We start from the raw sequence: 72089 nt of genomic DNA on the forward strand, positions 1-72089 counted from the left end.
TTTAAAATGGAACGGGTCACCTTTTCTTTGAAGCTTCAGAAAGACAAGTTTGAGGAAGTATGGAGTAAGTGGATGTCTTATATTTCTTTAAAAAGACCTTCTTTTGTTTAAGGTATTCAAACTTACTTCTAGGTACCAAAGTATTTGTACTTTTTATTTTCTTGTGAAAAAGACACCCCACGTTCTGTCATTGTCCTATTCTTTTATGTTTGTTTGTTTTTGTTTTTGTTCTTATTGAGTTCTGTCTTGTAACATTTTTAAAAAAACAAGGTGGATCACTATAGATGATAAGTAACGAATGTAATTTGTACAATTGTGAACTCGTGATTCAAAATTAAAAAATTAAAAAAAAAAAACATGGTGGAGGGAGCATCACAGTTAAACATGGTGGAGGGAGCATCACAGTTAAACATGGTGGAGGGAGCATCACAGTTAAACATGGTGGAGGAAGCATCACAGTTAAACATGGTGGAGGGAGCATCACTGTTAAACATGGTGGAGGGAGCATCATAGTTAAACATGGTGGAGGGAGCATCACAGTTAAACATGGTGGAGGGAGCATCACAGTTAAACATGGTGGAGGGATCATCCCAGCTAAAAATGGTGGAGGGATCATCACAGTTAAACATGATGGAGGGAGCATCACAGTTAAACATGATGGAGGGATCATCACAGTTAAACATGGTGGAGGGACCATCATAGTTAAACATGATGGAGGGATCATCACAGTTAAACATGGTGGAGGGAGCATCCCAGTTAAGCATGGTGGAGGGAGCATCACAGTCAAACATGGTGGAGGGAGCATCATAGTTAAACATGGTGGAGGGAACATCACTGTTAAACATGGTGGAGGGAGCATCATAGTTAAACATGGTGGAGGGAGCATCACAGTTAAACATGATGGAGGGATCATCACAGTTAAACATGGTGGAGGGACCATCATAGTTAAACATGATGGAGGGATCATCACAGTTAAACATGGTGGAGGGAGCATCCCAGTTAAGCATGGTGGAGGGAGCATCACAGTCAAACATGGTGGAGGGAGCATCACAGTTAAACATGGTGGAGGGAGCATCACAGTTAAACATGGTGGAGGGAGCATCACAGTTAAACATGATGGAGGGAGCATCACAGTTAAACATGATGGAGGGAGCATCAATGTTAATCATGGTGGAGGCAACATCACAGTTAAACATGGTGGAGGGAACATCACAGTTAAACATGGTGGAGGCAACATCACAGTTGAACATGGTGGAGGCAACATCACAGTTAAACATGGTGGAGGGAGCATCAATGTTAATCATGATGGAGGGAGCATCAATGTTAATCATGGTGGAGGCAACATCACAGTTAAACATGGTGGAGGGAACATCACAGTTAAACATGGTGGAGGGAACATCACAGTTAAACATGGTGGGGGGAAGAATCACAGTTAAGCATGGTGGGGGGAGAATCACAGTTAAGCATGGTGGAGGGAGCATCACAGTTAAACATGGTGGAGGGAGCATCATAGTTAAACATGGTGGAGGGAACATCACAGTTAAACATGGTGGAGGGAACATCACAGTTAAACATGGTGGGGGGAAGAATCACAGTTAAGCATGGTGGGGGGAGAATCACAGTTAAGCATGGTGGAGGGAGCATCACAGTTAAACATGGTGGAGGGAGCATCACAGTTAAACATGGTGGAGGGATCATCACAGTTAAACATGGTGGAGGGAGCATCACAGTTAAACATGGTGGAGGGAGCATCATAGTTAAACATGGTGGAGGGAGCATCACAGTTAAACATGGTAGAGGGAACATCACAGTTAAACATGGTAGAGGGAACATCACAGTTAAACATGGTGGAGGGAGCATCACAGTTAAACATGGTGGAGGGAGCATCACAGTTAAACATGGAGGGAGAATCACAGTTAAACATGGTGGAGGGAACATCACAGTTAAACATGGTGGAGGGAGCATCACAGTTAAACATGGTGGAGGGAGCATCACAGTTAAACATGGTGGAGGGAGCATCATAGTTAAACATGGTGGAGGGAGCATCACAGTTAAACATGGTGGAGGGAACATCACAGTTAAACATGGTGGAGGGAACATCACAGTTAAACATGGTGGAGGGAACATCACAGTTAAACATGGCGGAGGGAACATCCCAGTTAAACATGGTGGAGGGAACATCACAGTTAAACATGGTGGAGGGAGCATCACAGTTAAACATGGTGGAGGGAGCATCACAGTTAAACATGGTGGAGGGAGCATCACAGTTAAACATGGTGGAGGGAACATCACAGTTAAACATGGTGGAGGGATCATCATAGTTAAGCATGGTGGAGGGAGCATCACAGTTAAACATGGTGGGGGGAGCATCACAGTTAAACATGGTGGAGGGAACATCACAGTTAAACATGGTGGAGGGAGCATCACAGTTAAACATGGTGGGGGGAGCATCACAGTTAAACATGGTGGAGGGAGCATCACAGTTAAACATGGTGGAGGGATCATCCCAGTTAAACATGGTGGAGGGAACATCACAGTTAAACATGGTGGAGGGAACATCACAGTTAAACATGATGGAGGGAGCATCACAGTTAAACATGGTGGAGGGAGCATCACAGTTAAACATGGTGGAGGGATCATCCCAGTTAAACATGATGGAGGGAACATCCCAGTTAAACATGGTGGAGGGAACATCACAGTTAAACATGGTGGAGGGAACATCACAGTTAAACATGGTGGGGGGAAGAATCACAGTTAAGCATGGTGGGGGGAGAATCACAGTTAAGCATGGTGGAGGGAGCATCACAGTTAAACATGGTGGAGGGAGCATCATAGTTAAACATGGTGGAGGGAACATCACAGTTAAACATGGTGGAGGGAACATCACAGTTAAACATGGTGGGGGGAAGAATCACAGTTAAGCATGGTGGGGGGAGAATCACAGTTAAGCATGGTGGAGGGAGCATCACAGTTAAACATGGTGGAGGGAGCATCACAGTTAAACATGGTGGAGGGATCATCACAGTTAAACATGGTGGAGGGAGCATCACAGTTAAACATGGTGGAGGGAGCATCACAGTTAAACATGGTGGAGGGAGCATCACAGTTAAACATGGTAGAGGGAACATCACAGTTAAACATGGTAGAGGGAACATCACAGTTAAACATGGTGGAGGGAGCATCACAGTTAAACATGGTGGAGGGAGCATCACAGTTAAACATGGAGGGAGAATCACAGTTGAACATGGTGGAGGGAACATCACAGTTAAACATGGTGGAGGGAGCATCACAGTTAAACATGGTGGAGGGAGCATCACAGTTAAACATGGTGGAGGGAGCATCACAGTTAAACATGGTGGAGGGAGCATCACAGTTAAACATGGTGGAGGGAACATCACAGTTAAACATGGTGGAGGGAACATCACAGTTAAACATGGTGGAGGGAACATCACAGTTAAACATGGTGGAGGGAACATCCCAGTTAAACATGGTGGAGGGAACATCACAGTTAAACATGGTGGAGGGAGCATCACAGTTAAACATGGTGGAGGGAGCATCACAGTTAAACATGGTGGAGGGAGCATCACAGTTAAACATGATGGAGGGAACATCACAGTTAAACATGGTGGAGGGAGCATCATAGTTAAGCATGGTGGAGGGAGCATCACAGTTAAACATGGTGGAGGGAGCATCACAGTTAAACATGGTGGAGGGAACATCACAGTTAAACATGGTGGAGGGAGCATCACAGTTAAACATGGTGGGGGGAGCATCACAGTTAAACATGATGGAGGGAGCATCACAGTTAAACATGGTGGAGGGATCATCCCAGTTAAACATGATGGAGGGAACATCCCAGTTAAACATGGTGGAGGGAACATCACAGTTAAACATGATGGAGGGAGCATCACAGTTAAACATGGTGGAGGGAGCATCACAGTTAAACATGGTGGAGGGATCATCCCAGTTAAACATGATGGAGGGAACATCCCAGTTAAACATGGTGGAGGGAACATCACAGTTAAACATGATGGAGGGAGCATCACAGTTAAACATGGTGGAGGGATCATCACAGTTAAAAATGGTGGAGGGATCATCACAGTTAAACATGATGGAGGGAGCATCACAGTTAAACATGGTGGAGGGAGCATCACAGTTAAACATGGTGGAGGGAGCATCACAGTTAAACATGGTGGAGGGAGCATCACTGTTAAACATGATGGAGGGAGCATCAATGTTAATCATGGTGGAGGCAACATCACAGTTAAACATGGTGGAGGGAGCATCACAGTTAAACATGGTGGAGGGAACATCACAGTTAAACATGGTGGAGGGAGCATCACAGTTAATCATGGTGGAGGCAACATCACAGTTAAACATGGTGGAGGGAGCATCACAGTTAAATATGGTGGAGGGAGCATCACAGTTAAACATGGTGGAGGGAGCATCACAGTTAAACATGGTGGAGGGAGAATCACAGTTAAGCATGGTGGAGGGAGCATCACAGTTAAACATGGTGGAGGGATCATCACAGTTAAACATGGTGGAGGGAGCATCACAGTTAATCATGGTGGAGGGAGCATCACAGTTAAGCATGGTGGAGGGAGCATCACAGTTAAACATGATGGAGGGATCATCACAGTTAAACATGGTGGAGGGAGCATCACAATTAAGCATGGTGGAGGGAGCATCAGAGTTAAGCATGGTGGAGGGATCATCACAGTTAAACATGGTAGAGGGAGCATCACAGTTAAACATGGTGGAGGGAGCATCACAGTTAAACATGGTGGAGGGAGCATCAAAGTTAAACATGGTGGAGGGAGCATCACAGTTAAAAATGGTGAAGGGAGCATCACAGTTAAAAATGGTGGAGGGAGCATCACAGTTAAACATGGTGGAGGGATCATCACAGTTAAACATGGTGGAGAGAGCATCACGGTTAAGCATGGTGAAGGGAGCATCACAGTTAAAAATGGTGGAGGGATCATCACAGTTAAACATGATGGAGGGATCATCACAGTTAAACATGGTGGAGGGATCATAACCAGTTAAACATGGTGGAGGGAGTATCACAGTTAAACATGGTGGAGGGAGCATCCCAGTTAAACATGGTGGAGGGAGCATCACAGTTAAACATGGTGGAGGGAGCATCATAGTTAAACACGGTGGAGGGAACATCACAGTTAAACATGGTGGAGGGAGCATCATAGTTAAACACGGTGGAGGGAGCATCACAGTTAAACACGGTGGAGGGAGCATCAAAGTTAAACATGGTGGAGGGAGCATCACAGTTTAACATGGTGGAGGGAACATCACAGTTAAACATGGTGGAGGGAACATCACAGTTAAAAATGGGGGAGGGAGCATCACAGTTAAACATGGTGGAGGGAGCATCACAGTTAAACATGGTGGAGGGAACATCATAGTTAAGCATGGTGGAGGGAGCATCACAGTTAAACATGGTGGAGGGAGCATCACAGTTTAACATGGTGGAGGGAACATCACAGTTAAACATGGTGGAGGGAACATCACAGTTAAACATGGTGGAGGGAGCATCACAGTTAAACATGGTGGAGGGAGCATCACAGTTAAACATGGTGGAGGGATCATCACAGTTAAACATGGTGGAGGGAGCATCCTAGTTAAACATGGAGGAGGGAGCATCACAGTTAAGCATGGTGGAGGGAGCATCACAGTTAAACATGGTGGAGGGAGCATCACAGTTAAACATGGTGGAGGGGTCATCACAGTTAAACATGGTGGAGGGAGCATCACAGTTAAACATGGTGGAGGGAGCATCAAAGTTAAACATGGTGGAGAGAGCATCACAGTTAAACATGGTGGAGGGAACATCACAGTTAAACATGGTGGAGGGAGCATCACAGTTAAACATGATGGAGGGATCATCACAGTTAAACATGGTGGAGGGACCATCATAGTTAAACATGATGGAGGGATCATCACAGTTAAACATGGTGGAGGGAGCATCCCAGTTAAGCATGGTGGAGGGAGCATCACAGTCAAACATGGTGGAGGGAGCATCACAGTTAAACATGGTGGAGGGAGCATCACAGTTAAACATGGTGGAGGGAGCATCACAGTTAAACATGGTGGAGGGAGCATCACAGTTAAACATGATGGAGGGAGCATCAATGTTAATCATGGTGGAGGCAACATCACAGTTAAACATGGTGGAGGGAACATCACAGTTAAACATGGTGGAGGCAACATCACAGTTGAACATGGTGGAGGCAACATCACAGTTAAACATGGTGGAGGGAGCATCAATGTTAATCATGATGGAGGGAGCATCAATGTTAATCATGGTGGAGGCAACATCACAGTTAAACATGGTGGAGGGAACATCACAGTTAAACATGGTGGAGGGAACATCACAGTTAAACATGGTGGGGGGAAGAATCACAGTTAAGCATGGTGGGGGGAGAATCAAAGTTAAGCATGGTGGAGGGAGCATCACAGTTAAACATGGTGGAGGGAGCATCATAGTTAAACATGGTGGAGGGAACATCACAGTTAAACATGGTGGAGGGAACATCACAGTTAAACATGGTGGGGGGAAGAATCACAGTTAAGCATGGTGGGGGGAGAATCACAGTTAAGCATGGTGGAGGGAGCATCACAGTTAAACATGGTGGAGGGAGCATCACAGTTAAACATGGTGGAGGGAGCATCACAGTTAAACATGGTGGAGGGAGCATCACAGTTAAACATGGTGGAGGGAGCATCACTGTTAAACATGGTGGAGGGAGCATCACAGTTAAACATGGTAGAGGGAACATCACAGTTAAACATGGTAGAGGGAACATCACAGTTAAACATGGTGGAGGGAGCATCACAGTTAAACATGGTGGAGGGAGCATCACAGTTAAACATGGAGGGAGAATCACAGTTGAACATGGTGGAGGGAACATCACAGTTAAACATGGTGGAGGGAGCATCACAGTTAAACATGGTGGAGGGAGCATCACAGTTAAACATGGTGGAGGGAGCATCATAGTTAAACATGGTGGAGGGAGCATCACAGTTAAACATGGTGGAGGGAACATCACAGTTAAACATGGTGGAGGGAACATCACAGTTAAACATGGTGGAGGGAACATCACAGTTAAACATGGCGGAGGGAACATCCCAGTTAAACATGGTGGAGGGAACATCACAGTTAAACATGGTGGAGGGAGCATCACAGTTAAACATGGTGGAGGGAGCATCACAGTTAAACATGGTGGAGGGAGCATCACAGTTAAACATGATGGAGGGAACATCACAGTTAAACATGGTGGAGGGATCATCATAGTTAAGCATGGTGGAGGGAGCATCACAGTTAAACATGGTGGGGGGAGCATCACAGTTAAACATGGTGGAGGCAACATCACAGTTGAACATGGTGGAGGCAACATCACAGTTAAACATGGTGGAGGGAGCATCAATGTTAATCATGATGGAGGGAGCATCAATGTTAATCATGGTGGAGGCAACATCACAGTTAAACATGGTGGAGGGAACATCACAGTTAAACATGGTGGAGGGAACATCACAGTTAAACATGGTGGGGGGAAGAATCACAGTTAAGCATGGTGGGGGGAGAATCACAGTTAAGCATGGTGGAGGGAGCATCACAGTTAAACATGGTGGAGGGAGCATCATAGTTAAACATGGTGGAGGGAACATCACAGTTAAACATGGTGGAGGGAACATCACAGTTAAACATGGTGGGGGGAAGAATCACAGTTAAGCATGGTGGGGGGAGAATCACAGTTAAGCATGGTGGAGGGAGCATCACAGTTAAACATGGTGGAGGGAGCATCACAGTTAAACATGGTGGAGGGATCATCACAGTTAAACATGGTGGAGGGAGCATCACAGTTAAACATGGTGGAGGGAGCATCACTGTTAAACATGGTGGAGGGAGCATCACAGTTAAACATGGTAGAGGGAACATCACAGTTAAACATGGTAGAGGGAACATCACAGTTAAACATGGTGGAGGGAGCATCACAGTTAAACATGGTGGAGGGAGCATCACAGTTAAACATGGAGGGAGAATCACAGTTGAACATGGTGGAGGGAACATCACAGTTAAACATGGTGGAGGGAGCATCACAGTTAAACATGGTGGAGGGAGCATCACAGTTAAACATGGTGGAGGGAGCATCATAGTTAAACATGGTGGAGGGAGCATCACAGTTAAACATGGTGGAGGGAACATCACAGTTAAACATGGTGGAGGGAACATCACAGTTAAACATGGTGGAGGGAACATCACAGTTAAACATGGCGGAGGGAACATCCCAGTTAAACATGGTGGAGGGAACATCACAGTTAAACATGGTGGAGGGAGCATCACAGTTAAACATGGTGGAGGGAGCATCACAGTTAAACATGGTGGAGGGAGCATCACAGTTAAACATGATGGAGGGAACATCACAGTTAAACATGGTGGAGGGATCATCATAGTTAAGCATGGTGGAGGGAGCATCACAGTTAAACATGGTGGAGGGAGCATCACAGTTAAACATGGTGGGGGGAGCATCACAGTTAAACATGGTGGAGGGAACATCACAGTTAAACATGGTGGAGGGAGCATCACAGTTAAACATGGTGGGGGGAGCATCACAGTTAAACATGATGGAGGGAGCATCACAGTTAAACATGGTGGAGGGATCATCCCAGTTAAACATGGTGGAGGGAACATCCCAGTTAAACATGGTGGAGGGAACATCACAGTTAAACATGATGGAGGGAGCATCACAGTTAAACATGGTGGAGGGAGCATCACAGTTAAACATGGTGGAGGGATCATCCCAGTTAAACATGATGGAGGGAACATCCCAGTTAAACATGGTGGAGGGAACATCACAGTTAAACATGGTGGAGGGAACATCACAGTTAAACATGGTGGGGGGAAGAATCACAGTTAAGCATGGTGGGGGGAGAATCACAGTTAAGCATGGTGGAGGGAGCATCACAGTTAAACATGGTGGAGGGAGCATCATAGTTAAACATGGTGGAGGGAACATCACAGTTAAACATGGTGGAGGGAACATCACAGTTAAACATGGTGGGGGGAAGAATCACAGTTAAGCATGGTGGGGGGAGAATCACAGTTAAGCATGGTGGAGGGAGCATCACAGTTAAACATGGTGGAGGGAGCATCACAGTTAAACATGGTGGAGGGATCATCACAGTTAAACATGGTGGAGGGAGCATCACAGTTAAACATGGTGGAGGGAGCATCACTGTTAAACATGGTGGAGGGAGCATCACAGTTAAACATGGTAGAGGGAACATCACAGTTAAACATGGTGGAGGGAGCATCACAGTTAAACATGGTGGAGGGAGCATCACAGTTAAACATGGAGGGAGAATCACAGTTGAACATGGTGGAGGGAACATCACAGTTAAACATGGTGGAGGGAGCATCACAGTTAAACATGGTGGAGGGAGCATCACAGTTAAACATGGTGGAGGGAGCATCATAGTTAAACATGGTGGAGGGAGCATCACAGTTAAACATGGTGGAGGGAACATCACAGTTAAACATGGTGGAGGGAACATCACAGTTAAACATGGTGGAGGGAACATCACAGTTAAACATGGCGGAGGGAACATCCCAGTTAAACATGGTGGAGGGAACATCACAGTTAAACATGGTGGAGGGAGCATCACAGTTAAACATGGTGGAGGGAGCATCACAGTTAAACATGGTGGAGGGAGCATCACAGTTAAACATGATGGAGGGAACATCACAGTTAAACATGGTGGAGGGATCATCATAGTTAAGCATGGTGGAGGGAGCATCACAGTTAAACATGGTGGGGGGAGCATCACAGTTAAACATGGTGGAGGGAACATCACAGTTAAACATGGTGGAGGGAGCATCACAGTTAAACATGGTGGGGGGAGCATCACAGTTAAACATGATGGAGGGAGCATCACAGTTAAACATGGTGGAGGGATCATCCCAGTTAAACATGGTGGAGGGAACATCCCAGTTAAACATGGTGGAGGGAACATCACAGTTAAACATGATGGAGGGAGCATCACAGTTAAACATGGTGGAGGGAGCATCACAGTTAAACATGGTGGAGGGATCATCCCAGTTAAACATGATGGAGGGAACATCCCAGTTAAACATGGTGGAGGGAACATCACAGTTAAACATGGTGGAGGGAGCATCACAGTTAAACATGGTGGAGGGATCATCCCAGTTAAAAATGGTGGAGGGATCATCACAGTTAAACATGGTGGAGGGAGCATCACAGTTAAACATGGTGGAGGGAGCATCACAGTTAAACATGGTGGAGGGAGCATCACAGTTAAACATGGCGGAGGGAGCATCACTGTTAAACATGATGGAGGGAGCATCAATGTTAATCATGGTGGAGGCAACATCACAGTTAAACATGGTGGAGGGAGCATCACAGTTAAACATGGTGGAGGGAACATCACAGTTAAACATGGTGGAGGGAGCATCACAGTTAATCATGGTGGAGGCAACATCACAGTTAAACATGGTGGAGGGAGCATCACAGTTAAATATGGTGGAGGGAGCATCACAGTTAAACATGGTGGAGGGAGCATCACAGTTAAACATGGTGGAGGGAGCATCACAGTTAAGCATGGTGGAGGGAGCATCACAGTTAAACATGATGGAGGGATCATCACAGTTAAACATGGTGGAGGGAGCATCACAATTAAGCATGGTGGAGGGAGCATCAGAGTTAAGCATGGTGGAGGGATCATCACAGTTAAACATGGTAGAGGGAGCATCACAGTTAAACATGGTGGAGGGAGCATCACAGTTAAACATGGTGGAGGGAGCATCAAAGTTAAACATGGTGGAGGGAGCATCACAGTTAAAAATGGTGAAGGGAGCATCACAGTTAAAAATGGTGGAGGGAGCATCACAGTTAAACATGGTGGAGGGATCATCACAGTTAAACATGGTGGAGTGAGCATCACGGTTAAGCATGGTGAAGGGAGCATCACAGTTAAAAATGGTGGAGGGATCATCACAGTTAAACATGATGGAGGGATCATCACAGTTAAACATGGTGGAGGGATCATAACCAGTTAAACATGGTGGAGGGAGTATCACAGTTAAACATGGTGGAGGGAGCATCCCAGTTAAACATGGTGGAGGGAGCATCACAGTTAAACATGGTGGAGGGAGCATCATAGTTAAACACGGTGGAGGGAACATCACAGTTAAACATGGTGGAGGGAGCATCATAGTTAAACACGGTGGAGGGAGCATCACAGTTAAACACGGTGGAGGGAGCATCAAAGTTAAACATGGTGGAGGGAGCATCACAGTTTAACATGGTGGAGGGAACATCACAGTTAAACATGGTGGAGGGAACATCACAGTTAAAAATGGGGGAGGGAGCATCACAGTTAAACATGGTGGAGGGAGCATCACAGTTAAACATGGTGGAGGGAACATCATAGTTAAGCATGGTGGAGGGAGCATCACAGTTAAACATGGTGGAGGGAGCATCACAGTTAAACATGGTGGAGGGAACATCACAGTTAAACATGGTGGAGGGAACATCACAGTTAAACATGGTGGAGGGAGCATCACAGTTAAACATGGTGGAGGGAGCATCACAGTTAAACATGGTGGAGGGATCATCACAGTTAAACATGGTGGAGGGAGCATCCTAGTTAAACATGGAGGAGGGAGCATCACAGTTAAGCATGGTGGAGGGAGCATCACAGTTAAACATGGTGGAGGGAGCATCACAGTTAAACATGGTGGAGGGATCATCACAGTTAAACATGGTGGAGGGAGCATCACAGTTAAACATGGTGGAGGGAGCATCAAAGTTAAACATGGTGGAGAGAGCATCACAGTTAAACATGGTGGAGGGAACATCACAGTTAAACATGGTGGAGGGAGCATCACAGTTAAACATGATGGAGGGATCATCACAGTTAAACATGGTGGAGGGACCATCATAGTTAAACATGATGGAGGGATCATCACAGTTAAACATGGTGGAGGGAGCATCCCAGTTAAGCATGGTGGAGGGAGCATCACAGTCAAACATGGTGGAGGGAGCATCACAGTTAAACATGGTGGAGGGAGCATCACAGTTAAACATGGTGGAGGGAGCATCACAGTTAAACATGGTGGAGGGAGCATCACAGTTAAACATGGTGGAGGGAGCATCAATGTTAATCATGGTGGAGGCAACATCACAGTTAAACATGGTGGAGGGAACATCACAGTTAAACATGGTGGAGGCAACATCACAGTTGAACATGGTGGAGGCAACATCACAGTTAAACATGGTGGAGGGAGCATCAATGTTAATCATGATGGAGGGAGCATCAATGTTAATCATGGTGGAGGCAACATCACAGTTAAACATGGTGGAGGGAACATCACAGTTAAACATGGTGGAGGGAACATCACAGTTAAACATGGTGGGGGGAAGAATCACAGTTAAGCATGGTGGGGGGAGAATCAAAGTTAAGCATGGTGGAGGGAGCATCACAGTTAAACATGGTGGAGGGAGCATCATAGTTAAACATGGTGGAGGGAACATCACAGTTAAACATGGTGGAGGGAACATCACAGTTAAACATGGTGGGGGGAAGAATCACAGTTAAGCATGGTGGGGGGAGAATCACAGTTAAGCATGGTGGAGGGAGCATCACAGTTAAACATGGTGGAGGGAGCATCACAGTTAAACATGGTGGAGGGATCATCACAGTTAAACATGGTGGAGGGAGCATCACAGTTAAACATGGTGGAGGGAGCATCACTGTTAAACATGGTGGAGGGAGCATCACAGTTAAACATGGTAGAGGGAACATCACAGTTAAACATGGTAGAGGGAACATCACAGTTAAACATGGTGGAGGGAGCATCACAGTTAAACATGGTGGAGGGAGCATCACAGTTAAACATGGAGGGAGAATCACAGTTGAACATGGTGGAGGGAACATCACAGTTAAACATGGTGGAGGGAGCATCACAGTTAAACATGGTGGAGGGAGCATCACAGTTAAACATGGTGGAGGGAGCATCATAGTTAAACATGGTGGAGGGAGCATCACAGTTAAACATGGTGGAGGGATCATCACAGTTAAACATGGTGGAGGGAGCATCATAGTTAAACATGGTGGAGGGAGCATCATAGTTAAACATGGTGGAGGGAGCATCACAGTTAAACATGGTGGAGGGAGCATCATAGTTAAACATGGTGGAGGGAGCATCACAGTTAAACATGGTGGAGGGAACATCACAGTTAAACATGGCGGAGGGAACATCCCAGTTAAACATGGTGGAGGGAACATCACAGTTAAACATGGTGGAGGGAGCATCACAGTTAAACATGGTGGAGGGAGCATCACAGTTAAACATGGTGGAGGGAGCATCACAGTTAAACATGATGGAGGGAACATCACAGTTAAACATGGTGGAGGGATCATCATAGTTAAGCATGGTGGAGGGAGCATCACAGTTAAACATGGTGGGGGGAGCATCACAGTTAAACATGGTGGAGGGAACATCACAGTTAAACATGGTGGAGGGAGCATCACAGTTAAACATGGTGGGGGGAGCATCACAGTTAAACATGATGGAGGGAGCATCACAGTTAAACATGGTGGAGGGATCATCCCAGTTAAACATGGTGGAGGGAACATCCCAGTTAAACATGGTGGAGGGAACATCACAGTTAAACATGATGGAGGGAGCATCACAGTTAAACATGGTGGAGGGAGCATCACAGTTAAACATGGTGGAGGGATCATCCCAGTTAAACATGATGGAGGGAACATCCCAGTTAAACATGGTGGAGGGAACATCACAGTTAAACATGATGGAGGGAGCATCACAGTTAAACATGGTGGAGGGATCATCCCAGTTAAAAATGGTGGAGGGATCATCACAGTTAAACATGATGGAGGGAGCATCACAGTTAAACATGGTGGAGGGAGCATCACAGTTAAACATGGTGGAGGGAGCATCACAGTTAAACATGGCGGAGGGAGCATCACTGTTAAACATGATGGAGGGAGCATCAATGTTAATCATGGTGGAGGCAACATCACAGTTAAACATGGTGGAGGGAGCATCACAGTTAAACATGGTGGAGGGAACATCACAGTTAAACATGGTGGAGGGAGCATCACAGTTAATCATGGTGGAGGCAACATCACAGTTAAACATGGTGGAGGGAGCATCACAGTTAAACATGGTGGAGGGAGCATCACAGTTAAACATGGTGGAGGGAGCATCACAGTTAAACATGGTGGAGGGAGAATCACAGTTAAGCATGGTGGAGGGAGCATCACAGTTAAACATGGTGGAGGGATCATCACAGTTAAACATGGTGGAGGGAGCATCACAGTTAATCATGGTGGAGGGAGCATCACAGTTAAGCATGGTGGAGGGAGCATCACAGTTAAACATGATGGAGGGATCATCACAGTTAAACATGGTGGAGGGAGCATCACAATTAAGCATGGTGGAGGGAGCATCAGAGTTAAGCATGGTGGAGGGATCATCACAGTTAAACATGGTAGAGGGAGCATCACAGTTAAACATGATGGAGGGATCATCACAGTTAAACATGGTGGAGGGAGCATCACAGTTAAACATGGTGGAGGGAGCATCAAAGTTAAACATGGTGGAGGGAGCATCACAGTTAAAAATGGTGAAGGGAGCATCACAGTTAAAAATGGTGGAGGGAGCATCACAGTTAAACATGGTGGAGGGATCATCACAGTTAAACATGGTGGAGAGAGCATCACGGTTAAGCATGGTGAAGGGAGCATCACAGTTAAAAATGGTGGAGGGATCATCACAGTTAAACATGATGGAGGGATCATCACAGTTAAACATGGTGGAGGGATCATAACCAGTTAAACATGGTGGAGGGAGTATCACAGTTAAACATGGTGGAGGGAGCATCCCAGTGAAACATGGTGGAGGGAGCATCACAGTTAAACATGGTGGAGGGAGCATCATAGTTAAACACGGTGGAGGGAACATCACAGTTAAACATGGTGGAGGGAGCATCACAGTTAAACACGGTGGAGGGAGCATCACAGTTAAACACGGTGGAGGGAGCATCACAGTTAAACACGGTGGAGGGAGCATCAAAGTTAAACATGGTGGAGGGAGCATCACAGTTTAACATGGTGGAGGGAACATCACAGTTAAACATGGTGGAGGGAACATCACAGTTAAAAATGGGGGAGGGAGCATCACAGTTAAACATGGTGGAGGGAACATCATAGTTAAGCATGGTGGAGGGAGCATCACAGTTAAACATGGTGGAGGGAGCATCACAGTTTAACATGGTGGAGGGAACATCACAGTTAAACATGGTGGAGGGAACATCACAGTTAAACATGGTGGAGGGAGCATCACAGTTAAACATGGTGGAGGGAGCATCACAGTTAAACATGGTGGAGGGATCATCACAGTTAAACATGGTGGAGGGAGCATCCTAGTTAAACATGGAGGAGGGAGCATCACAGTTAAGCATGGTGGAGGGAGCATCACAGTTAAACATGATGGAGGGGTCATCACAGTTAAACATGGTGGAGGGAGCATCACAGTTAAACATGGTGGAGGGAGCATCAAAGTTAAACATGGTGGAGAGAGCATCACAGTTAAACATGGTGGAGGGGTCATCACAGTTAAACATGGAGGAGGGAACATCGTACTGTGGGGCTGTTGTGCAGCCTCAGGCACAGGGAGTCTTGTTCGGATGCATGGTATGAAAATAGAAAGTTATGTTGACATTTTGAGGTATAATATTAAGAACTCTGCTCTTAGTCAAGACTTAAGACAACGCTTGGTTTTTTGAAACAATGACTTAAAGCATACGTCAAAGTTGGTCCAACAGCTATTAAAGGACACCTTAACAAAGGTCCTGGAGTGGCCCGTACAGAACCCAGATCTCCGTCCTGTGGAGAATCTATGGCGGGTGCTCAAAGTGATTGTCCATGATCAGAAACCATGTACCTTGAACCAGCTGGAACAATTTGAATTGGAAGTATGGGACAAAATCCCTCAAGAGACATGTGCCAACCTTTTAAGGAACTACTTTACAAGGTTGTTGTCAGGTGTGGCTCAGAAAGGTTGCACGATTGACGACTAATGGCCAGGGGGCTCATTTTTACCTTTTCTTTTTTCAATTCATTGCATCGATAAAATATCCAAATTAAACTTAGTGAACATTTTGACTTAGTTATTTTTGAAACAAAATATATAAGCACTTGTGGTTAATGGTCATTTTCATGGAAAAATCAAGGGTTTTATCTGATTTCTCAAGGGGGCTAATCATTTTGGCCTCAACTGTATACTGAAAGTGGTCTGAGCAGACAGACGAGTGGTAATCACAGGTGTTCTCAGAGCAGAACACAAAGTGTTTATGAAGTATCAGACTGTGAACAGGCTCGATGAAGATGAAGCCTGTGATACACTTCATGACCTCGCTTTAGTTCAGTCCTTACAGTGACTGTAAACCATCCTTTAAAGAAACACACATTATAAACTCAGTGAAGATGAGTAGGGAGAGTCAGTGAGGAAGAGTCTGCTCAGTGTCACAGGAAGTCCAACAGGAGAGACTCTCTCTCTGTGTTTACACTGAGTGTGTGTGTGCTTAAACTGTCACAGCAGGAAGTGCAGATCTATGTAGGTTCAAGTTTAAACAGAGTTCAGCTGTGTCTGCTCTCTGTCCTCTTCATCATCACCATCACAGCCAGGGTCTCAGTGTTTCTGCAGTTTAAGACGGTCTCTCACACACAGGCACACACAAGCACGCACACATACACACGCTCACAAATACACACACGCAAACATACACACACTCACACATACACGCAAACATACAAATACTCACATACAAACACTCACACATACACACACGCAAACATACACACAAAATGTACTGTTTATAAACCATTGTGGCTCCCTCAAGTGGGTCCAGTCCTCAGGTGGGTCAAGTCCACAGCATCACAGATTCTTGGGGCAGCTGTGGCTCAGTGGGTCTTCTATCAATCTGAAGGTTGGTGGTTCAATCCCAGCTCCTGCAGTCACATGCTGAAGTGTCCTTGAGCAAGACCCTGCAACCCAAACTGCTCCCTCTGTTGTTCAGTGATGTGTAAATGTGTGTGAATGAGATTAAAACAGCCTCTACCTGAATGTGGTGTGAATGGGTGAATGTGACAAGGAGTGTAAAGAGATATAGAAGGACAAGTGTGTGGGTTTAAAGCAGACACTCACGTTATGCATTCAATGACTCTTGAGTTAGTGTTTGTTACGTCTCCTCCCACCGTTCCTCCTTTACTCAGCTAATCCGGAGCACACAGCACTGCAGGAGCCTCATTGGTCAACACAGCTGTCAATCATGATGTCACACCCCATCTTTTTATATCATCAATAACTAAATCAAAGTAAACAGAAACATAAATCAGCATGATAACAACTAACTATAATGACAGAAACATGTGTGACAAACATTTATTTGACCTGTGTTTGATTTTACTGTTTGACCCATGTCCCATCTGTTAACATGGAGGAGGCGGGGCTTATGAGCTATACTACAACCAGTCAGCAGTGGGGATGTGTTTGAGGGAGTGTGTATTTAATCCTGATCCAATCAGAGTTCAGAGGTAGAAAAACAGAACAGAATGTTTTTTAGTTTTTTATTCTCAGTTGGTGAAATAATCTGATTCTTTATAAACATATAAACATGATGGATTACATAATCCATCACTTCAGCACACAAACACAGCAGGCTCAGTTTATTCAAACTGAACTTGACATTCACTGTTTTTATGAATCTGTTTCTGATAACCTGAGATCAGATTAAACTCAGTAATCTGCAGACAGAACAGAATACTCAAAGGGTATAATCCTGCTCAGAACACAGATCCATTCAACAGTTTGATGTTCAGACGCCCGAGATCTGAACTTAAACAGATTTATAAAAGGCTTCACACTGAAGGTATGTCTGTTTATTAACAATAATCTGTCAGATTATCATCTGCTCTGTTTAATCACAGTCTGGGTGAGAGAAAATATCTTCTGTTGTAATCCTGAACAGAATAAACCCGAGAAACATGTCAGAGAACTAACTGAATCAAGGAGAAGAAGACAACTCTGAGAATCTCAGGACACACATGAAATGTTGGAACACATCCTGGTGTTCATTCCTGTAATCTGAGCCAGAAACAGAGACGAAGTGAAGACAATAATCTGAGCCAGAAACAGAGACGAAGTGAAGACAATAATCTGAGCCAGAAACAGAGACGAAGTGAAGACAATAATCTGAGCCAGAACAGAGACGAAGTGAAGACAATAATCTGAGCCAGAACAGAGACAAAGTGAAGACAATAATCTGAGCCAGAACAGAGACAAAGTGAAGACAATAATCTGAGCCAGAACAGAGACAAAGTGAAGACAATAATCTGAGCCAGAAACAGAGATAAAGTGAAGACAATAATCTGAGCCAGAACAGAGACAAAGTGAAGACAATAATCTGAGCCAGAACAGAGACAAAGTGAAGACAATAATCTGAGCCAGAAACAGAGACAAAGTGAAGACAATAATCTGAGCCAGAAACAGATAACACAATCATAGACCTCTGGTGTCTTTAAGATTTAACACTCTGAGGAGGAAGACGAAGAGAAGGATGAGGAGGTGGCATGAGGAAAATAAGAAGGAGAGGGAGGAGGTGGACAATCAGGAGGACAGAGAGCTAGTTTTGTAATCTTAGAAAAAATAATGATGTCACAGAGATTAGCTCCTCCCCTTTTTTGTCAGCGTAACATCTGAACATGAAGGACACTTTGAAGGCTTCATCTGGACCAGGACTACATCGGAGACAGGTCTTTATCTGGAGCAGGACTACATCAGAGATGGGTCTTTGTCTGGACAAGGACAAGACCAGAGACAGGTCTAGATCACACCACGTGTCAGTCTGCCTTAAGGTTTTTCAGGTGATTCACATAGAAGACTAACAGTCAGTGTAGGGACTGATCTAAGGTGTAAATGGTACTGTTTGATATATATATAGTGGTACTGTTGGGTGTATAGGTGTATTGGAAGGTGTACTGATTGGTTTATAGGGGTACTGTTGGGTTTACTGCTTATTGTATTGGAGTCTATATGTAGTCATCATCCACGGGTTCTCCAGGTGTGTCACAGTGATGGAGAAAGACTACCACTACCCTCTGAAACACTCCACTCTTGCTCTGCCGGCGCTCTGAGATCTCCTCTCCGATTGTCTCCATACAGATATCAGCAGACAGCTGGCCTTTACGTCGCGGAGCGTAGATGGTGGCTAAGGAGGGACACAAAGAGAAACAAGTCAGGGTCTGACCAATCACACACACACAAAGACACACACACATCAGCGTCTGACCAATCACACACACACAAAGACACACACACATCAGAGTCTGACCAATCACACACATCCTTACAATTTGATCAAATAGATTTTTTAAATATATCAATTAACGAGTTGACGACTGGATGTATTGATGAATGCATTGATGAATGTGGGATGGATGTTCTGATGGATTTACTGATTGATAAAGTGATGAATGTTCTGATGGATAAAGTGATGAATGTATGGATGAATGAATTGGTGTAGAGATCAGTGTTCTGATTTGTTTTCTGAAGGATTTATTGAGGAATGTATTGATTTCTGATTGGTGCATTGATAAACTGATGAGATGTAAACCACACTCACTGCTTTCATCGTCCTCAAAGTCGTAGCGGGCGTAGCTGTTGGGCTCAGCAGCTCTTAGAGTTCTCAGCCAGGGGAAGTCTGTGATCATACTGTAGGGGGCGCCATCCACCACTCCTGAACCACGACATACAGAACACACAGTAAAAACAGACACATGTTAAACACAGACACATGTTACACAGACGCACATTACACACAGACGCACATTACACAGAGACACATGTTACACACAGACACATGTTACACACAGACGCACGTTACACTAAGACACATGTTACACACAAAAACATGTTACACACAGACGCACATTACACAGACACATGTTACACACAGACACATGTTACACACAGACGCACATTCCACAGAGACACATGTTAAACACAGACGCATGTTACACACAGACGCACATTATACAGAGACACATGTTACACACAGACGCACGTTACACTAAGACACATGTTACACACAAAAACATGTTACACACAGACGCACATTACACAGACACATGTTACACACAGACACATGTTACACACAGACACATGTTACACACAGACGCACATTACACAGACACACGTTACACTAAGACACATGTTACACACAAAAACATGTTACACACAGACGCACATTACACAGACACATGTTACACACAGACACATGTTACACACAGACGCACATTACACAGAGACACATGTTACACAGACGCACATTACACACAGACGCACATTACACAGAGACACATGTTACACACAGACACATGTTACACACAGACGCACGTTACACTAAGACACATGTTACACACAAAAACATGTTACACACAGACGCACATTACACAGACACATGTTACACACAGACACATGTTACACACAGACGCACATTCCACAGAGACACATGTTAAACACAGACGCATGTTACACACAGACGCACATTATACAGAGACACATGTTACACACAGACGCACGTTACACTAAGACACATGTTACACACAAAAACATGTTACACACAGACGCACATTACACAGACACATGTTACACACAGACACATGTTACACACAGACACATGTTACACACAGACGCACATTACACAGACACACGTTACACTAAGACACATGTTACACACAAAAACATGTTACACACAGACGCACATTACACAGACACATGTTACACACAGACACATGTTACACACAGACGCACATTACGCAGAGACACATGTTAAACACAGACGCACATTACACACAGACGCACATTACACAGAGACACATGTTAAACACAGACGCATGTTACACACGGACACGTTACACACAGACGCACATTATACAGAGACACATGTTACACACAGACCCATGTTACACACAGACGCATGTTACACACAGACGCACATTACACAGAGACGCACATTACACAGAGACACATGTTAAAAACAGACACAAGTTACACACAGACACGTTACACATAGACACACATTACACAGAGACATGTTTAACATAGACGCACATTACACACAGACACGTTACACACAAACACATGTTACACACAGACACATTACACAGAGACACATGTTACACACAGACACGTTACACATAGACACACATTACACAGAGACACATGTTACACACAGACACGTTACACAGCAGACGCACATTACACAGACACATGTTACACACAGACGCACATTGCACAGACACACATGTTAAACACAGACGCATGTTACACACAGACGCACATTATACAGAGACGCACATTACACAGACATGTTTAACACAGACGCATGTTACACACAGACGCACATTACACACAGACACGTTACACACAAACACATGTTACACAGACACATTACACAGAGACACATGTTACACACAGACACGTTACACATAGACACACATTACACAGACACATGTTACACACAGACACGTTACACACAGACGCACATTATACAGAGACACATGTTAAACACAGACGCATGTTACACACAGACGCATGTTACACACAGACGCACATTACACAGACACATGTTACACACAGACGCACATTACACAGAGACACATGTTAAACACAGACGCATGTTACACTCAGACGCACATTACACAGAGACCCATGTTACACACAGACGCTTGTTACACAGAGACACATGTTACACACAGACGCATGTTACACACAGACACATGTTACACACAGACGCACATTACACAGAGACACATGTTACACACAGACACACGTTACTCATAGACACACATTACACAGAGACACATGTTACACAGAGACACATGTTACACACAGACCCATGTTACACACAGACGCATGTTACACACAGACACATGTTAAAAACAGACACATGTTACACAGACACGTTACACAGAGACACATGTTACACACAGACACATGTTACACACAGACGCACATTACACACAGACGCACATTACACAGAGACATGTTAAAAACAGACACATGTTACACATACACGTTACACATAGACACACATTACACAGAGACATGTTTAACATAGACGCACATTACACACAGACACGTTACACACAAACACATGTTACACACAGACACATTACACAGAGACACATGTTACACACAGACACGTTACACATAGACACACATTACACAGAGACACATGTTACACACAGACACGTTACACAGCAGACGCACATTACACAGACACATGTTACACACAGACGCACATTGCACAGACACACATGTTAAACACAGACGCATGTTACACACAGACGCACATTATACAGAGACGCACATTACACAGACATGTTTAACACAGACGCATGTTACACACAGACGCACATTACACACAGACACGTTACACACAAACACATGTTACACAGACACATTACACAGAGACACATGTTACACACAGACACGTTACACATAGACACACATTACACAGACACATGTTACACACAGACACGTTACACACAGACGCACATTATACAGAGACACATGTTAAACACAGACGCATGTTACACACAGACGCATGTTACACACAGACGCACATTACACAGACACATGTTACACACAGACGGACATTACACAGAGACACATGTTAAACACAGACGCATGTTACACTCAGACGCACATTACACAGAGACCCATGTTACACACAGACGCTTGTTACACAGAGACACATGTTACACACAGACGCATGTTACACACAGACACATGTTACACACAGACGCACATTACACAGAGACACATGTTACACACAGACACACGTTACTCATAGACACACATTACACAGAGACACATGTTACACACAGACACATGTTACACACAGACCCATGTTACACACAGACGCATGTTACACACAGACACATGTTAAAAACAGACACATGTTACACAGACACGTTACACAGAGACACATGTTACACACAGACACATGTTACACACAGACGCACATTACACACAGACGCACATTACACAGAGACATGTTAAAAACAGACACATGTTACACAGACACGTTACACACAGACACATGTTACACACAGACGCACATTACACAGAGACACATGTTACACACAGACACATGTTACACACAGACACGTGTTACACAGACACATTACAAACAGACACATGTTACATATAGACACATTACACAGAGACACATGTTAAGCACAGACGCATGTTACACACGGACGCACATTACACAGACACATGTTAATCACAGACACATGTTACACATAGACAAACATTACACAGAGACACATGTTAAACACAGACGCATGTAACACACAGACGCACATTACACAGAGACACATGTTACACACAGACGCACATTACACAGAGACACACGTTACACACAGACGCATGTTACACACAGATGCACATTACACACAGACACATGTTACACACAGACGCACATTACACAGAGACACACGTTACACACAGACGCATGTTACACACAGATGCACATTACACACAGACACACATTACACAGAACACGTTACACAGACGAACAATACACAGAGACACATGTTACACACAGCATACACATTAAACAGAGAAACATGGTACACAACACACAGACACATTACACAGAGACAAATGTTAAACAGAGACACATGTCACACATGATACAAAAATGACAAAAAACATCACACAGACATACAATACACACAGACACATGTTACACACAGACACATGTTACACACAGACACATGTTACACACAGACACATGTTACACACAGACACATGTTAGACAGACACATGTTACACACAGACGCACATTACACACAGACACATGTTACACACAACACATACATTACAAAATTAACACACACACACACATTACACACAGACACATTACACACAGACACATGTTACACACACACAAACATTACACACAACACATAAATTACCAAAAACAATACACACATAACACACATGTTACACACAACACATACATTACAAAATTAACACACACACACACACATTACACACAGACACATTACACACAGACACATGTTACACACACACAAACATTACACACAACACATAAATTACCAAAAACAATACACACATAACACACAACACACAGACACATATGTTACACATATAACACATAAGTTACAAAAAACATTAAATACACACACACATACAAAGACATTACACACACGTGTGTGCACATGTTTTCTGTGTTGTTACCCTCCAGTGTGTAGATGTCTCTGCCCCAAGGGTATCTGGGAAACTTCTTCACATCCTCCTCTGTCCTGGTGGCTTCTGGGAAAAACTCGTACTTTATTAGCTCTCTGAGGACACACACACACGCACACGCACACGCACACGCACACACACACACACACACACACACAGGTCAGAGGGTAACAGGTAATTCAAAGCTGTTTTTTCTATTTCTTTTCTTTCTGTCCACTCAAAGCTCTTTTTCTCTACTCATCACATTCACCCGTGTGTGTGTGTGTGTGTGTGTGTGTGTGTGTGTGTGTGTGTGTGTGCGCGCATCACTCACTGGCTGATGTTGGCGATGGTGTCCATCCAGCTGCGAATTCGGACCTTGTTCCTGATGTTTGGAGGGTTACTGAACTCATGTACTAACGCAATGTGGTATGGATATGGACCCTGAAACAGCAAACGCTCCAGAGAGACAGAATCCACCTGAACACACAGACAGAAAGAGACAAAAAGAGACATACATAGTCAGGGATGTGGACAGCAACATGGACAGGGACATGGACAAGCAGAGAAACAGACAGAAACATGAAAATAGACAGGGACAGGTGTCAGTGCCAGTGTCCATTAATCATGCCTTGCTTTTTTATATCATGTGTAGTATTGTATTTTAATTTCTAGTGTGGTTTTATTGTTTACATTGTATCTGCATGGACTTCCTTGGATTTTAATCAAGGCAATGATGGTTGAGCTGGGGTTGATTGACTATTCATACACCTTGGGGAGAAAAGTCTAGAGTTTTCTAAAATGCAGGTGCAACAGGACGGAAGGGAGGAAGCACACGGAACAGGTCGGAGAGGAACTGAAAGGCTACACGGACTGAACCCTCGAGTCTGAGAAAAAGGACTTTAAATAAGACATCGGGACGAGACGGTCGGGGAAGTCCTCGAGTTCCGGGATCCACGGGTCGACCACAGAGGCTTGATACAACGCTCGAAATCAGATAAGAGACAGGAAAGTTATCAAGCCTGAGCCCAGTCGGTGTGTGTGTGCTGTGTTGTTTGCTTGGGTGATATTTTTGTTACTGAGGCTGCGGCGCTCTCTCCCCCCAGCTTTACAGACGCGAGGAGGACGGGACGAGCAGCAGCAGCGCCGAGTGGGCCGTGTCGACTCCGGAGCGGGACGCGAGGGACTACCGGGACCAGAAAAGAAGGATCAATACAACGCTCACTGTAAAATTAGGAAAGGAAAGTTGTTGAGCCATTGTTTCCTGGTGTGTGTATGTTCTCTGACACGTTGGTGCCGCGACTGGGTGCTCTTCCTCCTCCTTTCAGAGCAGCGCGGAGGAGCAGAGGCCCGAAGAGGCGAAACGGAGGATTAAGCTAGACTTTGCACAAAGACCTTGGAGTGACTTCCTTTTTAGTATTGAGACTTTTTAATCTACCTTTTTACTTTGGGACTCCTTTTTGAATCACCTTTTTAATCCTGGGACCTTTTATCTGTGGTTTTAGAAATAAAACTCTTAAATCAAACTAGCCGTATTCCATCTTTTGTAACAGTGGGTATTTCATTGCTGGTGTTCTTTTAAATCTTACCTAGTGTGACACAGGGACAGAAACATGGACACAAACGGAGACACAGACAGACATACAGAAACAAAGAGAGTCTCACTGCAACAATCTGAGGGACACTGACCAACTGGGTTAGGATGATCAATATAAATAAACTGTGTGCTGTTAAACTGTATTACATTGATTAATTATTTTGTAGATCAATTGTATTGAATCGTAAAACACAAACTGTTATATATGTATACATAACATGTAATATATGAAAAAAATGGAATATTATCATTGTATTTGTTTTGTATTTTCCTTAGGTAATAACATAACTAAACTGTTCATGCCAATAAAGCACTCTGAAGAGATGTGACATGAAGAGGACACAGACATTCTACAGAGACAGGTGGTGACAGTTGCTGTCAGGTACAAAGGTTAACACAGTGTTGTGAGAAGAGCGATCAGTCTGACTGTATGAACACTGTTAACTCTGTGAACAAACATTAGGACAGCATTAACAACTCATCATTATCATAGTCTCTAATAACCTCCATGTTTACTTTCCATGACAACAGGACACTCACCTGGTGCATGGGGCGCATATAGATGATACGGTTCCTCTCAGGCGGCATCCTGAGAATCTGATCCAGGACCTGCTCCATGTCCAGTTTCTTACACTGAGCAAAATCAAACCTGTTAACAATGGGGGCGCTGTCCACTCGCAGCTGCTTCAAAACACGACACCTGGTGGCTACAGACACAGACACACACAGACACAGACACACACAGACACACACACACACACACACACGCACGCACGCACACGCACACACACACACACACACACACACACACACACACACACACACACACACACACACACACACGTGAAATAAAACTGAGTCTGTTTTGTTCAGATCCATTCTTTGGATGCACATATGTTACGTTGGGGTTATTTTCCTATTCACTGTGAAAATACAAATGTACCAGACAAAATGGAGTCATCAGGCAGTGAGGAGGATTTTGTGGTTCTTTGACTCATTGAAAAAGAAAAAGAAAAAGAAAACTCTGGGTCCTTCCTCTAATGAAGACAAGACGACAGCCAGGATAGTTTCACCTGCTGTTAAAGGAGCTGTGGAATTATCCCGATCACTTCCAGGTATGTTTCAGGATGACAGCGCTCCAGTTTGATACGCTTCAAGCGACACTGAAACCGCACATTGAAAAGAAGACCAGCAGTTTCTGCAAAGCAATTGTTCCTGCATAGCAGCCAGCAGTACAGGGGTGGAAAAATGTTTTCGGACACCCTTAAATGTTTTACACAATCTCAAATGTTGTCTTGAAATATTTGTGGAAAAATCTTTTTTGTGTTTCAAAAGGTGTGGCTGCATCAGACAGAGACAAACAAATACAAATGATATTTTTTTTGTTTACAAGAAAAACAAACAAAACTAAATTCTTGACAGTTTTAATATGTCAATTGTCAACATTGTCAGTATCGAAGTCAACAAATAACAGAGAATGTGTTCAAAACTGAACAAAAAATAAATGAACCATCACAGCATCAAATTAATAATTTGTTGTCCTGTGGTTAGCACCCAGTAGAGTTCTAATCCTGGCATGTTCCCCACAAGCCCTCACACTGTTGAGGCAGACCTTTTGATAATCCACCACAGATTTTCAATGGGGCTCATGTCCAGGGATTCAGCTGGCCACTCTAAGACCTGGATATTGTGCTCCTGCAGCCAGGTTCTACTGGCCCAGGTCGTTCTTGTGTGCTTGGGCCCAATGCGACGGGCTAACCTCTGTCTCTCATTGATCAGGGGCTTCTTGACAACCTTGCAGGACCTTAAATTATAATCTAAAAGTCGTCCACGTGCAGTGCGAGTGGAACACTGGATACCAGTTTGGTTTGACCACTGCTGCTGAAGCTCCTGTGATCTTGGTTTGTCTTCCAAGCTGTTGGTTCTTCTGTATTTCTGCAGAGTGTATCCAACTGCTGAAGGACCACATCTGAACTTCCTGGCTATTTGGCCACAGCTGTACCCTTAGAATCTGTATCTTCAGGCGTCTTTCATGCGTTAGGTTCCTTGTCTTAGACATTTTTGTCTCTGAAGAACTTTCAAATGTGCCGGTTTTATATAGACACGAAGCACGGCAACAAAAATTGTGTCTTTTAATAAAAAAGACGACCTTCATTAGTGGATCACTGGTACCAAAATGACCCAATACTCTAAATGGCTTTTTTAAAATTTGTTTAGTATTTTGGCTGTGACTGTACTGAAATAAATTGCACTTCAAGACCTAAGAGTAATTCTTAATGCAATATTTCACAAATGCATGGGGTGTCCAAAAACTTTTTCCCACCACTGAATCTTTTAGAGGTAGGAACACAGAGAGAGAGAGAGAGAGAGAGAGAGAGAGAGAGAGAGAGAGAGAGAGAGAGAGAGAGAGAGAGAGAGAGAGAGAGAGAGACAGAGAAATAAAGCTGTGAACAAGGTGTGTGTTTACCATGGATGAACATCATCTTTGGACAGTCTCTGAGCACCAGGTCCGTGATGCCACAGTTGGTCAAAGTGATGCCCACCAGGTTCTTACTCTTCAGAGACAGAACCTGCAACAGAACATAAACAATAACATTTGAAATGTACACAATCAATCAACAGGAAATGCTTCATTCAGAAACCCCAGAGTAATAAGTGCATCATAGCTTCACATACAGATACATACAGTGTCAGAGTGTAATACAGTGTCAGAGTGTAATACAGTGTCAGAGTGTAATATTGTGTCAGAGTGTAATACAGTGACAGAGTGTACCTGTACATGGTCGTCCTCAGTAACAGGGTCCGATGTGCTGGTTGATTTGTCAGACATTCGTTTCCTCCTCACCGACACTCGAGGCCTGGACCTGCACAGATCTACACCACAGACATTAACAACTATTAAAGATCTACACCACAGACATTAACAACTATTAAAGATCTACACCACAGACATTAACAGCTATTAAAGATCTACACCACAGACAATAACAGCTATTAAAGATCTACACCACAGACATTAACAGCTATTAAAGATCTACACCACAGACAATAACAGCTATTAAAGATCTACACCACAGACATTAACAACTATTAAAGATCTACACCACAGACAATAACAGCTATTAAAGATCTACACCACAGACAATAACAGCTATTAAAGATCTACACCACAGACAATAACAGCTATTAAAGATCTACACCAGGGACAGAAACACTGAACATTACAATGGTAAAGGCCAATTTATACTTCTGCGTTGACCCTACGCAGCAGGTGCTGATGCAGAAGTGAACACTAAATGTCCTATGTGTCCCTGTCTCTCTGCAATACTCTGCCAAAACACTTGAGGGCAGTGTGGTCTCTCTTATAGTCAGGTCGCCTGTTTCCGGCCCTGCTACGATCTGTATACTTTTCCACAGAGATTCACAGCGTGTTTTGTTAATCTACAGCTGATACATGTTGCTGTTTATCTTACAGATATGATTACAGGAAGAATAGAGAGGAGCAGATGAAACACACGGCTGATGTACAGCCCAAATGCTGCATGAAATACAATGCTGCCGAGCGGACCAATCACAGGGCTTGCGGTTCATGTTGATTCTATGTGTAGTAACATTTTGGAGGAGGTGTGCATCGGCTACGTGCATAGGCCTCTGCGTAGGTACAGGAGCTATGCGGACCTTGATTCGACGCAGGAGTATAAACCAAGCTTAAATGGTAAATGGTCTTGTGCTTATACACACGAGGACAAAATTGTTGGTACCTTTCTGTTAAAGAAAGCAAAATCCACAATGATAACTGAAATACATTTTTGTTGCACAACCTTTTGAGGCAATCACTGCAATCAAGTGACTTCTGTAACTCTCAATGAGACTTTCTGTCAACAGGTACTTAGACCCACTGCTCGTGAGCAAACTGCACCATCTGTTTCAAGTTTGAAGGCTGCCTTCTGCTGTATGTTTCAGCTCCTTCCACAATACGATTTAGATCAGGGCTCATGGAAGGCCACTTCAGAGTAGTCCAATGTTTCGCTCTTAGACATTCTTGGTTGTTTTTGGTTGTTTTTAGCTGTGTTTTGTGTTTGGTTCATTTCCTGTTGGAGGACCCTTGACCTGCGACCGAGACCACGACTTCTGACACTGGGCTGCACATTTCACTCCAGAATGTCTTGATAGTCTTGAGATTGAATTGTACCCTGCCTAGATTCAAGAAGTCCTGTGCCAGATGTATCAAAGCAGCCCCAGAACAGAACCAAGCCGCCTCCATGTGTCACAATACTACAATGCTAACAAGTGATAGCTAAAACTACAATGCTTACTTGTGATAGCTAACACTACAATGCTAAGAAGTGATAGCTAACACTACAATGCTAAGAAGTGATAGCTAACACTACAATGCTAAGAAGGGATAGCTAACACTACAATGCTTACTTGTGATAGCTAACACTACAATGCTAACAATTGAGCGCTAACCCTTATATGCTAACGTGAATGCATTCAGGCTCACCTGTCTCAGGTACCAGACTCACAGAGGACATCCTGCTGCAAGATCGAGTCAAAGGTCGTCTGGGGACAAAATCCTGCTCTGTGTGTGGACCTGATCCATGCTGTAGACCAGATCCAGAAGGGGGTCTTCTGGGACTCCCTCTGGATTCAGGGCTGCCTGCAGCAGCAGGACCTGGTCTCTGCCCCTCCTCAGCTGCGGAGGAGCCCTCTGAGCTCCCTGTAGACCTCGTTGCTGTAGACCTGGTCCCTATGGATAAGTCTGTGGTCCCTCTGTGGGCTGTACCCGCCACCATCCTCCCAAACCCCCCAACCTGCCTGCATGATGCTGCAACAGGTCCAGTTCTGCTCACAGACCCAGGTACTGGTCTCAGTCCAGTCCTTGTCGCTACAGCACTCCCAGAGCCTTGTGCTGTCCCAGAGTCCGCCCCAGGTCTGTTTGAGGTCTCTACAGGTTCAGTACTGACTCCCTTAGAGCTGGTCCTCCTGCTGGTCTCTGCTGCAGCCTTCATGTCTGCCTTGATCTGCTCGCTGCTGACCTGACAGCTCTTTTCACAGCTGCCCTCACACACCTGGGCATTCACCTGGCCCTCCCCCCCATATACAGAGCGTCCTGCAGGTCCAGCGACCCCTGCAGGTCCAGAGCCTCCTGCAGCTCCAGCGCACGCCGGAGGTCCAGAGGAGACTGCAGTTAAAGTTGTCCCGTCTGGTCCAGAGGCAGATGCAGGTCCAGAGGCAGATGCAGGTCCAGAGATTACAGCAGGTCCAGAGCTACCAGCAGGTCCAGATTTCACTGCAGGATCACAGCTCACTGCAGGTTTTGAGCTCACTGCAGGTTTAGAGCTTACTGAGGGATCAGATTTCACTGCAGGTCCAGATCTCACTGCAGGTTTAGAGCTTACTGCAAGTCCAGAGCTCACTGCAGGTTTAGAGCTTACTGAGGGATCAGATTTCACTGCAGGTCCAGATCTCACTGCAGGTTTAGAGCTTACTGCAAGTCCAGAGCTCACTGCAGGTTTAGAGATTACTGAAGGATCAGAGCTCACTGCAGGTTTAGAGCTTACTGCAGGATCAGCGCTCACTACAGGCTTAGAGCTTACTGAAGGATTAGAGCTCACTGCAGGTTGAGAGCTCACTGCACGTCCAGAGCTTACTGCAGGTTTAGAGTTTAGTGAAGGATCAGAGCTCACTGCAGGTTTAGAGCTCACTGAAGGATCAGAGCTTACTGAAGATCCAGAGCCCACAGCAAGTCCAGAGCCCACTGTTGGTACAGAGTTCCTGACAGGTCCAGAGCTCCCTGCAGGTCCAGAGCCAACTGTTGGTAAAGAGCTCTTGTCAAGTACAGAACTCCCGGCAGGTCCAGAGCCCACTGCAGGCACAGAGCCTTCTGCAGATCCAGAGTTCCCGGCAGTTCCAGAGCCCACTGCCGGTCTGGTGCCCCCCAAGGATGTTGAGATAGCGCTGCTTCGCCGCAGAGGGGTTTTTTCCTTTACCTGCAACACACAAATCAATTCATAAACACATGCTCTTGGTCCGGGTGGGAGGAGAAGCTGGATGTTCAGTTAAATAACTCCAGGTGATCATGTGACTCCAAAACATGTATACAGTTTAATCTCTGATGTTTTCATTTTCACAGAATATTTTTAACCTCCTGTGCAGGAAGTCGTCTGCTGCACACAAGACGTTGGAAGCAACCGTGACACAAGTCCCTCTTCTTCCTCACTGTCTGAGTCTGAGAGGGGATGGGGGGGTATTGAGACAGTTTCCTGAGGGGGTCTGCTCTGCTGGACCAATCCACTTGGGCCTGTAAAGGAGAAAATAGAGATTGTCAGGTGTAAGGGTCTGATGAAAGTCCAGGTGTGGTAGATGTCCATGTGCGGTCCCAGTGAGGGGTTGGTGAATCTCAGACTGTGTTGAGGTGTAGTCAGGTGGACTTGTGGGTTGTGGGGACCAGCCCAGGCGGTGCTTCTGTCGTGTCTTTGTCAGATACAGACCGGTGAAATGTCTCAGTCACAATCAAGCACATCATGAAATGACAGCACTGTGTTTATTCCTGCTAACGTTCAAGATGTCTCTGCAGAGAGTGCTCTCTCAACGTATTCTAAGGTTCTTACTCGTGTTCATTTTATGGGCATGCTGAGGAGCTCCCTGTCAACAACCTGCAGGTCAGGGCTGAGAGAAAACATACAGAGACCAGGTGATATCTCTGCCTCTGTCTGTGGCTTTATTAGAAGCTACAAAGAATCTGGTGTAATGGCTGAGACGGAGGGCTGAGCAAAGGCACAGCAGGACAGAGGAAGAATGACCTTTGCAGTAAAGAGAAGAAACCCAGCCGCCTCCTGCTGAGGAATAGACATGTTAAGAAGTTCTTCAGAGCGTAACCAATGCAAAATATTTATAAAATAACATCTCATTTGGTCTTCTACCATGTTTTCTTTGACCACATTCTCTCTCTGTGCTTTATCCATTCCGCCACAGAGCTATTTTCCCACTGCTGTGTGGGAACAAAAGTGTGTGTGCATAGTTCAATGAGTTACACAGGACTTCCGCCAGATCCGTGTCCGGTCCGCTTCCGATCCGTTGCAGTCCGGCTCCGTTCTCTCTTCCGTCAACATCCACTGGTTGTGTTTTCAGGACACTGTTTTGGTGCCTGACTTCCTGTCCTGCTCCATCTGCCCTGTTGAGATTGATGCGTCGTGCTCCGGCAAAAATAGAAGTCTTGCGTATCTGATTCCGACCTGCCGGATCAGAGAAGCAGCTGCAACGCAACGAAGCAGATCCAGGGGGGGTTACCAAATTGACTAGAATAGAAACCTATCAGATCCGGTGCTGTGACGGACTGGACACGGATCTGGTAGAATTTGGCCGTGACTATCTATGCGAGATAATTTAATCTATGCAAGATAATTTAATATTCTCCGGCATTCCCGAAACTGCCGGTAACAATCCCGCGGAGTCTGAAGAGGCATTAAAAAACTTCATGGCCTCCAAATTAAAGATCACTGGCGACAAGCTAAAACAAATCACCTTCCACCGCGTCCACCATCTCGGAGCAGTTAAAAGGGACAACAAACAACCGCCTCCGATCATAGCCAAATTTGAGCATTATAAACAGAAAGAGTTTGTTAAAAAACAAGGTGTACAGCTCAAAGGGACAAACTACGGCAGGAACGACCAGTACCCCAAAGAGATCCTGGCTCGGCGTAAAATCCTCTTTCCGATCTGCAAAGAGAACATTGCCAAACAATGGAGAGCTGTGATAGCAGTAGATAAATTATATATCGATGGCCAGCTGTTTCGGGACCACGAACTGACCCCGTGGTTATTCTAACCTTAACACTCCGGATAGTACCGACAATATATTGATAAAAACTCACACCAGTCGCACACGTACCTCCACAACTAATGACCCGACTTTTCCTTTGTTTCTATTATTTATTTATTTATTGTCTTTCTCACAACCTTTGCATCTTGCACCCTCACATCTGTCCATTCACCCCCCCACCCCACCCCACCCCCTTTTTTTTTCTCCCCTTCCCTCTCATTTCTCTATCATCAGACTGCAAGGCTGCCCACAGCTTCACACAGAGACTCACACACTCACCCTCTCTCGCACACACATTCTCTCTCTCTCTGAGCTCTGAGTCAGACCCAACATCTTTCAGGACCACAGGGGCTGTCAATCAAACAAAGACCACCCCTCTATTAGCTCTCTCTCTCTCTCTCTCTCTCTCTCTCTCTCTCCTCTCTCTCTCTCTCTCTCTCTCTCTCTCTCTCTCTCTCTCTCTCTCTCTCTCTCTCTCTCTCTCTCTCTCTCTCTCTCTCTCTCTCTCTCTCTCTCTCTCTCTCTCTCTCTCTCTCTCTCTCCCTCTCTCTCTCTCTCTCTCACACTCACACTCACACTCACACTCACACACACACCACACACACACACACACACATACACACACACCAAGAAGTATCTGGGGACTCTAAAATAATCAACAATGACTAAATTGGTAAGTTGGAATATTTGTGGTATTGGAAATCAGGCAAAAGCAATTAAAATTAAAAACCATCTGAATAAACTACAGGCAGATATCTGCTTGCTTCAGGAAACACATCTGATAGACTCAAGAAATGCAGTTATAAGATCCCCAAATTTCCCACATGCCTTCTGTGCGAATTATAACTCAAGACAGAGAGGAGTTGCAATTCTTATTAATAGTAAATTACAATTCACACACAATACAACCATCTCAGACCCAGAAGGCCGATATGTCATTATTAACATATCCCTTCACAATCACAAGCTAACAATAGCCAGTATATATGGACCAAATCAGGATGACCCAGACTTCTTTCACACATTCTTCTCTCTACTGAACAACTTACCAAGTGCAGACATTATCATTGGTGGTGATTTTAACACCGTTCTCGATTCTCCTCTAGACAGAACAAGCAAGGGAGGGAAACCCAAAACATCTCAAGCAGCAAGGACCCTAAAACAGTATATGGAGGACTACGGCCTCGGAGATAGCTGGAGGATAAATCATCAGTCAGAAAGAAAGTACACCTTTTTCTCACAAGTACACCACACATTCTCGAGAATCGACTACTTCTTAACTAGTAATTCACTTCAATCAGTCATTACAGAGACACATATACACCCCACAATCATTAGCGATCATGCTGCAGTATCGTTAAATCTAAATATTAATACGCAACAGAAACCCTCCATCAGATGGAGACTCAATACATCATTGTTAAAAGATGATGACTTCAATCAGTTCTTCAACCAAGAATGGTAATTTTTCTTGGAAACAAATGACTCCCCAAACATCTCGCCTACACTGCTATGGGAAACCGCCAAAGCGGTACTACGTGGCAGAATCATTTCATTTTCATCCTACAAAAAGAAGAAAGAAGTACTAAGAGAAAATAATTTACAATCAAAAATAGTAGAAATAGAAACTCTATATGCTGAAAAACCAACAGAAAACCTTCTTGGTGAGATCAGGAGACTCAAACTGGAGTTAAATGAAATTATCAATAAAAAAAACAAATTCCAGCTAGAAAGACAAAGACTCAATGACTATCAAAATAGCAACAAATCAACTAAATATCTGGCTAATCTAATCAAACAGAACAAAGAAAAAGCAACCATCTCATGTATCAAAGACTCTACAGGTAAACCTCTCCACAACAACAATGAAATTAATGACGTGTTTAAGGAATTCTATAGAAAACTATACACATCTGACCTCAACCCAAGTGAAGACGGAATTAATCAATTGCTTAACCCAATTAAACTTCCACAGCTCGTAGAAGATCAAGCAAATCATTTAGACAGACCCATATCTCCAGAAGAAATTTTTCACGCCATCAATAAAATTCCAAATAATAAAGCTCCTGGTCCTGATGGTTTCCCTATCGAATTCTTCAAGCACTTTTGGGAAACCATATCTCCGCTCTTTATCCGTATGATTACAGAACTCACAACTTCAGCCATAATTCCTTCAACTATGAACACAGCAATGATAACTGTACTTTTAAAACCAGATAAAGACCCAACTAGCCCAGCCAGCTACCGCCCTTTATCACTCATTAACACAGACATTAAAATTTTTAGTAAAGTACTCGCATCCAGAATTGAAGGTGTTATCCCATCCCTCATCCACCCCGACCAAACAGGTTTTATTAAAGGACGTCAATCATCTGACAACACCAGGAAGCTATTTAACTTAATGCAATTATCACAACAAAACGACACAGAAAGTGTAATATTATCATTAGATGCTGAGAAAGCTTTTGACAAAGTCAACTGGACATTCTTATTCCTAACTCTAAAAAAATTTGGATTCGAAGAGACATTTATAGGATGGATTAGAGCACTTTACACTTCACCAATGGCCACTGTTTCCACTAATGGGTTCATTTCAAAAAACTTCCCCCTGCACAATGGTACTAGGCAAGGATGCCCACTCTCTCCTTCCCTCTTTGCACTATTCATCGAACCACTTGCAGCTTCAATCAGAGAAAATAGAAATATAAGAGGCTTCCAAACATCTACAACAGAACATAAAAAAATTCTTTACGCAGATGAAGTATTACTCCTATTAAAAGACCCCCAATCCTCCCTCCCAAAATGCTTTAATATAATCGCATCATTTTCAAAAAAATCTGGATACTCTGTTAACTGGTCTAAGTCCACAATCTTACCAAACAAATTAGAAGAAAAAAAAGTAGCAGCACTAGCTTCCAATCACCAACTCAGAACAGGGAATATCAAATATTTGGGCATTAATATCTCCCCCAAACTGTCTGATTTGTTTAATCTTAACTTCTTACCTCTCCTACTAACAGTCGAACAGGACCTACGCCGTTGGTCTAACCTCCCTTTATCACTATTAGAAAGAATATCATCAGTAAAAATGTCTATCCTTCCTAAAATCAATTATTTATTCACAATGATTCCAGTCACACCAAATAACTCCTGGTTCAAATCAATTAACTCGGCAATAACCAAATTCTACTGGAAAAATAAAACACCAAGAATAAAACTTACTACTCTCCAAAAACCCAAAGCCCAAGGCGGACTTGAATCTCCTGACTTTGAGCTTTACCATCTATCAAGCCAATTGAAATATTTGATACAATGGCACAGAAAATGTAATTCCTCCTGGCTTGATACAGAACAAGCACTCTGTGGGGACCTTCAACTAACCTTCCATTTATCACACAAAATATAAAACAACACCAGTGTTTCAAAAGTATAACAATAGCAACGACCCTCAAAGCTTGGTGGAAAGCTGTTAAAATCACAAAGTCTCAACAAATTGCCCCATCCCTCCGCTCTCCCATCTGGAAAAACCCTGATTTCTCTTTTAAAAAGAAACCACGCCACTTCCCCAACTGGGTGAAAAAGGGCATCACGCACCTTCAGCACATTACGAAGGAAAACACTCTCATCAGCCTCACCAAACTAGTCCAGAAATTTGGTATCATCCCAAACTCGGGTCGTGGACTGCTGGAATGCCACCGCCCCAGGGCCCCCTTGAAGTGGGCATGCCGCAGGCGGGCCCTGCCTCTTTTAACGCACTACACTAGAACAATTTGATGAAAAAAGACAATAGGGTTGGGGGTGCTGGATGGGTGGGCGGGTTTTATACAAGGGGGGGGGGGGGGGGGGGGGGGGGCAGATTGTAGTGCAGTAGTGCGCTGCGGCTCTCAACCCTCTCTCCCGCCACCCTCCCACCCCCCCTATTTTAATGCACCTCACTACATACTGATAAAGGTAAAGACATAGGGTTGGGGGTGCGGGTTAGGTGGGCGTGTTTTTCATGGGGGAAGGGGGGCAGATTGTGGTGCAGTAGTGCGCTGCGGCTCTCCCCCCTCCCTCCCTCCTCCCTTCCACCCCCCCTATTTTAATGCACCTCACTACATACTGATATAGGTAAAGACATAGGGTTGGGGGTGCGGGTTGGGTGGGCAGATTGTAGTGCAGTAGTGCACTGAGGCTCTCGCCCCCCCAGCTGCCTGGCTGGGGCCCCTCGGCCCTGGTGGCTCCTTTGGCTCTGTCTTGGGGGGCTGTGGGGGCGGTGTTGTGGAGGTGTTCCTTGGGGGGGCTGCGGGGCCTCTCCCCCCTTGCCCACCTTTCCTCCTGGATGACCTGGGGGTCGCCCTGGGTGCCCCGGTGGCACCTGTTTGCTTCCGGTCTGGGTCCTTGGCTTGTCCCCTGGCCTGGCTGCAGCGCGTTGGGTCCTTCGGCCTGACTGCTCTCGCGGCCCGGGTGCCGGGGTGGACCACTCGGCTGATCTGACATCTGCACCAGTGGTGGTCTTGTTATACAAATAGAACACAGCACAGCGGCAACCGTCTGCGACCCAAGCTTCAGTAATGATTGTGGACACTAAGGGTTGCTTTATCATTAGTATCACCGCACGAGTTTTTGGTGTCATGGTGAGATGGTCCCTCTCCATCTAAGTGTCTTAGGTCTCTCTCTCCTTCTCTTTCACTGTCCCTTATATATCTTTGTGTATTCCTTTTTTTACTTTATTTTATTTTTGGTCCACCTAGGTGTGCACGCCCTCTTTTACAGAACATGATATTAGCTGTCAATAAAAGATAGGCCAGAGTTCTAAGAGGGATGGTGATGGTCGCATGCACACAGTCACAAGCACAGAAGAAAAATGTTTTCTTTCTTTTCTTTTGCTGCAAGAATAAATTGCATTAATATTTGACAGTTTGTGACAAACATGACACAAACCATAAATATATATGCATATAAGACAAAAGAGAAAAAAAAAAAAAAAGAAAAAAAAAAAGAAAAAAAGAATTTGGCAGTGACAGTTTGTTATTCCATAGGGACTATAACAAACACAGAACAAAGCAGATCAATGAGGGCCTTCAAACTTCACTACCATCTGTGTGTGTGTCTGTATTTGTCAGGGTGTGTGTCTGTGTGAGTACATACCTGCTCTCTCATCGTCAGGTGCTCTCAGTGTGTCAGCAGAGTAACTGGGACCTAAAGACTTGTCAACTGCCTCCTCTCGCTCTTCCTGGTCTGCTCCTCTCTGCTCCCTCTGAAGCTCAGCCTCCATGTTGTCTTCCTCCAATATTACCTCCTCCTCCTCCTCCTCCTCCTCCTCATCTTCATCCATCCCGTTCACCTCCACTGAAACACACACACACTCCTCAGTCTGTAGCTCGAACAAACTCTGCATCTCTCAAAATGTGTCTCATCATATTGTGATGGAGAGTGAAGTGACTCACATGTTTGAACCATAGACTGTATAAATAATGGACGTAGTATCTGTGACGTCACCCATCAGTTTATGAGGAAACGTTGAACTCAACCTAACTTCTGTTGCACTAGTATGAGGTAAAGAAGCAGGCCTTTAGCCTCCTCGCTAACAGCTACAGTGTTCCCGCCTCTCATTCCTCTCATTATGGAAATGCTGAGTTATGAAAAAGTTCCCCCCGTACAGTGTGCGCTGATAGAGAAATGAGCTATTCAGACCTAAACTGTTTTTTGAACCAGGCTGTAATCATGTTTGTTTCTGCTGTAAAGATCGGCTCTTTGAATGGGTGTAGATGTGGTTTCTGCAACTTCTGGAGTCAGCATAAAGTGGACACTCGATGAACTGCAGTTTTTAACACTTCGGCATTGGGTTCATTTCTTGCAGGTGGAGGTTGCCACTTGGTTAGAACAGAGTTGACTAACACACAGAGGACTCAGGTTAGTGTAAAGCCTATTATTGATATTGTTATTAGAAAAGATAACTGTGTCCAGATAAACTGATCAGGAAGTCTAGAGCTGTGTATGTTCAGGTGCTTCAGAGCTGTTGGGTTCACATCACTTACTGTGCTGCTGCTGCTGCTGTCTCTGCCTGTTGTTGTTGTTGTTGATGTTGTTGTTGTTAAGGTTGTTGTTGTTGACGTTGTTGTTGACAGGTGGAGCAGCAGCAGGATGGTTGGCCTCATTGTGTTGATGGTTGTTGTTGTTGTCATTGTCATTTGAGTTTTGGTTGCTGACCAGAGCTGATGACACACCGATACCTGTACCTGCACTCAGACCCACCCTGGCACAACCCTGACACACATACACGTGCGCGCACAGACAGACAGACAAACACACAGACACACACACGCACACACACACACACACACACACACACACACACACACACACACACACACACACACACACACACACACCAAATTAAGTTGAGATGTGTAAGAATGCATGTCAATACGTGCGTGACATTGTTTGTGTGTACCTTGGGTGGCTCTCTGAACATCTGGTCCAGACAGATGAACTCCAGGCTGGGCAGTGACTCTATGAACTGGGAGAAAGATTCCAGTTTGATGGCATGACAGCGAACCAGAGTAAGGTCGACCAGACGGCTCCACCTGGACTGATCTAAGGACACAACATAAACAGAAGACCTGAGGCTGCTCAGGGGCCCATTTCAGGAAGGAGGTTGAACAGACTCTGATTCTAGCCCTGAGCTGCTGTTTCTGTGTTTATATCCACGTGTAAAGCCAGCAGCAGAGTTCTCCCCATCCCTCAGTGTGGGGCAAGTTATGTTTAAATTCACTTGTATATATTTTACTCCAGCTGAGCGTTAATTGTTAATGAAACATGGTTCTGATCAACTCATTCACTGATATACTGATTGATAAATTGACTGACTGATTCATTAATTGATGAATTGATTCACTGATTGATCTTCTGTCAGAACTGACAGTAGGAATCTGGAGGAGGTTAAATCAAGTCTGAATCTAACCCTGAGCTCTCAGCTAATTTACCCTCAAACAGGAACCTCAGAGTTTCAGCGCTGCTGATCTGAGTTAGTTCAACCAACTCTAGGTAGGTTCCCTCTGAGTTCATTGCATGCAACATGACTATCAATTAATCAATCTTTATTGATATAGCACCAAATCCCAACAAATGTTATCCTCAGACTGTTTCCAAACAGAGCAGGTCTAGACCGTACTCTCTGTTCTATTATTCACAAAGACCCAAGATCAAGACAGGATAAGATCCAGTCCCATCTTCCAGACAGGACTCAGTCTGATCTCATCTTAATCCACCGTGAGCAGAGCACTTTGCAGCATTTAGCAAGTTGCAGTGGCAAGGACAAACTTCCTTTAACAGATATAAATGTAAATCCAAGGTCCCCACACTGACTGAAAACCGGGGTGCATCACACGCCCAGAGTGCGTAGCCCGTCAGGTAGGCTACTGAAACATTGGTTTCAGTGCAGAGACTATCTCAACAAATCCCCTGAAAACAAACAGAGTTTGTATTACCTGTGATCAGTTTTGTGGACTGTGTTGTTTCTGTCTGTGTGTTTGTGTGCATATGTTTGTGTCACCCGGCCTCATGGAGAACCAAAAGACAGCAAGCAGCAGGACAGACAGGCTGCATCCACACCAAAGACGCAGTCAAGTTTCGGTACAGTTTTTCATACTTCACCGATATTTACCCCTTATGTGGCAGATAGACCTCGTATTTCAGTGCAAGCTGGCATCTGGTCCTGCACCAAACCATACCGAACTGTACCAAACAGTACTGAACTGTACCAAACCATACTGAACTTTACCAAACCAAACTGAATCAAACCATACTGCGCTGTACCAAACCAAACTGAACTGTACCAAACCATACTGAACCAAACCATACTGCATTGTAACAAACCAAACTGAACTGTACCAAACCAAACTGAACCAAACCAAACTGAACTGTACCAAACCAAACTGAACTGTACCAAACCATACTGAACTGTACCAAACCATACTGAACTGTACCAAACCAAACTGAACTGTACCAAACCAAACTGAACTGCACCAAACCATACCGAACTGTACCAAACAGTACTGAACTGTATCAAACCATACTGAACTGTACCAAACCAAACTGAACCAAACCAAACTGAACTGTACCAAACCAAACTGAACTGTACCAAACCAAACCAAACTGAACCAAACCAAACTGAACTGTACCAAACCAAACTGAACTGTACCAAACCATACTGAACTGTACCAAACCATACTGAACTGTACCACACCATACTGAACTGTACCAAACCATACTGAACTGTACCACACCATACTGAACTGTACCAAACCATACTGAACTGTACCACACCATACTGAACTGTACCAAACCAAACTGAACTGTACCACACCATACTGAACTGTACCAAACCATACTGAACTGTACCACACCATACTGAACTGTACCAAACCAAACTGAACCAAACCATACTGAACTGTACCAAACCAAACTGAACCAAACCATACTGAACTGTACCAAACCAGTTCAACACTCCTGAACATGCTCATCATCAGTGTTGCTGATGACAACTTATTTTTTCGCACTTGCAGCACACTAGTGCAACTTCCACGTGCATGCCTTCAGAATAAATGAATATTACACTGAATCTTATTGTACCCGACTTCCGAACAAATGAGGCACTTAACCAAACGACCTTTGTTAACAGCACTCCATTCACGATCCCCTCTCCATCTATAGAAGTGGGCAGATTCCACACAACCAGATGCATTTAATGTAGTCTGACCAGAGGGGGGGGTGAGACGGATCCCCATCGGAGATACAAACTGAACGACCAGAGAGGGGGTATAAAAAGCAGAGGGGGAATTCCCCCGGCAATTCGCACCCTGACTGTACCAGCCTGTACTGACCCACACCAAACACCTGAAGTACACCTGGACGGATCGGAGAACACAAACATAAGGCCTGAGGTGAGACACAGAGTTCCTACTATCTTTTGGTAAAACAAACACATTCATATTAGAAGCCACATCCTCCCAGCTACAGGTAATCCAGTGATGAGGGATTAAAAGGCGTTTGACAGCAAAGGGAGTCAGATGTGTTACCTGTGATCCAGTGGTGGGGGTTGTGCAGGTGAGGGCAGTTGTAGATGAGCAGGTATTTGATGTTGGTAAACACCTCGTTGACCACCTTGATGCCTATGTCAGTAATGATTCCTGGGTTCTCAATGACGTCAGCCAGACCATACTTTACGAGCTCAGAGTGACTCATCTTACCTACAGGAACAGGAACATTAAACATCATCACCTGTGCATCACTTGCTGAATGAGGCTCCTGCAGGTTTTCATGGATGCAGGGTCTCGACACAAACACTGTTACAGCTCCTGATGTCTTCACTTAGCATGCTCCTTCTTCTCAGTGGAGTTTTACAGGACCTGCTGGGAGACCAAGGGTGTCTCTAAAACAGGTTAAATAAATTATCCCTGCAGCCGGTTCTGGATCTACCCCAGGTCTACTTATCATTGTACATGTCTGGAAAACCTCTAACTGAAGGTGACCAGGAGAGGTTCCCGATCAGATGTTTAATGACCTCAACAGGCTCCTTTCTTTGACAAGGAGCAGCTCCAGTCTGCGCTCCATAAAGCTAACACCTGGACTGTGGATGATTCTGAACTGAGGGTGCAGATGTTGTGTTGGTCTGAGGTCAGCTATCTCTGTGGTTTAACAAGGACCCAATGACTTGTATCAGTCAAGGGGATGATCACATTAACAGCTTCCTCCTTAAGACCATTCCCTGACTACATATGTACGGACATCTACAGCCATTTATAAAGGAGTGCTTAGGATCCCTACTAAAAGTATACGTACTCCGAAAACCCAGAAATGGCGTGCGCCAAAAAAGGAACAGAATATAAGCAAAAGACATCTCGCAATCCCGATAAAACTCATAACTTTTACTAATTTTAAGCAGCTCAAAGGAAAATAGGTGTTTCAGCTCAAGGCTTTCATCAGCGTCTAACCTATGATGTGGGTGTAACCCTTTTATAAGAAATATGATGCCAGTTTACAATCCCCAGAAAAAACACATTGAAACACACTTCAAAAGTCTTCAAAATAGTAATGGGGTAAAATAATATGAAATAACAATGTCAATTAATAATGTGCAAAGATATTGTGAAGTAATAACATGCTATTATAATGTAAAATATAACAATTTGTTATAATAATGTGTAATAATAATGTGCAATGGTAATAAACTCACACTGTAACAGGAACTCATCCACATATCCCAGATGAAGTGTCTCAAACTGAGGAAACTCTAGCTCAGCCATTTTTAAAGCTGAGAAGACCCCGTCTTTGGTGAGTGAGGGCTGAATCCTCAGCTCATGGAGTCTAAGAAGAGGGAGGGAGGGGGTGTGAGAGAGAGAGAGAGAGAGAGAGAGAGAGAGAGAGAGAGAGAGAGAGAGAGAGAGAGAGAGAGAGAGAGAGAGAGAGAGAGAGAGAGAGAGAGAGAGAGAGAGAGAGAGAGAGAGAAAGAGAGAGACACAGAGTCACAGAGTCACAGAGACACAGAGTCACAGAGACACAGAGACGCAGACACAGAGACGCAGACACAGATCCAGGTAGGGATAGAGACAAAGAGAGAGAAAACATGTCAAAGTCGTCTGAAACAGAAAGAGTTCTTCGTAAGGATCAGTGTTTTAAATGTCTGTGTAAAGTTTGAGACAGGTCTTCTCTTTGCATACTCCTTTTTACTCTTTAGTGCTGTTCACTCTTTGAACAAGGAGGTAACAATAACACTCTTTAGTGCTGTTCACTCTTTGAACAAGGAGGTAACAATAACACTCTTTAGTGCTGTTCACTCTTTGAACAAGGAGTTAACCATAACACTCTTTAGTGCTGTTCACTCTTTGAACAAGGAGGGAACAATAACAATCTTTAGTGCAGTTCACTCTTTGAACAAGGAGTTAACCATAACACTCTTTAGTGCTGTTCACTCTTTGAACAAGGAATGAACAATAACACTCTTTAGTGCTGCTCACTCTTTCAACAAGGAGGGAACAATAACACTCTTTAGTGCTGTTCACTCTTTGAACAAGGAGTGAACCATAACACTCATTAGTGCTGTTCACTCCTTGAACAAGGAGTGAACCATAACACTCATTAGTGCTGTTCACTCCTTGAACAAGGAGTGAACCATAACACTCATTAGTGCTGTTCACTCTTTGAACAAGGAGTGAACCATAACACTCTTTAGTGCTGTTCACTCCTTGAACAAGGAGTGAACCATAACACTCATTAGTGCTGTTCACTCTTTGAACAAGGAGTGAACCATAACACTCATTAGTGCTGTTCACTCTTTGAACAAGGAGGGAACAATAACACTCTTTAGTGCTGTTCACTCTTTGAACAAGGAGGGAACAATAACACTCTTTAGTGCTGTTCACTCTTTGAACAAGGAGTTAACCATAACACTCTTTAGTGCTGCTCACTCTTTCAACAAGGAGGTAACAATAACACTCTTTAGTGCTGTTCACTCTTTGAACAAGGAGTTAACCATAACACTCTTTAGTGCTGTTCACTCTTTGAACAAGGAGTGAACAGTAACAATCTTTAGTGCAGTTCACTCTTTGAACAAGGAGTTAACCATAACACTCATTAGTGCTGTTCACTCTTTGAACAAGGAGTGAACCATAACACTCATTAGTGCTGCTCACTCTTTCAACAAGGAGGGAACAATAACACTCTTTAGTGCTGTTCACTCTTTGAACAAGGAGTGAACCATAACACTCATTAGTGCTGTTCACTCTTTGAACAAGGAGTGAACCATAACACTCTTTAGTGCTGTTCACTCTTTGAACAAGGAGGGAACAATAACACTCTTTAGTGCTGTTCACTCTTTGAACGAGGAGTGAACCATAACACTCTTTAGTGCTGTTCACTCTTTGAACAACTCTTTGAACAAGGAGTAAACAATAACACTATTTAGTGCAGTTCACACTTTGAACAAGGAGTTAACCATAACACTCATTAGTGCTGTTCACTCTTTGAACAAGGAGGGAACAATAACACTCTTTAGTGCTGTTCACTCTTTGAACAAGGAGGGAACAATAACACTCTTTAGTGCTGTTCACTCTTTGAACAAGGAGGGAACCATAACACTCTTTAGTGCTGTTCACTCTTTGAACAACTCTTTGAACAAGGAGGGAACAATAAAACTCTTTAGTGCAGGTCACTGTTTGAACAAGGAGGGAACCATAACACTCTTTAGTGCTGTTCACTCCTTGAACAACTCTTTGAACAAGGAGGGAACAATAACACTCTTTAGTGCAGGTCACTGTTTGAACAAGGAGGGAACAATAACACTTTTAGTTCAGTTCACTCTTTGAACAAGAAGGGAACAATAACAATCTTTAGTGCTGTTCACTCCTTGAACGAGGAGTAAACAATAACACTCTTTAGTGCTGTTCACTCTTTGAACAACTATTTGAACAAAAAGTGAACAATAACACTCATAGTGCTGTTCACTCTTTGTTGTCAAATGTTGAAAGATGAAATATCTGAACCTGCGAGCTGCTGTGATGATCAGGTAGCCCAGGTCAACCTCCAGGGCGTTCTTACAGGCTCCAAACACAATGGTGTGCAGGTTCCTGAATCCTCCTACACACACACACACACACACACACACACACACACACACACACACACACACACACACACACACACACACACACACACACACACACACACACACACACACACACACACACACACACACACACACACTTTTAATCATAACTTTGTTTTAATTATTAACCTTTTCTTTGTGACAACCAGCATACACCAGCAGCTCACCTGATCTCCAGCTGTCCTCCACCACATGCTGGATAAGACCCCCAAGGAACGGGACCCGAACTAGCTCCAGCTGCTCCAGGTTGCGGGCAGAGGCGAGCCCGGTGACCAGCGGAACGTACTTTAGAGAATTGGATGGCCCTGCACAGTTTCTCATCACAAATGACCTCAGACTCACACACAGGAAGTCCTTAAACGGCTGAGGCTTCGTCAAACGCACCCACTTCAGGTAAAGGTGACGCAGCATGGATACACATGGGATCTCCGGGACGTTCACACCTACAACACAAAAGTACACACACGCAGATAAACAAACCACAACTGTGGTCAGTGTACAGACTGGTGAGTTTACAGTATTTGGGCTGACTCAGTCTCAGCAGTCTGCTTCTAGTATAATAGTGTATCTTTGTGTATAGTACATTTCATTATATTAGATTTATTTAGATTTACATGTTATTTGTAATTAAGGTAAATAAATACACACTTGTGATAAAGAGGAGTTCACTATAACATCCTGCTCACTATACCTCATCCTTCACACAGTATACAGAATGGATTTATGATGATTAGTATTTATCTCAAAGACCTGTTCAGCCTCTTACCTACGAGGTGCAGCGTCTGGATCTTGGCCGTGATGGGGATGGTCAGTTTGTTCTCAGCAGGAATAGGAAACCCTCCATTGCGGTTTCTGAATTTTCCCAGGATGTGGACCTGAGGCATGTAGTTCCAGATGGCCTCCACCAGCTCCAGGTGAGATGTTTCCACACCCTGAAACCAGGTACACTCCACTTCATACATGGTTATGATGAACAAGTCTAAACCCTGAATGAAGACTGCTGTAACCATCTGAACATGAAGCTAACCCTTTAAACCCAGAGTATGCAAAGAAGAGTATGACCTGTGGACACAGCTATAAGGTGAGGAAGGCCTGTTGTATAGTATGATGTTCAGGTGTGTTGTTAATAATAATAGTAATAATAATAATAATAATAATAATAATAATAATAATAATAATAATAAATGATGGGACTTGTATAGTGCTTTTCACGGTACTCAAAGTCGCTTGCCATCTGCACCTTTAACTTGTCCATTTGTATCCGCTACATTCCTTGGAGAAGCAGTCGCTCATTTGTTTCAAGGAGCTCTTAGAAGAGACCGACACAGATGCTTCACCCTGGCTTATAAACTACTCACAGTTTACAGGCCTTAAGTTTGCCAAAACAACAACATCATGACAGAGTAATGTATTGCAAGCTTAGCCAGGGTTGACCTGGAGAGTAGACTGAAAACACGATTTAATTGGCTGTTTGGTTAGCAGAGGCCGGATTGGTCCTTTATGATGCTGTCAGGAAATCAAAGCTTTGCTCTGTTTTTACAACATAGTGGGAGGCAGATGCATTGCACATGTTGAAATTTTCAATCTAGAACATTTTATCAGCTGCACTTGCACAAAGATATCTCTTTATTGTCAATGGGAGCAGGGAGGTCATGGCGGCACATTCTACACATTCAGTGTTTTTCCTGCAGACACCAAAGCCTGCTGACGATCAGTACTGCTCAGACTACATACAGACTAGAAACGGTGACCAAAAGTCTTCCCATCCAGACCCCTTAGTAAGGACTCTACAGTTTTAATACAGATGACAGTCGCAATTATAAAAAGGAACTAGTCTCCCAGTTCCAATTTTTGTTTCATTTCCCCTCCTCTTTCCCTCAAGTTTCCGGGACCCCCCTAGTGCCTCCTGCCCACTGCTGTAGAAAAAGGTGAACAGATGTGTTAGACAGGTGTGTTATTTGGGTGGGTTGTACAGAACAATGTACACGTGTGACGTACAGGTGTGTTATTTGGGTGGGTTGTACAGAATGATGTACAGAACGATGTACAGGTGTGTTATACAAGTGTGTTATTTGGGTGGGTTGTACAGAATGATGTACAGAACGATGTACAGGTGTGTTATACAGGTGTGTTATTTGTGTGGGTTGTACAGAACGATGTACAGGTGTGACATACAGATATGATGTACAGGTGTGTTGTACAGGTGTGTTTTATTTGGGTGGGTTGTACAGAACGATGTACAGGTGTGTCGTACAGTTGTGTCATTTGTGTGGGTTGTACAGAACGATGTACAGGTGTGACATACAGATGTGTTGTACAGGTGTGTTGATCAAATGTGTGTTATTTGTGTGGGTTGTACAGAACGATGTACAGGTGTGACGTACAGATGTGTTGTACAGGTGTGTTGATCAAATGTGTGTTATTTGGGTGGGTTGTACAGAACGATGTACAGGTGTGTCGTACAGTTGTGTCATTTGTGTGGGTTGTACAGAACGATGTACAGGTGTGTCGTACAGATGTGTTGTACAGGTGTGTTGATCAAAAGTGTGTTTCCTCACTATCAGCTTGGGGCAGGCCTGCAGAGCCTCCAGGACTCCAGGGATGCTGAAGGCCTCGTATCCCCGGACTCTTCTTCTCTCCAGGTATCGAGGGTGGAGGCCGTACAGTTGCTCCAGATCTGGCATCTTCTTCAGGAGGAGCAGGAAGCTGCTGTCTGTGAAACCTGGAACACAAACACAAACAAACATGATTAAAACATGTCTGATTACATGTTATTCAGAGTTCGTTCAGATATAACCGGGAACACCAATACATCCTTAGAATCGGGTTTGCTGCTGGTGTGGACGAGCGGACTGCTCTAGGGCAGTGGTGTTATATTTTAAAAGATTATTGTGGATTTATTTACAATGTTCTCTTGTCCATTCTGTGTCCCCACACAGCTGAGGTGTTTTCTAAAAACTTTGTAAAACTCTTTGATCGCAACTTTTCAAAGCATTGACTTTCCTCACGCTACTCAGACCCTTTGATTCAAGGACTCATCCAACCAAGACAACTTCGCTCACAACAAAACTAAGGTAACCAGAGAGTGAATTAAAAAGTGTGGAAGAAGAGCCAGACTTAAATGAGTCGTGAACACAACCAGCACTCCCCTCCATCATCAGAATCCGAAATACTTAATTTATCCCGGGGAGGGAAATTCTGTCATTAAAGAGCTCTTATAAACAGTATGTAAAAAGTTAAAATATTAAAGAAGGAGTAAAATAAGATTTAATACGAATAAAATAAAGATAAAATAAAAAATAAAATAAAGATAAATAAAAATAAAATGAAGATAAAATAAGATAAAATAAAAATCCCAGTGCCTATCCCAGCTGGCTTCGGGCGGAAGGCAGGGTATACCCTGGACAGGTCGCCAACCTATCACAGATAGAGTGATCAGTCAACCTGGTGAGCATGTTTTTGGACTGTGGGAGGAAGCTGGAGTACCAGGAGAGACCCCGCGCATGCACGAGAGAACACGCAAACTCCACACAGAAAGGCACCTGCCTGGCTGGGGACCAGGAACCAGTAACCTTCTATCTGTGAGGCAACAGCGCTACCCAGTGCACCACCATGCATAAAATAAAATAAAATAAAATAAATTAAAATAATAATAAAGAATATACAGAAGCTCAGAATAGTTAGAGTTAGCTATGTGCAAAGCTCTGGGAATGATGGTGACATATACAAAGATGTTAAAGTGGCAGGGTTATTGCACAGTTATTGTACGGTTATTGCACAGAGTACAGAATATAGTTGACATGATCAGAGGGAGGAGTTGTACAGTCTGACCACAGGCAGGAATGACTTCAGGAATGACTTCCTGTGGCGTTCTGTGGTGCATTTAGCAGGGGGGTGAGTCTCTCACTGAATGTGCTCCTGTGATTCAGCAGCACGTTGTAGAGAGGGTGGTGGATGTTGTCCATGTTGCTGTGGTTACAGAGAGTCCTCCTCTCTGTAACCACCGTCAAAGAGTCAAGCTCCACCTCGACAACATCACTGGCCTTAAAGATGAGTTTATTCAGTCTGTATGCATCCGCTCCCCTCAGCCTGCTTCCCCAGCACACCACAGCAAACAGGAGAGTACTGACTACCACAGACTCATAAAACATCCTCAGCATCGTCCTGCAGATGTTGAAGGACCTCAGCCTCCTCAGGAAGTCGAGGCGGCTCAGGCCCTTTTTGTAGACGGCTTCTGTGTTTCTGCCCCCTCCATCATCCTGACTAACATGCGCCCCTCCATCATCCTGGCTAACGTGCGCCCCTCCATCATCCTGGCTAACCTGTGCCCCCTTCATCATCCTGGCTAACATGTGCCCCCTTCATAATCCTGGCTAACGTGTGCCCCCTTCATAATCCTGGCTAACGTGTGCCCCCTTCATAATCCTGGCTAACGTGTGCCCCCTTCATAATCCTGGCTAGCGTTTGCCCCCTTCATAATCCTGGCTAACGTGTGCCCCCTTCAAAATCCTGGCTAACGTTTGCCCCCTTCATAATCCTGGCTAACGTGTGCCCCCTTCATAATCCTGGCTAACGTGTGCCTCCTTCAAAATCCTCGCTAACATGTACCCCCTCCATCATCCTGGCTAATGTGCGCCCCCTCCATCATCCTCGCTAACGTGCCGCCCCCTCAATCACCCTGGCTAACGCGTGCCCCCTCCATCATCCTGGCTAACGTGTGCCCCCTCCATCATCATGGCTAACTTGTGCCCCCTCCATCATCCTGGCTAACGTGTGCCCCCTCCATCATCCTGGCTAACGTGTGCCCCCTCCATCATCCTGGCTAATGTGTGCCCCCTCCATCATCATGGCTAACATGTGCCCACTCCATCATCCTGGCTAGCGTGTGCCCCCTCCATCATCCTGGCTAATGTGTGCCCCCTCCATCATCCTGGCTAATGTGTGCCCCCTCCATCATCATGGCTAACGTGTGCCCACTCCATCATCCTGGCTAGCGTGCACCCTCTCCACAATAAAACAAGAGCTTTGAGCCGGTGTTGCCACATGGGTGAATACAGGATGGCCTGTATTCTTTCCTTTATTGAAACATGGTTAAAAAAAGCAATGATGATTACACGTTGCACATTGATGGCTTTAGACCCCCCAGTACCTGGACTCCATTTTCAACAGCTCCCTGAAGTTCTCCTCCAACACGAGGAGTCAACAACGATCACATCTGCTCAGGAAGCTAAATTCCCTGCTCTATAGAGAGCATCCTCACATTCTCCATACCCTGCTGGATCCACTCCACCACTCTTCAGAACAGGAACCGCCTGCTGAGTACTGTGACATTCTGCTCTAAGATTATTGGACTGCCTGTCAGGAATCTGTCCACCATCTATGAGTAGGAAACACAAAGAGCAGCAGGCCAAACTGCTCAGGACCCCTCACACGCTCTTCACAGCGTTTGGGTGGCTCCCCTCTGGAACCCAGGTTCAAACCTCCACTCCTAACAGCCCCCATTTCCCACCCCCAAAACACACCCTCACACCTCAAGCTCAGAGCTGGACTTAGCCCTCACCCTCAAACTCACCCTCACACCTCAAGCTCAGAGCTGGACTTAGCCCTCACCCTCAAACTCACCCTCACACCTCGACCTCACACTCACCCTTACATCTCACCCTCAGACTCACCCTAACTCCTCACCATCAGATTGACGTAACACCTCACCCTTACAACTCACCCCAACTCCTCACCCTCAGACTCACCCCAACACCTCACTCTAACACCTCTAACTTGCACTCACATCTCACCCTCAGACTAGCCCTCTCACTCAGACTCACCCTCCCCTCCTGGTTTTTGATTTCGACATGCCAGTGCTTTAGAGACTACCTGCTGATCTCTGACATCACACTAACCATCAATGTCACCTGTTACACTTAAACAGCTTCACACAACTGCCATAACATTGTGTGTTCATCTCTAGACTCTGCGATACCAAGGGGTCACCTTGAAGCCTGGTTTATACGTCTTTTACCTTGACTCTGAGACGCAGAGGCTGACATCTTCATTAGCTCTACCTGTGCATTGTTTTGCCCCCGTCAGTCGGCCTAAACAGTGTGATCTGAATGCTGGTCTGATTGCCTGTTTCTGGTCCATGTTTTCTGCTTGTTTGTCCACAGTGATCTATGGAGACTCTGATAAGAGCTGCCATTGATCACACAGCAATCATTACACAGGATTAAGGAGAGGAGACATTGTAGGAGGTGGAATATAAAATGGATGTTGTAAATGGAGAAATACAATGCTGCCCGGTGAACCACTCACAGGGCTTGTGGTCCGCCTCGTTCTGATGCACAGTGACATTTTGGAGGCCTCTGTGTTAGATTTTCATGGACCTACGGTTTTAGTGCAGAAGTATAAACCTGGCTTTAAGATAAGATAAGATAGTCCTTTACTCGTCCCACAATGGGGAAATTCAAGAAAACTTTAAACTGTGAGGGAATTGTGCTTACCTGACGGCATGTACTCCCACCATCGGCCTGCACACAGATCCACCACCTTCACCACCCTCAAGTACAGAGTCACTGCCTCCCTCAGCTTCCTGGATAGACTCTCCATACACATGATGTCCTTCATGGGCAGGTACCTTCAAAACAAAACACTCCTTCAAAATAAAGTAACATTCCAACTGCATGATATCATTGATGTAGAGGCACCTTCAAAATAAAACGTCATTGAACCTTTCACAGATGTGTTGGTGTTTCTCTGTGTAGTTAACTGATGCAGGGTCACATAAGGACATCTGGATGTGTTACTTGCTTCATGTGTATTTGTGATTGTCTGAAGCAAACTTGTACAGCACTGTAACATGTTGTCCTGTTGTGTACATCTGTATCTTGGTAGACTTCTGCCAGCTTCGTCTACTCAGTTTTTTTACTAAGACAAGTTTAATGCTGCCCTCACGCTTCTTGAGTCGCATGCTTCCGTCTACCTGCATGGAAGCCTTTATTAGCAGTAGCATGCCTGCATCATGTATTTGATGTTTATGGTAGCGAACTCGCTCTAACACTGTTCTGTTATTTCTTTACATACTTCTTAGTAATGTTTAATCCCAAGGTGTTATTTGTACTCTTATTCCTTTGTTTTCTTTCCCTTTTTTTTTACTTGTCTTGTTCCTCTTTATGAGCCTATATTAACATCTGGCAAGGGACTGCAAATGGAAACTAGCCTTTTGGCTAACTCTGGCATATTTACAGAAATGTTCATTAGTAGGTATTCTCTCCATAAATGATAAATATATATGTTATCAGTCAGAGTTGTAATTATTCACAGTGCAGTCACTCAGACCATATCAGATCATGTTCATTCTGCAGATATTTTAAAGATTGATTTTTATATATATGTGACAAAACATCAAAGAAACATATTACAATAAATCTAAACACCCTCCCTGTAAATCTGGAAGTCCTGTGGTGCTTTTCGACCAGAAGTTCCAGGAACTTTTAGACCAGTAACAAAGAGACGAAAGCCATATAGCAAAGATGATGACAGACAGGCCAACATCATCATGTACGACACCACAGTTAGCTTATTAGCATGGAGGGGATTCAACTTGTGCTGTTTTTGATCGTGCGTTATTGCAGATGGGTTGACTGAATCAACACTTGGAAGGAGAAGATCCCTGGAGACAAAGAGGATTCAGAATTGCTGAAACACTACCAGTTGTGTAAAACAGCCGAATTGGTAGGTTTTTAGGACCATACATAAAAACATTATATAGCATAATTCATAGATGCTCGTCACTGACTGTTCTTCTACTATACGGAGGATCTGCTGGAGCTAAAAGGGTTAATTTTACCTGAAGCAAAGGGAGAGAGACTGGATGACTCATGACTTAGAGAATCAAATCAAACTGAAGTAGTCAGACAGGCTCCCCCTGATGTGATGCATACAGTATATGCTGGTCTTCATTCTGGGTTATTAAAAACGTGACGTCACTGTTCCCTCACTACATCAGCTGATGATGACCTGTGTTACCAACAGAGGACATCAGCAGCTTTAACTAAACAAATTGATGGCACTTTACATCGGACATACAGCCGTAACTCTGAACATGACCTGGTCCTGACCAGGGACCTATACTATGAAGCAAGTCCAACATATCCAGGCCATCTATTCCTGGCCCGGCTTCATAGAACCTTCAAAAAGGAGATCTCTCCTAGTCGTCACACAAAGCTGGTTATCATAATTACAAGTCTAACTATCAATCAATCAATCAATCAATCAATCAATCAACCTTTATTTGTATAGCGCCAAATCACAACAAACGTTATCTCAAGATGCTTTTACAGACAGAGCAGGTCTAGACCACTCTATGTCAAATTATGAACAGAGACCCAACACCAAGACAGGATAAGACTCAGTCTGACCCCTCCTTAAACCACCATGAGCATTGCATCTTGCAGTATTTAGCTAGTTACAGCACAGAGGAAAAACTTCCTTTAACAGGCAGAAACCTCGAGCAGAACCAGACTCATGTTAGACAGACATCTGCCTCGACCGAGTTACCCTGAAGACCTTCACATGTAAACAGCAGACTGAGAAATACATCACCAATCACAGACAGGGACAGTCTGCCGTCAGTATATCCACATATTGTTCAAACTCAGAGCTCTGATATTAGAAAAATATGAAGAGGTGAAACACATAATCCAGATTAACTTCAACACAGCTGAGTTTGAAACATGAAGGAAGAACGGATAAGACAAAGTGAATGAACTGATCATTAGATAGATGTGACTATAATAACTGTTTATTAATAATAAGATATATCTGACTATAATAACTGTATATTGATCATTAGATAGATGTGACTATAACTGTTTATTGATCATTAGATATATGTGACTATAATAACTGTTTATTGATCATTAGATATATGTGACTATAATAACTGTTTATTGATCATTAGATATATGTGACTATAATAACTGTTTATTGATCATTAGATATATGTGACTATAATAACTGTTTATTGATCATTAGATATATGTGACTATAATAACTGTTTATTGATCATTAGATATTTCTGACTATAATAACCCTGTTTATTGATCATTAGATATATCTGACTATAATAACTGTTTATTGATCATTAGATAGATCTGACTATAATAACTCTGTTTATTCATCATTAGATAGATCTGACTATAATAACCCTGTGTATTCATCATTAGATAGATCTGACTATAATAACCCTGTTTATTGATCATTGGAGCAGAGTCATTGTGTACCGTACAGAGAATGACCTGAAGATACGTTGATAACCGCAAATCCAGCTTTGGAGTATACCCCTCAGGTGTGAGTTTGGAGTCAGTTATCATGTTGATAGAGCCAGGTTAAGCCAGCTCAGAGATAGAAACCTTTGGGATTATGTTGAACAGACCTAGATTACCCCTCGCTTAATCTTGCTTTGTGGTACACCCCTCAGTTAGCTTTGGATATGAGCTGGTGTTGTATGAATAAAGATTTACTGAACTATTGATGCAAGACAAAAGTCCTGTCACACAGTCCATAGTACAGTGAACAAAACACAGACGCAAACACACACACACACAGTGAGTGTGTACCTGAAGATGTGGCAGAGGACTTCATGTGACAGCTCGTTGATGTAGTCTTTGAGCTCATTTTGTTTCAGGATCTCCTCCCCTCCACTGCTGCCCCCTGCAGGCTGCAGCTTAGACGCCTTCCTCCTGGGGCCCATCACTGCTCTCGCAGACACAGACACAGACACAGGCACAGACACACACACACACACACACACACACAGGCACAGACACAGACACAGACACACAGGCACGGGCGCAGACACAGACACAGACACAGGCACAGACACACACACACACACACACACACACACACACACACACACACGCACAGGCGCAGACACAGACACAGACACACACACACACAGGCACAGACACAGACACAGACAGACAAATAGACAAACAGACCGACAAACAAACACACAAACACACACACACACACACACAGATACACAAACAGGCACAGAAACAGACACACACACACAGGCATAGACACAGACACAGACAGACAAACACACACACACACAGCACTAAGTCAGTTGTAACAACAGTTTGTAAACAAAGCTAACTCTGTTAAAGAAAAGTGTGTTTGGATAACAGGGATGTGAATCTGTGAAAGTCAGCGGCAGTCTAACAATTAACTAAACACTTTAATGACCATTACTGTAAACTACACACACACACACACTCACCCACCCACCCACACACACACACACACACACACACACACTCACTCACTCTCACACACACACATGCACACAGACACACTAACACACTCACACAGACACTCTCTCACACACAACCTCTCACACACTAACACTCTCTCTCACACACACACATACAGACACAGACAGACAGACAGACAGACAGACAGACACACTCACTCACTCACTCACTCACAAACAGACACACAGATACACACATACACACACACTCACAGACACACAAACACACACATACAGACACACACACTCACTCTCACACACAACACTCTCTCACACACACACATACAGACACAGACACACGCACTCACACACTCAGACACACATATACATACATACATACATACATACATACATAGACACACACACAAACACACACTCACAGACACACACTCTCTCCTTCTCTCTCACACACACACACAAACACACACTTACTCTCTCTCACACACACACTTACTTTCTCTTTCTCTCACACAAGCACACACACACACACAAACACAAACACACACAAACACACACACACACACACACACACACATACACACATACACACATACACACATACATACATACATACATACATACATACACTTACACAGCGTTGGCATCATGTTGTTGTGTTAACAGAAGGAGATCTAACATTATGCTCAGGTGTCTGTTTGACGTCGTCAGTCTGGAAAGTAATAACTTGCTTATTGTGAGCTAGCTTTCCTGTAAGCATCGTTGCAGCTAGCTTTGTTCACACAGACACCTCTAAAGGAAACACCTCCACGCTGTGTTTCCCTGTACAGAGCGGCTAGTTTAAATCTAGCATGCTAACATACCTGTGTTTTTCAGTTGAACAGGACAAGGTGTGTTTCTTCTGACATCTTTTAAGATAGAAACAACACCACCAAACTACCAGACCACTTCTTCCTCTTTTCCTTCTTCTTCTTCCTTTTCTTCTCCTGATTCGTCTGCTGCCGCGTCTTCTTCTGGGGTTTTAAAGGCGGCTAACTCTTCTCCCAACTGTCTTCCTTAGCGCCCCCCGCCGGACCGGAGTGTGGTGCTGTGATTCTTCAGTGATGCTGAGTGTTTCTTACATGTTATAGAGCGGCTCTGTCATGTACAGAGTCAGAGCAGCTTGAACTGTTCATATTTTGTGTTCATGTTTATGACACTTTATGTGTATTAATTACGTTTATAGTTTTTGGTTATTGTTTTGATTATAATTTATGGTTATTATAACCATAAATTATAATTTAAACAATAATCATAAACTACAAATATACATAATGACGATACATTATAATCAAAATAATAATCATCAACTAAGAAATGGTTATTATGTATGTTTGTAATTTGTGGTTATTGTTTTGATTATAATTTATGGTTATTAATAACCACAGATAATAATATAAACAATAATCATAAACTACAAACATACATCATAATGATAAATTATAATCAAAACAATAATCATAAACTAATTTATGGTTATTATGTTTGTTTGTAGTTTATGATTATTGCTTCTTATCCAAATCAAAGTCTGATGAAGGGGCCTTTAGTTTCGGTGGTCCTTCTCTCTGGAACAAACTGCCCACTGGACTGTAGTACATACATACATACATACATACATACATACATACATACATACATACATACATACATACATACATACATACATACATACATACATACATACATACATACATATATACATACATACAAACATACAGTATGTATGTTTTGTTTTGTTTTTTTATTCAAGTTTGATGTTAACACTAATTGTTTAAGTTTGTTGTTATTTATTATAATTCTACAATTCTACAATTCTACAATTTCATTTAACAGACGCTTTTGTCCAAACGGCGTATAACACAAGCAAGAATTTAGACTAGAGGGGAAAACCTTAGTAAGTGCGACAAAGTGCTTCAAGTTGATTGGCCATAGGTTCTGCCATCTAGTGCCAGAAGAAGTGCCATTTTTTTGTCTTTCACAGGCAGAGCGTAGTAGGCGAGAGGGAGTGTAGACCTGGATGAGGGATTCCAGGTAAGCTGGAGCTGTATTTGTCACTGTTTTGTAGGCCAGAAGAAGAGCTTTGAATTTGATTCGAGCTGCCCCTGGAAGCCAGTGAAGAGAGATTAACAGCGGGGTGACGTGCTGTTTTGGGCAGGTTGAAGACCAGACGTGCTGCTGCATTCTGGATCATCTGCAGAGGTTGAAGTGTACACGCAGGGAGGCCTTCTAGAAGAGAGTTGCAGTAGTCAATGCGTGAAATCACCAGGGCCTGTACAAGAAGCTGTGTGGTCTGTTGCGTCAGGTAGGGTCTGATCCTACGGATGTTGTAGAGGGCATATCGACAAGACCAAGCAATCGAGGCCACGTGAACCTTAAAGGTCAGCTGGTCATCAATCATGACACCCAGATTTCTGGCAGAATTTGTGGGCACAAGTTGATTAGATTCAAGCATGACACTAACCTGTGGTTGAACGGAGGGACACTCTGAAAAGACATTAGCTCAGTTTTGGACAGATTTAGTTGAAGGTGGCGTTCCTTCATCCATGTGAAGATATCCGCCTGACACGCTGATATCCGAGCTGAGACAGTTGTGTCTTCGGTGGGAAAGACAGGAAAAGCTGGGTGTCGTCAGCATAGCAGTGATAGGAGAAGCCAAGGAAGCGGATCACTGCACCAAGTGAGGTGGTGTATAAGGAGAAGAATAGGGGACCAAGCACTGACCCCTGGGGTATCCCTGTCGATAAGCCATGTGAATCAGATACTTCTCCTCGCCATGATACTCTGAAAGATCTACCTGTGAGGTAGGACTGAAACCACGGGCAGGACAGATCCTGAGATGCTGAGTTCAGAGAGTGTGGAGAGGAGAATTTGATGGTTCACGTGTCAAAGGCAGCAGATAGGTCCAGTAGCAGTGGTACAGAGGACTGACCAGCAGCTCTAGCCAGTCGCAGTGATTCTGTGACTGACAGGAGAGCAGTCTCAGTGGAATGGTCATGCCTGAAGCCATATTGATTGGAGTCAATCAGGTTGTTCTTCTGCAGATACTCAGAAACTTGGTTAAAGATTGTGAGCTCGAGTATTTTGGACAGGAATGGCAGAAGTGAGACTGGCCTGTAGTTCTTAAGCTGGGTTGAGATTGGGCTTTTTAAGGTGACCTGCGCTTGCTTGGTGACCCGAGCTTGCTTGAAAGCAGTACGGAAGACACCGGTTTCCAAGGAGGAATGATAATGTGTGTGACTGCAGGTTTGATTGTTGGCAAGATGGTCTGCAGGATGCTGGTAGGAATTGGATTGAGATGACAGGTTGTTGGTTTTGAGTTCAGGAGAAGTCTGGAGACCTCGTCCTCACTCAGAGGAGCAAAAGAGCTGAGTGAAGCACCATTAGTAGGTTGGAGCTGACTGAGCTGGTCAGGCCAGTTATTTATTTTAATGCATGTGTATTATTTAAGTTTGTTATTTATGATTATGGTTTGATCATAATTTATGCTGATTATGTATGTTATTTTTGTTTTTTATTCAAGTTTGATGTTAATACTGATTGTTTAAGTTTGTTGTTATTTATTATAATTCACGTGTAGTATTTAAGTGTGTTATTTATGATTATGGTTTGATTATAATTTATGGTTATTATGTAGATTGGAAGACATGTCAACTGATGCTTGATAGTACAGTGAAAACCATTTGGAACTAAACACCATAGTTTTATTCTGAGAATGATGCGTTTTATTAGAATTACAGCTACAAATGTCTGATTTAATAAGAGCAACAATGGTTCAATAAAGAGCCGGCTCTCATTGCTGAGCCAAAATTATCTGAATGACTAAAAAGAGCCGGAACTCAAATCATTACTCCACAGATGAGTCTGACCATAGAGTCTGAGGCCCAATCTCAATGTCCACCCCCAAGCACTCACTGACTTTGAGGCGTGTTCCCGCTAAATCCGTAAGGGTTCAGGGCTGTCCCACTATCAAATCATCAAGTGTGTGAGGGATCTCTCACTGACTTTTTGATCCCTTTATGCTCCCTTTCTGTAAGTGGGTATTTTTGTAGACTTAGCGTAAGGGAATTACCAATAATTCCTAGCATTGTGACGTGAAACACTGGATTCCCAAGGGAAGCCCGCAAGCATGGAAAGGTAAACGAAAGCATTACATTTAAAAAAGTGCCAGTAAAAAATAAGCATAAAAGTTGCAATTTTTAAATATAGAAAACAGCCTGGAGAAGCATGGATGAAGTTTGGCAAGTGGACTGGTGGCTGGAGAGGTGCTGGTTCACTTGCCTGGGCACTGCAGAGGTGCCCTTGCGCAAGGCACCGAACCCCCAACTGCTCGGTCGACGGCAGTATCCTCACTCTGACATCTCTCCCTAAGCATGTTCACTGCATGTGTGTGCATTTGTATGTATATACCAAAAAAACTGTATGTGTAGCATGGGTGAAAAAATTGAATTTCCCCCGTGGGGATTAATAAAGTACCTTTAAAAAAAATTATCTATTCATCTTCACATACATGTGTATAAACAGTATAATTTATATATTGATAGTTATATAGCCTATTTAGATATTTTAAATGTTGTGGTTAAGCAGTCTGTACACTAAGAGCCTGGATCACATGGCAGTCAGTTATCCCTTAAGCGCCTTGAATTTGAGGAAAATAAAATTGTGCAGTAAAAATTCCTAATGTCGCTAAGGTGAGCTTGTGACGTCATGCAGGTCACGTGAGAGGTCTAAAAAGTGCTGTCCCATTCCAGTTCATAGGTTTGGGTTTTGAGCCCTTCCAGCCTCCTACCCTCAATCACTTTCCAGCTGACGTCAATTAAGTAAAGAATGGCTCAGGGCTCAGGGTTTAGGGAGGACATTGAGATTGGGCCCATCACATAGATCTGAAAGAGCACTGCCCACTCTTGGACAGTAGGGGGTGGTGATGCGAAGAAAATAAATAAAACCTGTCTGGAACAAGGAGAAGAAGGAGCAGCGTTGTGATTTGCTGTTGGAGCTAACGTAGTTCTTTGCAGCGCTGTGATTGGCTGGGCGCTGACCAATTGAAGGCTGACAGGAGTGTACATTGGTGTTAGCAGCGTTAGCAAGATGTTTGTAAAACTTTGTGTTTGTGTGTTTATCGTGTTTTTTTTGCACCATAAAGCAGCTGAAGCGCAGAAGAAGAAAGAGGTAAAACATTTCACACATCATGTACTGACGGGAATACTTTAATCCAGACACATATGTTTCCAGAACGATTTTAAAGTTAGTCCGTGCCATTCTGGGGTTTAGCTTCCGGCTAACAGAAACCAGCTAACGTGTTGTAGAGGGTTGAAAACATTTTGAAACTTTATTTAAAGAATATCCCGACAGCGTAAACCTGGTACCTGTGGTCCAGGAGATAAGTTTCAGTTGATATGAGCCGAGTACACTCAACTGAGTCACCTGTCAAAGTGTATCTGTTTGTTTTTTCTATCAAACTTTATTTAAACATGTGTAAGTTTAATGTTCTGTTTGAACTCAGATACATAAAGAAGGGGGTTCATTTTATGTCACAGAGGTGAATGGAACGTCTGTTTATAAATCAACAAGTTTAAACAAGTGAGTTCATTAACATTTACACACCCTGTTGTGTGTGCGTGCGTGCGTGTGTGCGTGTGTGCGTGCGTGAGTGTGTGTGCGCGTGCCTGTGTGTGTTTGTCTGCCTGTGTGCATGTGTCTATCTGTATCTGTATCTTGCAGACATTGCTGTCAGAGAAAGTGTCTCAGATGATGGACTGGGCGTCGAAGCGTTCAGTCATCAGGATGAATGGAGACAAGTTCAGACGCTTTGTTAAAGCTCCACCCAGGAACTACTCTGTGGTCATCATGTTTACAGCGCTGCAGCCCCAGAGACAGTGTGGAGTCTGCAGGTAAAACCTGGATTACAGGTATAGTCAGCTTTATAATGGACATGATGATTGAATATTTATTCCTATCTCAGACAAGCTGACGAGGAGTTCCAGGTCCTGGCTAATTCCTGGAGATACTCATCTGCCTTCACTAACAGAATCTTCTTTGCCTCGGTCGACTTCGACGAAGGATCAGACGTCTTCCAAATGGTGAGATCACTGCTTATTCATGTTCTCACACTCAGTTAGACTCACTCTGTCAGACTCACGCTCTGTCAGACTCACACTCTGTCAGACTCACGCTCTGTCAGACTCACACTCTGTTAGACTCGCACTCTGTTAGACTTGCACTCTGTTAGACTCACACTGTTAGACTCACACTCTGTCAGACTCACGCTCTGTCAGACTCACGCTCTGTCAGACTCACGCTCTGTCAGACTCACACTCTGTTAGACTCACACTCTGTTAGACTTGCACTCTGTTAGACTCACACTGTCAGACTCACACTCTGTCAGACTCACGCTCTGTTAGACTCACACTCTGTCAGACTCACACTCTGTCAGACTCACACTCTGTCAGACTCACACTCTGTCTGACTCACACTCTGTCAGTCTCACTCTGTTATACTCACGCTGTTAGACTCACTCTGTCAGACTCACACTCTGTCAGACTCACTCTCAGACTCACACTCTGTCAGACTCACACTCTGTCAGACTCACACTCTGTCAGACTCACACTGTTAGACTTCCACTCTGTCAGACTCACACCCTGTCAGACTCACTCTGTTAGACTCACTCTGTCAGACTCACTCTTTCAGACTCACACTCTGTCAGACTCACTCTGTTAGACTCACTCTGTTAGACTTACACTCTGTCAGACTCACTCTGTTAGACTCACGCTGTTAGACTCACTCTGTCAGACTCACACCCTGTCAGTCTCACGCTCTGTCAGTCTCACGCTCTGTCAGACTCACTCTGTCAGACTCACACTCTGTCTGACTCACACTCTGTCAGACTCACACTCTTTGAGACACACACTCTGTGAGACGCACACTCTGTCAGACTCACACTCTGTCAGACTCACACTCTGTCAGACTCACTCTGTTAGACTTACACTCTGTCAGTCTCACTCTGTTATACTCACGCTGTTAGACTCACTCTGTCAGACTCACACTCTGTCAGACTCACTCTCAGACTCACACTCTGTCAGACTCACACTCTGTCAGACTCACACTCTGTCAGACTCACACTCTGTCAGACTCACACTGTTAGACTTCCACTCTGTCAGACTCACACCCTGTCAGACTCACTCTGTTAGACTCACTCTGTCAGACTCACTCTTTCAGACTCACACTCTGTCAGACTCACTCTGTTAGACTCACGCTGTTAGACTCACTCTGTCAGACTCACACCCTGTCAGTCTCACGCTCTGTCAGTCTCACGCTCTGTCAGACTCACTCTGTCAGACTCACACTCTGTCAGACTCACACTCTGTCAGACTCACTCTGTTAGACTCACGCTGTTAGACTCACTCTGTCAGACTCACACTGTTAGACTCACTCTGTCAGTCTCACACTCTGTCAGTCTCACGCTCTGTCAGACTCACTCTGTCAGACTCACACTCTGTCAGACTCACACTCTGTTAGACTCACTCTGTTAGACTCACTCTGTCAGACTCACATTCTGTCAGACTCACACTGTTAGACTCACACTCTGTTAGACTCACACTCTGTTAGACTCACGCTGTTAGACTCACTATGTTAGACTCACACTCTGTCAGACTCACTCTGTTAGACTCACACTCTGTCAGACTTACACTCTGTCAGACTCACTCTGTCAGAGTCACACTCTGTCTAACTTACACTCTGTTAGACTCACACTCTGTCAGAGTCACACTCTGTTAGACTCACACTCTGTCAGAGTCACACTCTGTTAGACGCACACTCTGTTAGACGCACACTCTGTCAGACTCACACTCTGTTAGACTCACACTCTGTCAGACTCACACTCTGTTAGACTCACACTCTGTTAGACTTGCACTCTGTTAGACTCACACTGTTAGACTCACTCTGTCAGACTCACACTCTGTTAGACTCACACTCTATCAGACTCACACTCTGTTAGACTTGCACTCTGTTAGACTCACACTGTTAGACTCACTCTGTCAGACTCACACTCTGTTAGACTCACACCCTATCAGACTCACACTCTGTTAGACTCACACTCTGTTAGACTTGCACTCTGTTAGACTCACTCTGTTAGACTCACTCTGTTAGACTCACTCTGTTAGACTCACTCTGTCAGACTCACACTCTGTCAGACTCACACTCTGTCAGACTGTTTTATTAATGAGAAAAACTCAGCTGTAGTGTAATATATGTAAACTTGTGTGTTTCAGCTGAACATGAACTCTGCTCCCACCTTCCTCCACTTCCCGTACAAAGGGAAACCTCGGCGCACCGACACTTATGAACTGCAGGTTCGAGGGTTTGCTGCTGAGCAGCTAGCTCGCTGGGTTGCTGACAGAACAGATGTACAGGTAACTCTCAACTGAGGCTTAGAACACTTGCATGATGAAGATGATAGTGATGGTGATGATGAAGGCTCTTTTGTCCTTCAGATCAGGGTGATCCGTCCTCCAAGCTATGCTGGTCCTCTGCTGCTCGGCTTTCTGCTCGCTGTGATTGGAGGACTCGCCTACCTGCGCAGACACAACCTGGAGTTCCTGTTTAACAAGAACGTGTGGGCCTTCTCTGCACTGGTAACACACACACACAAACACACACACACACGCACATGCACACGTTTTATCCCTCCATCCATCTGTGAGATGTGTGTACTTCCCCTCTTTAAGTGGATCTCTGACCTGGTTCTTTAAAAACAGGATGACTCAGTGTGGTTCTCTGACAGGCAGGTGTGAATGCTCCATCATGGTCAGGTATCTGTAGTTCCAACCTCTGGACCGTCTCTGTCTGATCATCCTTTCATGTGATATATATACACGACCAGTCAAAAGCTTGGAAACACCTTCTCTTGTATTTATTGCAATGATTGTAAACACTGTAGATTAATACTGAAGAAATCAATACTATGAAAGAACATATATGGAATTATTGAATGAACAACAAAGTGTTAAACAAAGCAGAGTATGTTTTATATTTTAGATTCTGTAAAGTAGCCCCCTTTTTCCTTCATGACAGCTTTGCACACTCTTGGTATTCTCTCAGTCTGCTTCATGAAGTGGTCTCCTGGAATGGTTTCTAATGAACATGAGCCTTGTCAAGAGTTCATTTGTAGAATGACTTGCCTTCTTAATGTGTTTGAGACCATCAGTTGTGTTGTTGGATAGTCCTATTTGACTACTGTTGTAATCCAGATTATGGTAAAACCAGATTATTTCATAGTTTTGATGTCTTCAGTATTAATCTACAATGTTGAAAATAGTTAAAATAAATAAAAGCCATTGAATGAGAAGGTGTGTCCAAACATTTCACTGGTAGTGTTTGTCAGTCACTCACACTTGGTAAGAGATGGTGTGTGGGCTTGTTTGAAGTTTAAACAATGAAAACACTGCATCTTGTTGTTATTTTGACCATTTGGTCCTTTTCTGCAAATCAATGCTTTAAATGGAATATGGTTTCTTCCTCTGAAGTTCGACAGCGCCCCACCCTTACACCTCCATGCCTTACACACATTGCAGGAGAGACGTAGGCTTCAGTATCCAAGCCTTGAAGTGGTAGTATGTAAGAGCCAGAGCTATTCACCACAACTGACCCCTGTGGCTCAGTACCATGCACATATAGACTGTGTGAGTTAATGGAGAGATAGTCTGGAAACAATAGAGAACTATCTACACACACCTAATTTCTCAGTTTACAGACGTTGGTGGTATTAGGATAGAAACTGCAGCTTTGAAACCCATTCAAAACACGTGTTTTGATCCTGTAATTACTACACCAGAAAACAAAGTTCTGAGTTACTCATTGATGTGAACCAAACCACAGGGACTGAAAATTGTGATTTTTACCATTGAACACCAGTTTGCACCATTTTCTCTGTTTTCAACCTTTTGCCAAATTCATCACCAGACCAGTAGAGGGCAGTAAAACAAAGATGAATGCCATTCATCACAGATGACACCATAGAAGCAGATGGACAGGCAGGTATCATTATGAGCAACACAACAGTTAGCCTGTTAGCATGAAGAGACTCAGCTGGTCTGTTTTAGATGGTGCTATATTTCATCACAGATGGATTCACTGAATCAACACGTGAGAGGAGATAAGCGCGAGTAGCAAAGACGTTTCAACACGGCTTTAAAATCCTTTTGAACTCAAAAAGCCGTGGCAGAGATCGACCGGTGTTTTGGTTTAAACGGCGACCCTGTTAACTGGAGACTTTCAGCCGGATGCATCCCTCATAAACGTCTTTAGACCATCATTAAATATCTGATGAGGATATTTTGAAATCTTAATAAAAACTAAACTAGTTTGCATTCCCAGGAACTCCCTCTGTGTTTCAACAGCTGTGTAAACTCCACAAACACTGACACGTTCAGCTGAAGGTCTCCAGTTTACAGGGTCACTTTTAAAACTGTAACACCGGGAGAGACACATTCACGGTGGGCTGAGAGAAGACTACTGTTACAAGCTGCTAAATCAAGAGAATCACAGCTTCTTCTTTTGAAAAGTACACACACATACAAAAAAGATAGAACAAATAAAAACTAATGAAAGAAAGAGAAATCAAGTGAATCACTGATGTCTGTGATGTTATTGTGGACGGGGGGAATAATACCCCCTTAGTAGGGGCTTTTCGTGGGGGGAGATTATCTACCCCTGAACTAAATTTAGACCCTGGGTCCATCAGTTGAAACGCACGTAGTTCAGGGGTAAAGTTCCTCTGTTCGAAAAACGCCTTATGAGTACCAACGGGCAAATGGGTTCAAACTTTTTTGTGTTTACTGCATATCTTGAGATGTCTAGAAGTGGTGTATGTGTGTGTTTAGTGAAATTATTGTGTGGATGTGTGTATGTCTGTAGCCAAAATTGGAGTAATGAATTCCCATTGAATTCAATTGAATCATTCATTGATCCAATTGAATCCCCATCGAAAAGCACAAAACACTCAAAGTTTGAATCCCGTTTCTGTGCAGAAAAAAAAATCCTCCTTCTTTTCAAAACAGCTTTGATCTTGTAGGTTTCCCTTCAATCTATGATGTTTACTGTTTCAGCTGTTTCAACGATCTACTCACACCTAATATCAGTGTTAACATAACATATAACACAATGTCTGTCTATCGTAAAACTGTGTGTGTGTGTGTGTGTGTGTGTGTGTGTGTGTGTGTGTGTGTGTGTGTGTGTGTGTGTGTGTGTGTGTGTGTGTGTGTGTGTGTGTGTGTGTGTGTGTGTGTGTGTGTGTGTGTGTGTGTGTGTGTGTGTGTCAGTGTTTCGCCCTTATCATGACTTCAGGTCAGATGTGGAATCATATCAGAGGACCACCGTACGCTCACAAGAACCCGAGCACTGGACAAGTGGTAACAGAATCACACTGTTCACTTTAAAAACACACTCTTTATTTGTGTCAAATGTGTATATTCAGTGTGTGTGCATGTGTGTGTTACAGAGTTACATTCATGGCAGCAGTCAGGCTCAGTTTGTGGCTGAGACTCACATCGTCCTCCTCTTCAGTATCCTTCATCAAGTCATGTTTAAAATGATGTAAAAGAAAAACATTTTCTGGTTTGTAAATCATGTCAAGATATATCCTCCACCTCCTCTACCTTCTCTTTCCTTCTGCCTTCTCCACCTCCTCCTTACATCCAAATTCCTTCCACCAGATCCGTGTCCGGTCCGTCTCCAATCCGTCACAGCACCGGATCTGATAGGTATCTATTCTAGTCAATGTGTTAACTTCCACTGGATCCTCTCCGTTGCGTTCCGGCTGCGTCTCTGATCCGGCAGGTTGGAGTCCTCCGGATCAAATACACAAGACTTCTATTTCTGCTGGATGCTGGAGCACGACGCATCAATCTCAACAGAGCAGATGGAGCGGGACAGGAAGTCAGGTTTCACCAAAACAAAATGAAAACATCCGGTTAATTTTCAGAATAAAACACTCTGTGTTATCACCAGATCGTATTTCACTTAACTACAACAACAAACCAAAGTCATGATGAGCGGAGCCAGGCCTGGAGTCAACAGGTCAGAGGTTTTCAGAGGACCAGAAAGACAACATGGATGAGGAGAGGAGGAGGAGAATCCTTGATTCAGGAATTACTGTGGGAAAACCTCGGTCACATGACTCCAGCTGTCCGGAGGTCCTGCTCCGTGCTGAGTTCTGAAAACACAACCAGTGGGTGTTGACGGACAAGAGAGCACGGAGCTGGACCACAGCGGATCAAACACAGACTGGACACGGATCTGGTGGAAGTCCCGGGTTATTCTTCTCTTTTCCCTTCATCTCTTCCTCCTCCTCCTCCCTCCCCCTCCCTCCTCTGTAATAAACATGTGTCTGCCCTTTGTCATCTTCATCCTTACCTGTGTTGTTGTGCACCTTCACCTGAGTGACAGATGCTGCCATCACTGTTGGGATGGTGCTGCTGTGTGAGGCTGCGACCTCTGACCTGGACATTGGAAAAAGAAAGAGTGAGAGCGCGTTCACACCCACACACATCACAGCGGAACCTCTTCTGTCTGAACACATGCAGGCCCTGTTCCTTTCTGACAACTGTGTGCGTGTGTGCGCGTGTGTGTGTGCGTGTGTGTGTGTGTGTGTGCGTGGCAGTAATGTGTGTTGCAGGTATAGGTCTGGTGATGCTCTTCTTCAGCTGGCTTCTCTCCATCTTCAGAGCAAAGTATCATGGTTACCCATACAGGTGTGTTTTACATTTAATCTGTTGGGATTGGCTGAGATCAATCCTGGTTTCCCATTGGCTGATTGTCTCTCTTCCCCTGCCCCCCCAGCTTCCTGTTGAGTTGAAGAGACGTCCACTCAGTGACATCCTCAGGTCACCCTGTCAGCAGGCCGCTCTCCATGACAACATGCCTGTTTTATCAGCCATGGCTTGTTCTCCGGGAGTCTCAGCTCACACACACAGACACACAGACACACAGACACACACACACACACACACACACACACACACACACACACACACACACACACACACACACACACACACACACACACACACACACACACACACACACACACACACACACACACACACACACACACACACTGAGAGAGAGAGTCAGTGCTTGTATAAAGACTGTTGATCTGTGGAATCGACTATTCAGTTGATGTCAGTGATGATAACTGAAGTCTCTTCTCCAGCTCTGAGTCAGACCCAACATCTTTCAGGACCACAGGGGCTGTCAATCAAACAAAGACCACCCCTCTATTAGCCCTCTCTCTCTCTCTCTCTCTCTCTCTCTCTCTCTCTGTCTCTCTCTGTCTCTCTCTTTCTCTCTTTCTCTCTTTCTCTCTCTCTCTCTCTCTCTCTCTCTCTCTCTCTCTGTCTCTCTCTGTGTCTCTCTCAGGGTTAAAAACCAGTATGAATCATTGGTTCTTTTATTAATAAATACAAAGACTAATAATAGAACTGAATAAATACTGCATAATAAATAAACAAACTCATGATGTACAAACACAAAAAAGTTTGTGAAGAACAGAACGTCTGATCAAACTTTTCCTCATGAGCTATGTTTGGATATGGTCATCATAGTGTTATGAAATGTTTGTTCTGAAATCAATGAGTTCAGTTTTTCTGATTTTGCCCTGTTTACTGAAACAAATAATCTGATTGTGTCCTTTATGCTAATCTGAGATCATTGTGAGGCAGAGCGAGGACAGATTTCAGAGTTCAGGTGGGAAATATAAACTTCCTCAAAAGAAGGAGGATAATTGTCTGTGGTGCTTTTGAAACCAGTTTGTACCTGAACATTAAACTGATGTCAGATATTAAAGTGCCTTAACCTTTGAACCTGTGCGTGCTTTTATTTCTGTTCTCTCAAAAAGAACAGGAATGTTCTTTAACGAAGGTGTGTAGAGTTCAGCTGAATGTGATGCGTCTGTGATGGACCCACAGCTTCTGCTAATCCAAGAAGCAGAGACTGTCAGCAGACAAACTGTGGAATGTTTTGCAGACGCATCTGAGCTCTGGTAGAAGCTGTGAGAGGGACCCTTTCATGTTTAGGATATAAAAACAATAACAAAGCCGCAAGCAGCGATGAACGGGCCCTCGCACATCTGTAGCAACCGCCTGTTATGCAGGTGTTACTGTGCTGTTCCTAATTAGGCCTATGCTCCAACAGTGGTCCTTAGGGGTGGAACAGTACACACAAATTTCGGTTTGATTTGGTTCTGTATTTTGAAGCTTTGGTTCGGCAGTTTTCGGTATGGTAAGGAAAAAAGAAAAAAGTAACAATTTGTTTTCCTTTATTGGGACTTAAAGAACTTTTACACACCATCTAAAGTGGAGCATTGTCAGTCGTGCCTTGTAGGCTTTCTCAGATTTTTCTTTACTTTTTTACATTTCCAATGAAATATAATTTTAAAAAGTATTATTTAAATACGTACCCTTGCGAATCAGGTGAGAAACTGAAAAAAAAACCCTTCCTGTTGGGATTTCACCATGACATTAGGAATCTTTGCTGTAGGTCTTGGCCTGATAGATATGGGAAAAAAATTTCAGTGTCAAACATGAAGTCCAAGTTTTAGCTGAAAGAATGTTCAATGTCGATACATAACTTTTGTTGAAAATGTCACTTACAGACCTCAGCTCTCCCACTCTGCCTCCACTCAATTGGTAGTGGTGGTGGACAAAGTCCACGTCTTCATGACTGAAGTCAGAGTATAGGTCGCCCTGGTCAAACATTACTCCAACACAAGTGAAAGTGAGGGAAGTTAATATTAAAGATGGTGAGTGTTCAGACCACAAGGAAAAGCTTTGGTATTTCAATCTGCTGAGTAAAACTGTGGAGCAGACTCAATATGGAGCTGCAGCAACGTCAGAACATAATCCAGTTCAAGATGAAGTATAAAGAAATAATTTTCATGAGGCACAAAGAGGAAGACAAGTGTTGAGAATCATGAGGGGTTTACATTTGACTGTAGGTGTAAATATGAAGATAGGATATGAAGATTTGTTTAGTGGGAATGTGTTCGTATAATGCCAGAAAATAGTAAATGAAGGGGTAGGATTAGATAAGTTTGAACTTCTTCCTACTCCTTTTAGTAAAGTAAAATGTTTCAGTGCTTGCTAATGGAACTGATTGATTTGGGTTTTGTTGTATAACTATTTCTTCTTTTTTACGATTTTTCCAATTTTACTTTTACAAGATCGAAATAAAGACATCAAATCAAATCAAATCATAGTTGTTCAGTCAGAATCAGAATCAGAATCAGAATCAGAATCAGCTTTATTCGCCAAGTATGCTTGAACACAC

The 72089-nt window shown here is 43.9% G+C and overlaps 2 protein-coding genes and 1 long non-coding RNA gene across 4 annotated transcripts in view; 1 reads left to right on the plus strand and 2 right to left on the minus strand.

The window, feature by feature from the left end:
• Positions 1 to 17683: 17683 nt before the first annotated feature.
• fbxo38 (F-box protein 38) lies at positions 17684 to 57771 on the minus strand. Its single transcript, XM_034689520.1, is given in 22 exon segments — positions 17684 to 19337; positions 19752 to 19865; positions 24407 to 24510; positions 24729 to 24874; positions 26532 to 26698; positions 28459 to 28561; positions 28765 to 28865; positions 30496 to 31075; positions 31916 to 31984; positions 32126 to 32295; positions 38947 to 39147; positions 39828 to 40065; positions 40253 to 40395; positions 42879 to 43049; positions 44036 to 44166; positions 46341 to 46434; positions 46630 to 46905; positions 47229 to 47394; positions 49021 to 49184; positions 52957 to 53090; positions 56074 to 56209; positions 57596 to 57771. Coding segments are annotated over 21 exon segments (3585 nt in total). The 5' UTR covers positions 56208 to 56209; positions 57596 to 57771; the 3' UTR covers positions 17684 to 19158.
• Positions 57772 to 61749: 3978 nt separating this feature from the next.
• Positions 61750 to 70624, plus strand: LOC117817800 (magnesium transporter protein 1). The gene is made up of 10 exons (XM_034690562.1): positions 61750 to 61937; positions 62490 to 62659; positions 62731 to 62848; positions 65036 to 65176; positions 65258 to 65398; positions 68084 to 68173; positions 68263 to 68326; positions 69210 to 69284; positions 69424 to 69514; positions 69603 to 70624. The coding sequence occupies exons 1-10, from the start codon at positions 61857 to 61859 to the stop codon at positions 69616 to 69618; spliced, it is 987 nt and encodes a 328-aa protein (XP_034546453.1). The 5' UTR covers positions 61750 to 61856; the 3' UTR covers positions 69619 to 70624.
• A 550-nt stretch (positions 70625 to 71174) lies between these two features.
• The window catches only part of LOC117817716, a 3993-nt gene continuing 3078 nt past the window's right edge, over positions 71175 to 72089 (minus strand). The window contains exons 2-3 of one of the 2 annotated variants that reach the window (XR_004632187.1): positions 71418 to 71520; positions 71175 to 71308 (exon numbers count right to left, since the gene is read on the minus strand). This is a non-coding gene — a long non-coding RNA (uncharacterized LOC117817716). Of the gene's footprint in view, positions 71309 to 71413; positions 71521 to 72089 lie in introns of both variants that reach the window. The other variant, XR_004632186.1, reaches the window with a different exon arrangement.

The sequence above is a fragment of the Notolabrus celidotus genome, chromosome 8 (assembly GCF_009762535.1).
Source record: "Notolabrus celidotus isolate fNotCel1 chromosome 8, fNotCel1.pri, whole genome shotgun sequence".
Taxonomy (NCBI): domain Eukaryota; kingdom Metazoa; phylum Chordata; class Actinopteri; order Labriformes; family Labridae; genus Notolabrus; species Notolabrus celidotus.

What these genes read in the sequence shown, in the direction of transcription:
- LOC117817800 (XM_034690562.1), top strand. Translation starts at nt 61,857, where the DNA reads ATGTTTGTAAAACTTTGTGTTTGTGTGTTTATCGTGTTTTTTTTGCAC. An exon ending in AGACAGTGTGGAGTCTGCAG is followed by an intron (nt 62,660 to 62,730) that starts GTAAAACCTGGA and finishes TTCCTATCTCAG; the next exon opens with ACAAGCTGACGAGGAGTTCC. An exon ending in TGTGGGCCTTCTCTGCACTG is followed by an intron (nt 65,399 to 68,083) that starts GTAACACACACA and finishes TGTGTGTGTCAG; the next exon opens with TGTTTCGCCCTTATCATGAC.